Below are 72,089 nucleotides of genomic sequence, written 5' to 3' on the forward strand. Positions count from 1 at the left end.
TCTTATGGAACAGCACTTCCGCGTGATTGTATTTTCATTGTTCCTCTTAAGGAACAGCAGTCGTCCCTCTTAAGGAACAACATTTTCACGTGTTTCTATTTTTGTTGTTCCTCTTAAGGAACAACAGTCGTTCCTCTTAAGGAACAACACTTTGCGTGTCTCTATTTTTTTGTTGTTCCTCTTAAGGAACAACTGTTATTCCTCTTAAGGAACAGCAGCCGTCCCTCTTAAGGAACAACAACTCTGTGTGATTCATATTTTTGTTGTTCCATTTAAGGATAGTTGTTGTTCCTCTTAAGGAACAGCAGCCGTTCCAATTAAGGAACAACAACCCGCATGCATTTTTTTTAGCTGTTCTATTAAAGGAACAGTTGTTGTTCCTCTTAAGGAACAACAGCCGTTCCATTTAAGGAACAAAAATACTACCTGCTTACATTTGCATTGTTCCTCTTAAGGAACAGCTACTGTTCCTTTTAAAGGAACAACAATTTCGCTATTTTTTTACTTTTTGCCGTTCCTTTTAAGGAACAACAGTTTCGATTTGGAGTGTTTTTTGGTTGTTCTGCCGAAGGATCAGCACTTTATTTTGCGCTTTCTTTACTTGTTGTTCCGCTTAAGGAACAACTGCTGTTCCTCTTAAGGAACAATAGTTTCGTGTGTAATTTTTTCTTTTTTTGCTGTTCCTCTTAAAGGAACCGCAGTTTTATGTGCAGATGTTCTTTTTGCTATTCCTCCTAAGGAACAGCAGCTGTTCCATCTAAGGAACAGTACTTTTTGAGTGCATTTTTCATTATTTCTCTTAAAGAACAACATTTTTTTGAGAATCTTTGTGAATAATGTTTCACTCTTCATGATCCTTTCAAGGAAAAGATACAAATACATGCAAGGACACAAAAATTAGAGGTTACTGAAATAAGCAAATCAAAGAAAAATTGTCATCTTTCAAGAGATTGCTTTGTATTGATAAGAAAAAGGAAAGGACACAACTATCTATATCACTTTGCTATCTTTATCTTCACTTAAACTTAAATTGATTGATTATTGTTATCATGTTGGTTCTTCCCTAATTCTCATAATTCTCTTTGATTATTATTATTGAATAAGAATAAGGGCATATTCTCCCCTATTGAGATGTTCAGACTTCTTCCACCATCCCTACTCTTAAGGAGTGTTGAGCCATCCTCTATATATAAATAGGAAGTGCTATATAAAAGAAAAGAAAAAGAAAGAAAAAATATATCTATATGATTACTAACAATTCTATGATTTGTCAGATGGAGGATAGGGGGTCTCATCAAGAGCCAGCCTACCATGATCATAAGAAAGCAGTGAAGTGGCATTCCCACTATGGCCACCACACTAGGGATATGATCCAATGGGCACAGCAAAAAAAATAAAAGTCCTTGGAACAGGAGGTCTCATCACGAGCCGGCCTGCCCACCTTTCACTCCTTCCTGGTGAATGACATTGTGATCCAACTGGTTACCAAGCCAGCACAATGGCCTCCATTCTGACATCACAAAGCACCTTCTTGGGCATATATAAAGGATTATGGTTCCAAGGGTGAAAAAGCAATTTTGTCAAGGTTATAAACACCTATGGGCAACAGAGCTCTGCTGATGGTATTGGAGTCATATTTTTCAACACCAATAGTAATTATAAACCCTTTTCTTATTTCTTTATATTTTCAAAAGAGGTTATGTTCCCAAATTCCTTTTTGAACCTTTTATGCATGAATATCATTTAAAAAAATCAATCATAACAGTTTAAGTGGGATGAGGACCACATAAGCATTTTACCTACGTTAGTTGTCCTTTTCCCTTTTTCACATCACTCCATAGCATCTCCATATCTATTCACGATTTTCATCATAAGCCTCGATTTCAGCAACTCGATACTTTTTGTGATCTTGTCATGGATATGTACACCTTTCCTTTTTTATACTGTACGATTGCCATCCAATACGCTGCTCCTCCATTTAAATCGGTTGAGGACGACCTATCATACTTCAGGGGGGCGTGGGTGACTTCCAAAATACTCCTGCATATGTGTCAGTTTCCTATTTGGAGGTACTAGACTGCATCAGATCCCTTAATAGCAAGTTTTAACGGTATTGATGTTAAAAAAAAGGGATATTATCCGATATGCACAGTTTGTTGTTCCATTGTTATCTCTGTGTATTGCTGTGTAAAATTAATAGTGTGCAGAACTTAGACGAAATGGGAGGTCGATCAGTACACAGCGAGCCACAGGTACTAACAGTTTCCGACGCTGCATGAGAAATTTTGGTAAGAGCAGGATGGATCGCCTATTTTACACGGTTACAACAGCCCCATGAAACTGTGGCTATCGAATTTCTGCAGAATTTGCAGGACGATCATTCCATAGTAAGAGGAAGGCAAATAACAGTGACAGATATAGTAATTGCAGAAGTATCTGGACTACCAGCAGTTGGTCCCATATGGACACATAAGAAAGTGAGACTTCAAGATGCCATGGCCACCTTTCGGGACGAGGGACAGAACCTGATCGTTAAAGGAAAAGGAGTCCAGCCTTCATCTCTGGGGGAACCATGGATGGAACTAGCTAGAATAGTGCAGAGCTACATTACATGCGACGGGAGAAAGGATGTGGTAAGACCACGCCACCTCAAATTATTATCAGTATTAAAACATAAATGTGTCGTAAATCTGCCTGCATATCTAAATTTTTTGTTGCATGATGCTGCTGAGAGTATAAAGAAATCTCGTCATATAGGTACTGTAGTGAGCCACCATTGTTTAATTTGATTAATAGTAAGTTATAGCCTTGCTCAACAACAAACCAGTTGGGAAGAACTGGTGTTTTCCATAGACGGGGGACTAGCCTTACTAACCCCAAAAAGAAAAAGAACTGCCAACACAGCAAGTAGGCCTTCGAAACGCAGACACTCCTCCAGATTAAGAATAGGCAGGGGAATGTTTGAGAACCTCCAGGGTAGTAGTAGCCAACCCTTAGAATTACTCAGTTCTGAAAACGAGCAACCTTCACAACCTGAAGGAAGAGATAACCAAGAGTAGGAATTGGAGGAAGAAACTGAACGCACTAGTGAAGAAGAGAGGGAGGGAACTGAACTTCCTTTAAACCCTAGCGCAAGTCCACCACAAAACCCATTGCAGGAGGATGAATTGGCCCAAATTTTGGCCAATATGAGTGAGTATATTCAGCCCCAAAGTCTGCTCAACCTCAATATTGAGGCAGAGCAATCACAAGAACACTCTGCCCGCACCAAGAATTCATTAAAAGAAATAAATAATGAGGTAGAAGTAGGAGCAGAAGCCACTCAGGAAGTGGCAGACCAAACTAGGGTTACCCCTCCAGAGGAACCTAGTCCGGAGAATGTAAACACTAAAGAGACGCTCCAAACAAAGGATATGGAAACTAGCCAGGGCAAAGGCACAACCCTTGAAGAGAAAAATCCAACTGAACAGCCGAGCCTAGAAAGAATAGAGACAGTTAGGGAAATAGTTGTTCCTCCTGAGAAGAAGAAGAAAAGTGAAATTAAGAGGCTACAAAAGGAACAACAAAAATTGAAAAATTTAGTAAAACAACTCAGACGGAAGATAAGGGCACTGAAAAGGGGGAAAATCTCAAGAAAAGCCCCGAAAAAAGTGGATGCATCCATACAAACTAAACCCCATGATACAAAGGCCGTGGAAACTCAAACCGAGCCCATACGAATTCAAGATGGTAAGCAATAGCATGCAGCTATTACAGACGCAGCTGCCCAAATAGAAAATGCATATGTCTGCAATAAAGATGTTCAAACAGAGGCACTATCCTCCAGCAATACGGCCACCCAGACATTCCGTGATAAAGAGACACAGACTATGGGCACTCGGAATTGTGATAAGAGTACCCAGATAAATCTTCAACCCAAATATGTTTTGATAAACATCCACCTTGGTATAACAAAACTCCACGAGGATCTGGCACAAGCTCAGCAGACTATAGAGAAGCTTGAGGAAGAGACTGCTCCTCAGAAGAAATACCGAGAATTACAGCAGCAATTAAGGAACATCAATGCATTAGAAAACAAAGCCTTCGATAAATATCGAAGGGCAGAAGAAAAAGTTGAAGAGGTAAAGAACAACCTGAAAATAGTCAGGAGTCAAATGGATACTCTATGTTCTTTATATACAGATGTTCTAACATGTAGGTCACCTGCCAAAAACTATGATTTATTTCTGTTAGAAAGATATTTACAGTTAAAAATTAACGCTGTTAAGGCAGGGAAATCTATAGAATTAAAAACTGTTGATGATTTTTAAAAATTCCTGTAAACACCAAGGAGTAAAAGTTCAACGATTACTCTGTGAGTTTTATTTACATAATTTTATATTGGAAGAGGAAATGGAGAAGAATCCCAGTCCTTTTGTGGGTGATGTACAATTTCAAGCATTTATTTCATTTGTTGTTAACCAGTTAAAGTGGCTCAAGGCCCATAATACTTTTCAGAGACAAGAAAATGGGCTGGACCTTTGGGTTAGGGGTGAACCGAAAAACCCATTACAGCTGCTGGCTAAACATAAAAGCTTAATGAAAAGGGAAGGAGTGATCCAAACCCTAGGACCCATCCACAAAGAAATTGTCCAGCAAGGGGTAGAATATTTCCTCTCTATCAAAGACAATTCCTTGGCAGCAACTAAATTCAGATGGAAGACTTCCAATCGGAATATACAAGACAGAGAGCCATTCAATTACAAGAACTTCAAGTTAGCTGCAGATCACCTGGTTACCTATAGTAACCTCATTTTGAGGGAAGGCCCGTATTGGCTTGGTTGTAGGTTTCAAAGCCCTATTATCTGGTATCCTGCATAAGGGTACAAGGCCATATATGAGTTTCCTGAAGGGCAGACAGGGCCCATCATTTAAGTTTTAGCTACAAATCATGGTTTTAGACCACTGCATGATAATCCCTCTCCAGCCTATTCTTTGACTGCTTTGCATGCAAATTACATGGTTTTCATGAGGCCATGAAAAAGGGTAAGCAGGGGGTGTGTTGAGCTATGGAAAAGGTATGAATTTTCCATTTATTTCCTTATTCTTTTATCATAACTCCTTTTATTCCTAAGATGATAATATATCAAAGAATTATAGCAAAAACTAGGGAGTTGTTGATTATTGCGAATTAGTTAATTATTGTCTTTTTCCGTGCAAAAAATAAAATAAATGGAAAACTACCATTTTGAAGGAAAAGACAAAACAAAGTAACTACTATTCCTTCACCAGGAAGTCGTATCTAGACAAGTAGATCAAGATCGGAGCGCACAGTTAAGGATAAGGATGGAAAATAACAGCATCAGTGCAAGAAGACAAAGGGATTGACTAGAGTTAGAAGATGGAGCGTATCCCTCAGGATCTCTTGATCCTGAGGGATCGTTGTTTTACAGTCTATCTGTTATTCCTTGTTTTATCCACTTATCCACTATAAAAGGGACAACACTTTTAAATATTAGGGGATGGATTATCAATTATCGTTATTTAGAACTCATTGTTGTATTCCTACTTTGATTATCGACTCTCGTTGATTAAAATATAGTACGATTGCCTGTAACATTTTCATATGATTAATACATAAGTCGGTTGTTGTTGCATTCGTTTATATTGAAGTAGTTCGTCGGTGCTTCACTAGCGGCTAAGGGCGCGGCCCTGGTGGATCCACTTTCTATTTGTACCATTACTTTCAATTGTAGTCGTGTGATGGTTTGGTTTGGTTTTCATTCATTTAAATCGCATTACTTTACTGTTCTTTGTTTCCAGAGTTTATGAATTGTCTTACTGTAACTGAATCGCGTTGTCGTTCCTTTTCATCATAATAAGATTATTATCTTGAGAAACTATATTGTTATGTTGTTCATTTCAATTATAAAGCTTTGTTGTTCATTCTAGTAAACTGACTTTGCTGTTCATTGTAGATTGTTGTTCGTTTCTATCGTTGTTCATTTCTGTTGAATGATATCGTTGTTCGTTTCTACTAGATAACATTGTTGTTCATTTCTTTTCTGCAAGTATTTGGTTTTGCCTTTTAGCATCATTACAATTAGCGCATTTATTCCATTAGCAGCATTGTTGATTTGATTCCTTGTCATTTCTCATTAGTCGCTTTAGTGTGGAGTGTGAGATCAACAACTGTAAAGAACATTGGCTACTATTGTCAGAGTTCTCAGATTGTGGATCTTGTTTATGTTTGATTTCATTTTCATCAGTTGACAAAGGAAAGAGTTATTGCTATTGCATCCTTGACTGATAGTTGTTGTTAATTTCCTGAGTGAATGATTTAGTTTCAGAGCATTGAGTTTCTTTTATTTGCAAATAGGTTTTATTTCAAGCATCCGTTTACTCTTGTATTTGAAGCACTGTACTGCAAATTGGAAAACATTACTCTTGGATTAAATTGCCACCTCAAACTGAGTACACTCTTGAAATAGAAAATCGTTCTTGGATTGATAATTAATGTAGGATGAATAGGAGTTAAAAAGACACCTTTTATACCTCAACACATGCACTGGCCAAAAAGCATACAAAAGTAGTTTGACAACATATAATGATAAAAATGTATACAAGGGCACTGTTGACAACATGCACTAATAAAAAGTAGTAAGGGGAATAATAGACCATCCCAGAAACTCCCATATGCTGCATGCATATTCAAGCCAATTCACAAAAAGAGAGATGGAAAATCCAATTCAGATTTCCAATGAGCATTGGAATAGACCATTTTGAAGGAAAGAAATTTTCACATGCTAAATTGTCTTTGGGGAAGCATCCATTTAAACTCTTCAATATCACTGTGACAACAATATTTTCAATCTTCCAACATCATGGATCAAAATGTATACAGAATGACCCAAATGATTGTAAATCAAATTTCTCTGGATTAGAATCACATGATTTCAATCTGTTAAGGTATTCAAATATTTACATCTAATGTTCAATTAGAAACCTTGTTTACACTTAACATTAGATACCTTATTTACACTTAAGAGTGCCTATGTATCCCATAAAGGAAGACGCGTGATTAGTGTCATTTCCCATCAACTCGGTAACACGAATTAAGGACTAGTTCAAAACTGCCCCATAATTCAAAAACACTTTGACATTAATATATATTAATATAAATGTACAGTGATGTGTGGTTTGATGATAAGTCTACTTGGGCAAAGCTCAAGATACCGTGGTTCAAATCTCATTAAGTACACTGACCTATTGTGGTGGCAACTAAAGGAATAGATTCCCCACCCCCGCCTTGGCGGCATGTAGAGTCTGCTCTTGCTAAAATCATAGGATCTTAGTGTATCTGACTTGTAGGTAGTTGGATGTACTCTTGGTGTTATAGAGGTAGCTACAAGGATTGATCCTGGGTCTCCCATAGATTAGGCCTGGCAGTTACCGATTCACCATGTGTTAAAATATATATATATATATATAAATCAAAAATATATAATAATATTAATATTCAACAGTTGATTCTAAAAAGAGGGCACGACATTGGAGTCAACAACAGCTCCATAAACTTTTGCATGCACTCCACGTGGTTGTGGCCGTCATGTAACGCTCCAAGTAATTCCAAATGTTCCTGTACAAACAACAACAAGGATGCCTTTATTTCAATGGTGTCGCCTTAGTCATGGGGTCTCTAGCTTGGATGTAATGCTAGATCGAGGATTCGATGTTGATATCCTGGGAGGTCATGGGGTCGGCCGAAGCTAGTCTATTGTCCCTTCCATCACGCATGGAAAAACTAGTATGAAAGGCGAAACCTCTTCTCCTCATTCTCATTCTGCAGCCCAGACATAAATGTTCTCAGCCTCCACTTTTAGAAAATTACATTCATTTTTCATAAATAAAAATATTGTTATAAAGGATGTTGGACATGTATGTTAGGGTATTATTTCGGCAACTCAATGAAGAAAAGCCATAGTTCTGACTGGCTACATGTAATATGATAGCTTTGTCTCCTATTGTGCTCCCCAAAAATATTGGGGGCTCTACACCTCACTGTAAGAACCATTCAAGCAGAACTTGAGGGAGAAACATCCAGAAAATGCACAGACAAATTCAGAAATGTACACGGAAATATTTAGAAAATTAGACGTATAGTTGGTATAATTTAGGGAGAAAATGCATACTTAGTATTCAATAGTAAATCATATGCTTACCCACTTGTTTTTTCCCTTCTTGATGAAGTTGGCAGAATTGGAATAGTAGGCTTTAGACCTACTTTGTCTGGTGCTTGGTATAGTCTGTGTTATACCTGAATTTTGGGCAACTAGTGCTTGGTATAGCCCGCGTTATGCCTGAATTTTGGGCAACTATTGAGTGGTTACGCACGGTTTAGGGCAGCAGTCGAGAGTGCTGGAATTTCTCTAAGGATATTGTGAAAGCTACCATGTCTATGCTTGGCCACTGGGCTTACAGAGTCTTCTACGAGGATTGACTAGTTATATCCCTATAATTAACTGGTTAATCTTTTAACTGGTTTAATTATATCTCCTTGTTAGATGGTGTTTTCTTGGTGGCTATTTCTGTGTTTTCACTGAACAAGAAGTAAATAGTATCTTGACTGGATGTTTCAGTTACTTCGTGGTTTTTCTTGGGTGGATATCATTGTCCTCCAAAATGGGCGCTGCGTCTGCAAGAGCACTCGTTTATTATCACCAGGTATGCCTCAACTGCTCTATAAATGCACCATAATGTGAAAACATCTTTTTTCCATATTTCTTACCGGGTAAATGTTCACTATTTTCTAGGTTAATGCACATAGTGCTACTTAATTTTATATCCCTGAATTAATTCATAGACTAGTTTTTTCCTCCATTTAAAAGTCCTCACACACTTCCTTATGTCGTGAGGGTTTGAAGCCATTAGGGAGTATTACTCATCTTTTTCTTTTTTGAGGCTTACTACCATCCAGTTTAATACACAAATTCCATCGTGGCTCTAATTAACAAACCACATAGTCATTACTAGACCCTGCAAGCAGTACGGGTTTCGGATTTGCAATCTTTGGGTAAATTGCAGAGGGTGTTACTGCTGCTGCTGTGACTTTGGTTTCTAAAACCATTCTCGGGTCTCATCACATTTTATTGGTCACTCTAGTATCTACTTCCATATTTTTTGGGTTCATTGGCCACTTTCTTGTTAATGAACACCTCCCCACCTCGTCTATTTGGCTCATGATTCCTCTGTCTCATTGAATCTTCATTGGATGCTTGGATGAACCTCCCACATTTTCTGCTTCATTTTCTTAAGAGCTCGTCACCTTCAACGTTTCCGCCTATTTCTTTGGCTTTCAATTTTCCGTTGGCTAGGTTATCTTTCCGGGAGATTGTTTAAAATTCCCCGCTAGTCGGTGGCACTTGGATAATATGACACCTCCATGTTTTAAAAATCAATGCATCATCCAGACACTTTTCCATGTGATCATTAATTTCACATCATTTCAAATCAGGATTTAAATTCCTTCTGTCAGTATCACATCATATTCCCGTTTTGGACTGTCCACTTGATGACGTCCAACCTCCCGTTTCATTATATTTTATTCCTCACTCACTCACTATCGCTTTGTTCTTTGTGGATTGGTGATCCCAAAGCTAGGAGGGCTCTGATTTCATGTCTGACATACCTTTTTCCCCCTCTTTCGTCCTGCCTACATTTATTACTTTGTCAGGAGTTGTAGCTTTTTACACCACTTTTCCCTCAAACTTCTATCCCATGGCGAACTATGTCTTTGATGTGTCTGCCAGCTTGGCACTTATCCATGCCACCATGGAAGCTGAATCACGGCATATTGGTTGTTCTGATCACGTCTGTCAAAGTAGCTCTCGTTCTCTTGATGCATGGTGTACTATTCTTGGAGACAACAGAGTGCCAGATGTCGCACATGCGCCTCATGGACAACAGGGTGGTGGGCATGCACTTCACCAACATCGATCTAAACACCACTCTATTAAAACTGCTCCACCACCTCCGGCTCTAGCTTTCGACAATGATACTCCGATGGATCGTATTAATAGTCTCCAGAAACGCGCCCTCGTTGGAAGGTGGTATTTCTCGGAGATGGAGGACTCTGAGATGCGTAAATGGATTGACAAGAAGTGGAAGACTATGCTCGGGTACTTGCCAATGGTTGTGAGACTGTTGAAGGGATGGTACAACTTTCATTTTCTCAGCCAGAAGGACTTGGAGAAAATCAAATCCATTCCATGGATTCATGGAAAAGGCTTACTCGCTCTTCATAAATGGTACTTAGGGTATAATCCTCTGCACAATACGCCTTCAAACAAACTGGTCTGGGTCAAATTTCCAAGCCTGCCACTTGAATTATGGACCAAACAGACTTACTGATATTGGCAATTCCATCGACAAATTTATCTATGTTGACCCACATTCTCTAGGGGCACATGACAAGAGAGTTGCCTGGATTCTCATCGAAAAAGATTATCATGGAGGGTTTCTTGATCATATTGAACTTCATTAGGGCAACACCTATCTCCAACAAAGGCTGGACTATTGGGGGGTTTCATTTCGATGTTCTTTCTGCCACAGAATGGGTCATCTGCGGGTTCAGTGCCCTCTTCGACTGGGTGGATGTCTTCATGGTAGAAGATGTTACAATGGTGGCATGGTGTCTCGCTTTGACACAGGTCGACTGAGCCACAATGGTCATTGGGTTGCGCCACATAATCAACATTCACAGTATCCAGGTATGCCACTGGACAAAAATTCCAATCATCCACATGCTTTTGGTTCCATCGTTTCATCACCCATCTCAATTCCGTCTTCCCCGAGTGCCTCTCCAAAATTGGACTTCCCACTATCTGACAGTCCTCCCCCTTTCATATGTCATCCGCCACCTGAACCAACCCCCTGTCAGGACATTCCTACCCCTTTTTCTGCTCCACATCCATATCACGACATACCCTCCACCTCACACATTGCATATGTAGCTCCCCCGATACCACCTCGTCGTCAGTCAAAGGACAAAGGCCCTTGCCTCAACATTACACCCCCAAATTCACCTACTGCGTCGCCTACAATTTCTGTCGGGAGTGATATGGAATTCCTATTACAAAGGAAGACTTTAGACCTTCGTACCCTCACTATCCATAAACCGGGGGGTCAATCCTCTCCCCACATCAGCCCTACCTCGGCAGGCAACATTATTGTGCGAAAGAAACAAAACTGAGGTAGTCGTCATTTTCGGGGACGCCCCAAGACAAACCCATTTTCCTCCCCAACGGATCACTTTCTGGTTGACATTCCCATTGCTGACATCTCCCCCTCATGGGCCCTTAGAGCACGGTTGCCCGAGAAATATCTCCCATGACGTGCATTATTTCCCTAAATATCTGGGGTCTGGGGGCTTCCCCTAAATACTTGGCCCTCAAACATCTTTTAATGTCTCTACATCCCTTCATTATCCTCATTCAAGAAACTATGCATAATGTTCCTCGCACTATCCAATACTTTCGGAAAATGTTTCTGAATTGGTATATATCTGCTACTGCTGCTACGGGTCTCTCTGGTGGATTGGTGGCATTATGGGACCCTAATTGGATCAATATAAAGGCCTATAAGTGTTTTGCTGGTATATTGCTGGAAGGCAACATTCATGGCCTGCCTGGCCATGTGCACATCCTCAACATATATGCACCATACAGAGATAGATGCAACTTCTGGGACCATTTCTTATCTTCTGGCATGATGGACCTGGAGTCACTCATCATCGCGGGGGACCTAAATTGCACTATCAATCTGGATGAAGTTTGGGGATGCTTCAGGAAAGTTGACCCCCTAGTTGGGAAGATACAAGATGCTATTCTCATGCACAACTTTGTGGATATTTTCCCTACTAAAATTGCCCCTACCTGGGACAATGGACGCACAGGCATGGCATATGTTGCTAAGAGACTGGATCGCTTTCTGATCCATGAACAGTTGCTAGGTCGTTTGGGGGATGTCCGGGCAAACATCATCAGCAATTATATATCGGATCATAGACCTATCACTCTACAATGGAGGAAAATGGATATTCGCATGGGCATCCCTTTCAAATTCAACAGATCTGTATTGGAGGATCCTGATTTTAACAAACTTGTGCTAGAAACTTGGGATCGACTTTGTGTAACAGGCAACTCCCCCATGGTCAACATTATTGATAAACTTGACTCCCTCCGGGGGAACGTCAAACACTAGTAGAAACAGAAGATCAGGGATAACAGAAAGGAGCTCATTAATATACAAAATAAACTGGATTCCATTGTTCCCACCATGTCCACCCATTGTCTTTCTCTTGACATTCGGTCCCATATTCATTCACTCAAACTCAGAAAGAAGCAACTCCTTTCTATTGAGGAATTGTCATGGATATTAAAGAGCAGGGCGATATGGTTGAAGGAAGGTGACCGCAACACCAAATTTTTTCACCGATATGCCAACCATCGTCGCAATATAAAAACCATATGGGAGATTATGGACGTTGATGGACATATTCTTCGGTCACAAGAAGGGATCAGCAATGTTGTTGTTGAATACTTCCAAATGGTATATGGAAACAATGATAATATTTCTACTGAGGACCTAGTATGGGGCACTAATCCTTATCCGATTATGTATGATGCTAAGAAAAATGATGATTTTTTTAAGGAAGTCACTGAAGAAGAACTATTAGGCATTCTCAAGTCATTTAAGGGTGACAAAATCCCTAGTCCTGATGGATGGACGATTGAACTTTTCACCCATCTTTTTGAACTCAAAGGAGATCTTCTGGGCATGGTTGAGGAATCTAGGACCTCGGGCTTCATCCATCACCATATCACTTCTACATATATCGCCCTCATTCCTAAAAACAACACTACAAAGCGCTTCTCTGACTACAGGCCTATTTCTTTGTGCAACATCATCTACAAAATTATATCAAAGACCATTGCTGGCCACATGCACAGAACACTTGCTCACTATATCACCCCTTAATAGCATGGTTTTCTCCCCAACAGGCTCATCCATGATGATGTGGCAAATGCATAGGAAGGAATGCACTCAATTCACACCAGGCATCTTGATGCTGCCATTCTACAGATTGATCTTCAGAAGGCATATGACTGCATGGATTAGGGTTTTCTCCGACTTGTCCTTATCAAGATTGGATTGCAACCCAAATGTGTTAACTGGATTATGGCTTGTGTGGATAATGTCAACTACGTTGTTATCATTAATGGGTATCCATCAAAGTTTTTCCAGGTTGGTAGGGGTCTCCGATAGGGATGTTCACTATCCCCTCTTCTATTCGTCCTAGTTATGGATAGTCTAAGCTTGCATATTAAAAAAGCGTTCCTGGAGGACTAATTTCAGCCACTAAATATGGGAAATAACATCAGCATTTCTCATAACCTCTTTGTTGATGACATTCTCATCATGGGTATGCTCTGTCGCTTTTATTGGTTATGTCTCTTTCACATTTTCAGTAGATTTTCTAATGCTTCTGGTTTACACATGAATGCTAATAAATCTGTCTTATAGCATGGATAATTTGACTTGGAGATTGTTTCATATATCAAAGGTTTATTTGGTATTGAGGCAATGTCAATACAAAATGGTTTGAAATATCTTGGTTATCATATCAAACCCTCCTGCTATAGAATTGATGACTGGCAATGGTTTGCTGATCGTTTCTTCAAAAAGATCTCTAGGTGGGAGTTTAGATGCATGTCTTTCGGGGGGCGGGTTATTCCCACCCAAGATGTTTTTTCACAGATGGGGTCTATTGGACTCATCTATTCCATATTCTTGCATCCATCATAAACGTTCTTAACTGTTTAATGGCTAACTTCATCTGGGGGGAAGCCACAATGGGAAAAAATACCACTTGACCAAATTGTCCAACATCACTTTCCCTAAGGGTATGGGGGGATGAGGAATCATGGACCTCCATCGTTTTGGCAGATCACTGTTGATAAAATCCCTTTGGAGGGGCTTATTTGGATCTGGCACATGGAGCAAGATCATTTAACACAAGTATCTTAAGGATAAAGATTTCAGTTTTTGGTATAGGAATGGCACCATTGGCATCAAACAGGGATCGACTATCTAGCTTAGCTTCCTGAAAATTGAAAAATTATTTATCCACCATCTTGCATGGAAGTTTCAATCGGGCAACCGTATTCTCATCGGCATTGACCCAATCTTGGGTGCTGGAATGGAATTCACCATCTCTGAGAGGATTACCCACCATCTTAATGGACGCGGCATATACTTCTGGGGACAAGTCATAAATGGTTGGCAAGGACCGCTCCCTATATGGAAAAAAACCCAGGAATTGGGGTTCTTTGGACAAATGGAACTGGAGTGGAATCAGACAATATCTGCAATGAAGCACCTCGGCATTTGCCGCACAGGATCATAGGACAAAATTATATGGTCGGGAAAGATGGCATCTGATAACATCATTGTTGCTGACACATACTCTACTCTTTCTAACTTGGTCGCTAGACAGGGGGAGCACCAAATTTTATATGCTTTCTGGAAAACAAAAGTTCCAATTAAAGTTATACTCTTCACATGGTTAGTCTATCATAACAGAAATCTTGTATGGGAGAATTTGCAGAAAAGGAAATGGCATGGTCCTGGGATATGCATTATTTGCAAAAGTGATGCCGAGAACAACAATTGCATCTTTCTTCACTGTCAATACACTGTTCAGGTATGGAAAAAGATAGCTTCCCTTATTGGCTTCCCGTACATCCACCATAACTACATTGGGGACTCACTAAAATGGTGGAGTGCACAAAAATATTCCTGGAGAGCCATCCCACTTTTCCTTTTTTGGGCCATCTGGAACTGGAGAAACAAGTATATTTTCCAGAACTCTCTGGAAGGTTTCTTTTTGCTTGTTGAAAGAATCACCACTAATCTTTCAATATATTCTACTCAATCCCCATGCACCAATATTAGTCCACAAGAGAAAATCAATATACAGTTCATGTACCTGATGGGCTTTTTTGATGGGGCAACTCAAAGGAATTCCCGTGGATGTGGCTTTTGGATAGCTATGATTGCTGATTTGTCATACAGGGTCTACTGGAATGGAGGTTGTGGTACCAACACCAAAGCAGAAGCATTAGCCCTCTGGGGACTCCTATGGTTCAACAAATTCCTTGGAAACCCATTTTTTTCATATTTATGGTGATTCGAAGATTGTCATTGATCAGGTCATGGGGAAGGCCTCCATCAATAATCCCATGCTACAAGGATGGATGGAAAGGATTGAAATTCTATGGCGGGTCCACAATTCAGCATATTGGAAGGAATCTGAACAAAGAAGCTGACAGACTATCCAAGAAAGGTTTACTGGGGTCGATTGGCAGATGGTACTTGGAGATCACTTGGGAACAATACATCTTTGATATGGGCGATTTCCCATTTCCTGGTTAAATGTCTAGTTTTTATGTTCTCACTCTTTTTGTAAATTTTGTATATATGTCTATTATCTAGTTTTTTTGCTGCCCATTGAGGGAATGAGGAATATAGACACGACTGCATGTTTTGATAATATGGTTCTTACTGTGTTTCAGAAATTTTGAATATAATGTCTCTCTGCTGAAACGATCATCTATCCTGGGCTTTTGGTGGTGACCTAGTTCACACCTCATCCTCCTAATGTTATGATTGGAAGATTATATACATTTTGTTGAATGCTTATTATATGTAAATGTCATATAGTTTATCAAATAATATATTATCCCGCTTTTTTCTTGCTGAAAAAAATAAATAAATTAATTAATTAAATTAAAATTTTTGGACAACTATCCAACAGAAGTGTTTGACATAATTGCTCTTGGAATAGTCGGCGTTATACCTGAATTTTGAATTTTGGGCAAAGATCCAACAGAAGTGTTTGATGGATTCGCTCTCTTCCTACCCTGCGTAAATCAATGGACAAAGAACCGACTGCTCGAGTTTCTTTGCTATAAAGATGGGAAGCGATTTGACTTCTTTCAAATGAAGAAGGGACATGCAGCTCTAATCCATGCACTGACTTATGCACCGACTTTGAACAGAATACAGACTGGCTAGCTAGCTTAAGAAGATATAGTTGGTTGTGTGTGTTCTTCCGACCATCAATCTATCCAGTTTGCACCAACTAGCCGGGTATTTGTCAAGAGCAACTCGATGAATAGTTTAGATTTAATTGATGCCACTAGCCGATCCAAGAGATGAGCCAAGAACTGATCCCCAGCATGGAGGGACATGCAGCGTGCCACCACGCTGTGGATATGTGATGCGGTGGCTTGTGGACTGCAATGTATATGACGTTGTAAACTGTACAACATACATAATATGGTGGTCTTGATTGAAGTGAGAGAAAACATTAAATGTTTCTCAAGCAATGTTAACTACAACTTAATTTTAAACAATTTTGAAGTGAAATTTTAAACGGATTATCAAATTATACTTTTTGCCTTCAATAAGAGGTGCAGAGTAAAACTTTGGATAAAAATTTAATTGATCCAACATTTCTGTCCAAACATTGGTTAAAATAAAAATACCGTAGTTGAACAATTTAATGTTTGGTCAATACCTATCGCTCGCTATAGTCCCTGCGCTACTAAAAGCAGGGACCATTGGTTAAAATAAGAATACAGTAGTTGGTCAAAACAATTTAATGTTTGGTCAATACCCACCGATCGCTACAGTCCCTGTGCTGCTAAACGCAGGGACTAATAATGATGGTTGTGTGATGAATGATTATTTGTTGAATTTAATAATGATGGTTGTGTGATGAATGATTATTTGTTGAATTTTTATTGTATGTGATAATTGGGTGCTTTAATGTTATGATATTATCATGAAATGAAATGTTTCGGCGTTATGAGGAGAATTTTCCTATACTATAAATATTATAAGTTTAATCATTAGTGTATGTTTAAATTATTAATGCACAATATCTTTAGGCTATGCCACAAAAGGCAAGTAATGCAAGCTAATGACATGATGCGGATGGAAATCCTTAAGGATATATTCTAAGAATGCAACACTGATATAGATAAAATAGTTAATAATATGTTTATGGTAAATAATTATAGAAGAATACACTAAATCAAGTGATTAGCATGTTGAATATAATATGAACTTGGAAAATACATATTTTCTTAGCCCTTTCATTTATTTTATTTTCATTGTATATTTCAATATATAATTGAGGATGGGAAGGGGTTGATTAAAACATACATTTAAGTGGATCGATTACAAGTAGATGTAGTAAAGACAATCAATAGAGATAAGAAGTGTGAACAAAAAGCACGCAATATCTAAAATTCATGAATCATTTTAGAAAGTTTGGATTTGAATTTTATTTTAGTGTTTTCTTCATTGAAAGTTTGGATTTCAATTTTATTAGAAAGGGCATGGGAATTTTGTGATCTATAATAACATGTTTTCCTATATTTTCTTTCTTTTGGCTCAAAACTTGTGATATGACACACTAGTGTATTTATATTTGAGAAACTTACATGTCATATTCTAATATTTATATTGTAACTTCATTGAGTGTGTATGGAGAAATAGAAAACAAAAATAATTATATCACAATGCATATTAATAATAGCAATGTTTGCTAAAATGATATTCTAACCATTTTGTCTTAACAAATTTCCATAATAAACAAGGGAAGCTGCATGGCAGCTAGTCCCTGCCTGGGGCTTGAAGAAAAATAGATATCAGTGTTGCGAAATCCAAGGAGGGTTTCGAAGATTTGCAAGCGCACTAATGAACAACATTAAAGGTAAATTTAGTTTAGTTCAAGGTTATGTTGGCGAAATGATTACTGCACACTGGACTAGCTAATCCAATAATTCACTACTGGAAAGAAGCAACGGGTTTAACAACTGGAACTGGATATGGCCATGAATAGACAGATCTCCCTCTCCTTGTTCTCTGCCATCCCTTGCTTGCTCAAACTGCCAACCCGTGTTATTGCTGTGGAGAGTGTTGTTTGAAAGCGCCAACATCTAGTCCAGAAAATGCTGCTAAAAAATCCAAACCAAAATAATTGCAGTGACATGATACCTAGGGTTCCAAAATTAAATTTAAGAGTGACTTATCATCTAATTTAAAACGGCATATGCACATTACAAATGGATTCGCTTAAATCAGCCGTGTTTGCACTTAGTTGGGGAGTAAGATGAGGTGAACAAAGTCATTGTTCGTCATCTGGGGGATGTCCGGGCAAACATCATAAGCAATTATATATCGAATCATAGACCTATCACTCTACAATGGAGGAAAATGGATATTCACACGGGCATCCCTTTCAAATTCAACAGATCTGTATTGGAGGATCCTGATTTTAACAAACTTGTGCTAGAAACTTGGGATCAACTTTGTGTAACAAGAAACTCCCCCATGGTCAACATTCTTAATAAACTTGACTCCCTCCGGGGGAACGTCAAACACTGGCAGAAACAGAAGATCAGGGATAATAGAAAGGAACTCATTAATATACAAAATAAATTGGATTCCATTTTGCCCACCATGTCCACCCATTGTCTTTCTGCTGACATTCGGTCCCGTATTCATTCACTGGAACTCAGAAAGAAGCAACTCCTTTCTATTGAGGAATCCTCATGGAGATTAAAGAGCAGGGCGATATGGTTGAAGGAAGGTGATTGCAACACCAAATTTTTTCACCGATATGCCAACCATCGTCGCAATATAAACACCATATGGGAGATTATGGACGTTGATGGACATATTCACCGGTCACAAGAAGGGATCAGCAATGTTGTTGTTCAATGCTTCCAAATGGTATATGGAAACAATGATAATATTTCTACTGAGGACCTAGTACGGGGCACTGATCCTTATCCGATTATGTATGATGCTAAGAAAAATGATGATTTCTTTAAGGAAGTCACTGAAGAAGAACTATTGGGCGTTCTCAAGTCATTTAAGGGTGACAAAAGCCCTGGTCCTGATGGATGGATGATTGAACTTTTCACCCATTTTTTTGAACTCCTCAAAGGAGATCTTCTGGGCATGGTTGAGGAATCTAGGACCTCGGGCTTCATCCATCACCATATCACTTCTACATATATCGCCCTCATTCCTAAAAACAACACTACAAAGGGCTTCTCTGACTACAGGCCTATTTCTTTGTGCAACGTCATCTACAAAATTATATCAAAGACCATTGCTGGCCACATGCACAGAACACTTTCTCGCTATATCACCCCTGAACAGCATGGTTTTCTCCCGGATAGACTCATCCATGATGTTGTGGCAAATGCATAGGAAGGAATGCACTCGATTCACACCAGGCATCTTGATGCTGCTATTCTACAGATTGATCTTCAAAAGGCATATGACTGCCTGGATTGGGGCTTTCTCCGACTTGTCCTTATCAAGATTGGATTGCAACCCAAATGTGTTAATTGGATTATGGCTTGTGTGGATAATGTCAACTATGTTGTTATCATTAATGGGTATCCATCAAAGCTTTTTCGAGTTGGTAGGGGTCTCCGACAGGGATGTTCATTATCCCCTCTTCTATTCATCCTAGTTATGGATAGTCTAAGCTTGCATATTAAAAAAGCGGTCCTGGAGGACCAATTTCAGCCACTGAAGATGGGAAATAACATCAACATTTCTCATAACCTCTTTGTTGACGACATTCTCATCATGGGTATGCTCTGTCGCTTTTCTTGGTTATGTCTCTTTCACATTTTCAGTAGATTTTCTAATGCTTCTGGTTTACACATGAATGTTAATAAATCTGTCCTATATCATGGACAATCTGACTTGGAGATTGTTTCATATATCAAAGGTTTATTTGGTATTGAGGCAATGCCAATACAAAATGGTTTGAAATATCTTGGTTATCGTATCAAACCCTCCTGCTACAGAATTGCTGACTGGCAATGGCTTGCTGATCGTTTCTTCAAAAAGATCTCTGGGTGGGAGTTTAGATGCATGTCTTTGGGGGGGCGGGTTATTCTCACCCAAGATATTTTGTCACAGATGGGGTCTATTGGGCTCATCTATTCCATATTCCTGCATCCATCATAAACATTCTTAACTGTTTAATGGCTAACTTCATCTGGGGGGAAGCCACAATGGGAAAAAATACCACTTGACCAAATTGTCCAACATCACTTTCCCTAAGGGTATGGGGGATGAGGAATCATGGACCTCCGTCGTTTTGGCAGATCACTGCTGATAAAATCCCTTTGGAGGGGCTTATTTGGATATGGCACATGGAGCAAGATCATTTAACACAAGTATCTTAAGGATAACGATTTCAGTTTTTGGTATAAGAATGGCACCATTGGCATCAAACAGGGATCGACTATCTGGCTTAGCTTCCTGAAAATTGAAAAAACATTTGTCCACCATCTTGCATGGAAGTTTCAATCAGGCAACCGTATTCTCATCGGCATTGACCCAATCTTGGGTGCTGGAATGGAATTCACCATCTCTGAGAGGATTACCCACCATCTTAATGGACGCGGCATATACTTCTGGGGACAAGTCATAAATGGTTGACAAGGACCGTTCCCTATATGGAAAAAAAACCCAGGAATTGGGGTTATTTGGACAAATGGAACTCGAGTGGAATCAAACAATATCTGCAATGAAGCACCTCGGCGTTTGCCGCATAGGATCACAGGACAAAATTATATGGTCGAGAAAGATGGCATCTGATAACATCATTGTTGCTGACACATACTCTACTCTTTCTAACTTGGTCACTAGACAAGGGGGGCACCAAATTTTATATGCTTTTTGGAAAAAAAAAAGTTCCAATTAAAGTTATACTCTTCACATGGTTAGTCTATCATAACAGAAATCTTGTATGGGAGAATTTGCAGAAAAGGAAATGGCATGGTCCTGGGATATGCATTATTTGCAAAAGTGATGCCGAGAACAACAACCGCATCTTTCTTCACTGTCAATACACTGTTCAGGTATGGAAAAAGATAGCTTCCCTTATTGGCTTCCCATACATCCACCATAACTGCATCGGGGACTCCCTAAAATGGTGGAGTGCACAAAAATATTCCTGGAGAGCCATCCCACTTTTCCTTTTCTGGGCCATCTGGAACTGGAGAAACATGTATATTTTCCATAACTCTCTGGAAGGTTTCTTTTTGGTTGTTGAAAGAATCACCACTAATCTTTCAATATATTCTACTCAATCCCCATGCACCAATATCAGTCCATAAAAGAAAATCAATATACAGTTCATGTACCTGATGGGATTTTTTGATGGGGCAACTCAAAGGAATTCCCGTGGATGTGGCTTTTGGATAGCTATGATTGTTGATTTGTCATACAGGGTCTACTGGAATGGAGGTTGTGGTACCAACACCAAAGTAGAAGCATTAGCCCTCTGGGGACTCCTATGGTTCAACAAATTCCTTGGAAACCCCTTTTTTCATATTTATGGTGATTCGAAGATTGTCATTGATCAGGTCATGGGGAAGGCCTCCATCAATAATCCCATGCTACAAGGATGGATGGAAAGGATTGAAATTCTATGGCGTGTCCACAATCCAGCATATTGGAAGGAATCTGAACAAAGAAGCTGACAGACTATCCAAGAAAGGTTTACTGGGGTCGATTGGCAGATGGTACTAGGAGATCACTTGGGAACAATACATCTTTGATATGGGCGATTTCCCATTTCCTGGTTAAATCTCTAGTTTTTCTGTTCTCACTCTTTTTGTAAATTTTGTGTATATGTCTATTATCTAGTTTTTTTGCTACCCATTGAGGGAATGAGGCATATAGACAGGACTGTATGTTTTGATAATATGGTTTTTACTAGTGTTTCAGAAATTTTGAATATAATGTCTCTCAGCTGAAATGATCATCTATCCTGGGCTTTTGGTGGTGACCTAGTTCACACCTCATCCTCCTAATGTTGTGATTGGAAGATCATATACATTTTGTTGAATGCTTATTATATGTAAATGTCATATAGTTTATGAAATAATATATTATCCCACTTTTTTCTTGCTGAAAAAAAGAATAAATAAATAAATTAAATTAAATTAAAATTTTTGGACAACTATCCAACCGATGTGTTTGACATAATTGCTCTTGGAATAGTCGGCGTTATACCTGAATTTTGAATTTTGGGCAAAGATCCAACAGAAGTGTTTGATGGATTCGCTCTCTTCCTACCCTGCGTAAATCAATGGACAAAGAACCGACTTCTCGAGTTTCTTTGCCATAAAGATGGGAAGCGATTTGACTTCTTTCAAATGAAGAAGGGACATGCAGCTCTAATCCATGCACCGACTTTGAACAGAATATGGACTGGCTAGCTAGCTTAAGAAGATATAGTTGGTTGTGTGTTCTTCTGACCATCAATCTATCCAGCTTGCACCAACTAGCCGGGTATTTGTCAAGAGCAACTCGATGAATAGTTTAGATTCAATTGATGCCACTAGCCGATCCAAGAGATGAGCCAAGAATTGATGCCCATCATGGAGGGACATGCAGCGTGCCACCACGCTGTGGATATGTGATGCGGTGGCTTGTGGACTACAATGTATATGACATTGTAAACTGTACGACATACATAATAGGGTGGTCTTGATTGAAGTGAGAGAAAACATTAAATGTTTCTCAAGTAATGCTAACTACAACTTAATATTAAACAGTTTTGAAGTGAAATTTTAAACGAATTATCAAATTATACTTTTTTGCCTGCAATAAAAGGTGCAAAGTAAAACTTTGGATAAAAATTTAATTGATCCAACATTTCTGTTCAAACATTGGTTAAAATAAGAATACCGTAATTGGTCAAAACAATTTAATGTTTAATCAATACCCATCGATCGATATAGTCCCTGTGCTGCTAAAGGCAGGGACCATTCGTTAAAATAAGAATACATTAGTTGGTCAAAACAATTTAATGTTTGGTCAATACCCATCGATCGCTATAGTCCCTGCGCTGCTGAACGCAGGGACTAATAATGATGGTTGTGTGATGAATGATTATTTGTTGAATTTTTATTGTATGTGATAATTGGGTGTTTTAATGTTATGATATTATCATGAAATGAAATGTTTCGGCGTTATGAGGAGAATTTTCCTATACTATAAATATTATAAGTTTAATCATTAGTGTATGTTTAAATTATTAATGCACAATATCTTTAGGCTATGCCACAAAAGGCAAGTAATGCAAGTTAATGACATGATGCGGATGGAAATCCTTAAGGATATATTCTAAGAATGCAACACTGATATAGATAAAATAGTTAATAATATGTTTATGGTAAATAATTATAGAAGAATACACTAAATCAAGTGATTGGCATGTTGAATATAATATGAACTTGGAAAATACATATTTTCTTAGCCCTTTCATTTATTTTATTTTCATTGTATATTTCAATATGTAATTGAGGATGGGAAGGGCTTGATTAAAACATACATTTAAGTGGATCGATTACAAGTAGATGTAGTAAAGACAACCAATAGAGATAAGAAGTGTGAACAAAAAGCACGCAATATCTAAAATTCATGAATCATTTTAGAAAGTTTGGATTTGAATTTTATTTTAGTGTTTTCTTCATTGAAAGTTTGGATTTGAATTTTATTAGAAAGGGCATGGGAATTTTGTTATCTATAATAACATGTTTTCCTATATTTTCTTTCTTTTGGCTCAAAATTTGTGATATGACACACTACTGTATTTATATTTGAGAAACTTACATGTCATATTCTAATGTTTATATTGTAACCTCATTGAGTGTGTATGGAGAAATAGAAAACAAAAATAATTATATCACAATGCATATTAATAATAGCAATGTTTGCTAAAATGATATTCTAACCATTTTGTCTTAACAAATTTCCATAATAAACAAGGGAAGCTGCATGGCAGCTAGTCCCTGCCTTGGGCTGGAAGAAAAATAGATATTAGTGTTGCGAAAATCCAAGGAGGGTTTCGAAGATTTGCAAGCGCACTAATGAACAACATTAAAGGTAAATTTAGTTTAGTTCAAGGTTATGTTGGCGAAATGATTACTGCACACTAGACTAGCTAATCCAATAATTCACTACTGGAAAGAAGCGACGGGTTTAACAACTGGAACTGGATATGGCCATGAATAGACAGATCTCCCTCTCCTTGTTCTCTGCCATCCCTTGCTTGCTCAAACTGCCAACCCGTGTTATTGCTGTGGAGAGTGTTGTTTGAAAGCGCCAACATCTAGTCCAAAAAATGCTGCTAAAAAATCCAAACCAAAATAATTGCAGTGACATGATACCCAGGGTTCCAAAATTAAATTTAAGAGTGACTTATCATCTAATTTACAACGACATATGCACATTACAAATGGATTCGCTTAAATCAGCCGTGTTTGCACTTAGTTGGGGAGTAAGATGAGGTGAACAGAGTCATTGTTCGTTGGGTGTTATTAGTCCCTACCATCTGGCAATGGCCAGGGACTATAATAATCGGAACGGATGAACTTAACATTAGTTGACCTTTTTGCGAGCTGTTTGCTACTGCCATTTGATAGAGTATAATGAAAGTTTTTAGATAAATAGTCATTAACTATCTTATTTGGCCTCTTCCCGAGGTCAGAGGCTGAAAAGCATATATTATCTGGCTTTGTGTTATTCATTTGTTCATTTGTTGTTCATTTCTTTTGACCTGTTAGACTAATGTTGACATTAGTCTACTAGTATAAAATGCTAGCTAGCTCTCGGGTATTGTCTATTGGAATTGGTACATCCTTCCTGCTATGAAGGATGTGACTGATGGGCTTTCTTGCTCTCTTGCCACCTGTTGCTGCTTATTCTCTGAAGTTTCCACCTGTTGCGGCTTATTCTCTAAAGTTGCCACCCCTTGTTACTGTGTTTACTGTGGCATTGCTGCATGTTACTGTGGTGTCTATGGAATCGAAGTGAAGTTGAAAGGAAGGGAACTGAAGCTGTGGAGAACAGATGAAGTTGGAGAGAACAAATGAAGATGGAGAGAACAGATGAAGCTAGAGAGAACAAATGAAGATCACAAGGGAACTGAAGCTGGAGAGAACAGAAGAAGATTATAGAAGAAGAAGATCATAAGGGAACTGAAGCTGGAGTGCTAGAGAGAACGGATTATCCTGGACTTCATTCTAGTACAGACCTCGGGTATGCCGGTGGGCACTGAGTTGGCAGGGGGCTTCAAACCGGCTTCCTGTTAGACCTTCACCTTCTTCACACGGCCATAAATAAGGTACGAGATAGCTTCTTATATAAGCCAGCTTCCATGAATTTCAAGCATATGGCGAGCGTAGTTCATGCATTAATAGAGGCAGATGGATGACTATGAAGGACATACCTCCATATAGTATTAACATCCTCCATACAGCATAAACGTCGACTGGCATAGATTCCCTCATTCCCGCTTGCTTGGGCAGCCGAATACGAAAATTCAAAAGAGTAGGAAGGGCTCTGCCTCCGACGCGGGCATTTGCCTCAATGTTCAGGTGCTCAAACCGAACTTCTATCATTTGCATCGCAATCCCAACTCTGTGCAACCGAAAAATTGCCTCCATCATTGCAATTCCATGACATTAGTATAATTTCATCATTGCAAAAAGCTCAAACTCGACGGCAGATATTCTGCTTTACCTGTCAATCCTCTGTTTGAGCTTCGTCAAAGAACCGCTCGTTGTCCACTTCGGCCACTTGCAACACTCTCTCAATGAACCTCTTGCAAGTGTCATTGGAAAGCGTGGTGACATCCACATCGTGATATTTGAAACTCCCGATCTCTGCAACTTTGCTTAGAGCAGAGTTCCTCAACCGATCATAAGTTGGGAGCTTCTCAAGAGCAGCCCATTTGAGGGCCTCTTCATCGTCCTCTGCGTGGATGCTCCTTCTACTAAAAGACCCAGATAATGCAGTGTCTTCGCCACTCCATGTACTGCTCCCAGTTCGCCACAACCCCCCTAATTCCAAACGCACAGGCACGGCCATGACCTTGCAAGCCTCCAATCCCTTCAACAACTTCTACAAGGAAACCTAAGAAAAGAGCATTGCAGTCACTAGCATGGACAGATATTTGAACGTCCTCATCTAGCTAGAGATGGACATAATAAATATTTTTGCAAAACCCGGAATCTAAGGTCAGCGTTTACAAATTGAACGATTTTATCTGTTTTTGTCTGATTACAGCAAAATACCCTATTTTTTTTAAGGTTCGACTACGCTATTAAAGTAGAATAAGCAGAAAATGGGGAAAAATAAGTTTGGGAATGCAAGGCCTTGATTGGGCTTGAATGGACTTCTGGTGGCTCTGATGTGTCTGTGCTTAATTGTACTTGTCAATGGCTCTGGTGATGATTCAAGATGAAGGTTTGAAGGGAATCAAAATGCTTCAATCCCTTCAAGTGTTCTTGCCCCAAGAAAAGATACCGCTGATGCAAGAAAATCGATCTGGAATTTGAGAATTCTGTATGCACTACCATCTTCCCTCATTGTTTTTGTGCTTGACATTGTTTTTGCAATTTTGAGCAAGCCCAGTGTTCTTAGATATCTAAAATTAGGCCCATCCAAGCCCCAACTGATCAGGATTTCACGGCATGATTAGAAAACAGGCTTTAAGCAGTAGCATTTGACCGAGTCTACGCATATACAGAGGCGGTTGAAGAATCATAGCGCGCACCAGCACTTCGTCCAGCACCCTTTATTATTATATCGATATCCATAACCTATTTATCAAGTGGTTGCTGATTCGATTCATACCCAATGGACTCAGTTGATCTTGACCCAGTTGGCCTAGAAGTAGCAGGGGTTTCACCACCCTCAGTGTTAGGGGTAGAGGCACCAGAAGCGAAGGAGGAGAATGAAGCAGTCCCAAAGCCAGTTGACCTCATTCATTGACCCGGAGCAGCACCCAATTCAAAGGCATCACTAGCATCAAAAGAAAAGGTAATAAGGGCATAGGCAGGAACAAGGACCGTAGAGATCTATATAAGTTAGTGTTATTTTGGTCCCGCTTGGATGGTGAATATAGCGTGTTTAATGCTTTGGAGACGTAGAGCTTTCGGGTGACTAGCGTTGTGCTTTTGGTCTCATGAAGGCTCATTCGTTTGGAGGAGGCAGGACTTTATGTTCATCTTCGCATTGGCCCTTATGTTTGCGCAGAATGGAATTTCGGGTATATTTCCTTTTGACTGATTTTCTGCAAGGTCCTCTCTACTCAAATCTACCAGGTCTTTATAACATTGGACACGAATCTTTTGATATATCCGCAGAGGCTTTCCAGTTTGGTTGAAATATGTTCCTGGCATCAGTTTCAGAACAGATAATGAGCCTTTCAAGGTTGACCTCTATGAATACCCTTTTATTTCTTTTGAATACATTTTATGATTACCCGTTTGGGTATTTTACAGAATGCAATGGAAGGTTTCACAAAAAAGGTTGTCGACATGATGAAAAGTGAAGGGCTGTTTGAATCGCAAGGTGGACCAATTATTATGGCCCAGGTATACTTTGATCCCTCATGGTAAAATGTGTTAAATTTTGATTGGTAGTCAATTGCTTGATTCATTATATTTGCAGAAAAGAGTGATCCGCATGGATAGTTTGAACTTTGTATATACTCATGGTTTGATTTCCTAATATAATGACTAATGACAAAGTGTTCTTACAGGTAGAAAATGAGTATAAACCTGAAGAAATGGAGTATGGGTCTGCTGGAGTGCAATATATGAATTGGGCTGCTCAGATGGCTGTGGGAATGAATACGGGTGTACCTTGGGTTATGTGCAAACAAGATGATGCACCAGACCCTGTGGTAAGCTCTGTTATCAATGTTGGCATTATGGCTAAAGTGTTGTCCTTGATGGCAACCCATTCAGGTGGTAGTTCATTATTCTTCAAGTCAGCAGCAGAAGTTGATGATCAGCTCTCATCTTATTGAAAAATTATGAAGGACGCAGGAAGCCAGTTCAGAAGGTGCGTACCCGCAGGTACATCATGCAGAAACTGCGTCCAGGGACGCAGGCCAGCCGTTCAGGGGGTGCGTCCACCCAGTGCACACATTTCAAGGCAGAGAAAAGCACGTGGGGGTTTCTTGTGTGGTATCTAGCCGACGGTTTTGTGTTTCTATGGTGTCGGCTCGTGGTATTGTTCCATGTTTTGAGGAGGAGCTTGCCTATATAAAGCAAAGGAGATCATTTGGATTGAGTATGTCTAAGGTTGAATATCTTATGAGGTGAGATCTGGTCTAGATCTAATGAAGGCGAATCTATTAATGGACCGAGATCTCTTGGCGCATGTTCAGATCTGTGGATCTGATTGTCTGGGTTACTTCTAAAGTTTTGAAATCATCTATGCCCGGAGGGACGCAGGTGCAGTAAGGGTTCAGGTGCGTCCGGGACGCAGGAGCGAAGAGTTTCAGGTGCGCCGGACGCAGGCGCAGAAGGGTTCAGGTGCGCCGGGACGCAGGCAGTTCAGTAGACTCAGTGCGAGGGACGCAGGCTAGCAGTTTAGCAGGGTGCGTCCAGGGACTCAGGCCAGCAGTTGAGCAGGGTGAGTCCGGGACTCAGGCTAGCAGTTGAGCAGGGTGAGTCTGGACTCAGGCTAGCAGTTGAGCAGGGTGCTTCCTTCTCTTAAAATCTTTGTTTATCATTGTTGTATTCTGGGTTTGGTCCTATTATTGTTGATCTGGTTACTTCAGTTGATTGGGTGTTTCAGAAGGTTGTTTGAGCTTCAATGTTGTTGTTGGGTCCAGTATGAAAATTGGATGAAATGTGGCCTTTCAGTGTATGGGTTGTGCTTCAGTGTATCCAGTATGAAAATTGATGAAACGTGGTACTTGAAGGAGAGAAGATTGTAGGCCGGCGCCTAAGTACTAGTATCTAAGCTAGTACAAGAGCTAAAGGAAATCTTTGGAGCATTGTAGCAGGTAGTAGTCTGCGTACTAGTAAATGGATCGGCTAGTACAAGAGCAAAGGGGGTTGTAGCTCCCGTACTGGTATAAGGCTGCACCAGTACAAATATTGTAAAAGAATTTTCTTATTAAGAAGAAGATTGAGATGACTTGCAGCAGGTGGTTTTTCTCCCGCATTGGGTTTCCACCTTACATCATTGTGTTCATGTGTGTGCCTTATGTGTGATGATCTACTTTATGTTACTGCATCTGTTAACTGATAATATGGTTGATAATGTTCTAATGCACTCATTGAAGATCGATTAACTTAATCATAAGAAGTTGTGGAAGTAGCATATATGAATCTGATTATGGAAATGAAAAAGTTTTATTAATATGATAATACTGATTCACCCCCCCCTCTCAGTATTATTTCCAACAATTGGTATCAGAGCAGGTCCTTTGATAGAAGCTTGATCGCTTGAAGGAGATCCGTGGAACAATGGGAAAGAAGCTTAAGAAGAAAGCTAATAAGAAAAAGAAGTCATCTCAGAAGAACTATGACAGTGGAAGAATCGATTGGGGATTAGGCATAAGAAGCTCTTCAGATTCAGAATCAGATTCAGAGTCATTATCAGGTATGAATGTGTTATCCTCTGATATTCCAGCTATATTTCCTTGTGAAAGAGATGAAAGTGATAGCGAAACTACTGAATTTTCTCTTATGGGTGAACAAGAAAGATATCAAATAGAGGCAGAATTTAAAAGGCTGACAGACAAAATTAGAGATCAACAAGATCTATTGAACAAAAAGGAATGTGATTTCAAAGAAGAATCTACCAAACTAAGGGCACAACTAGAAGAAGGAAACAAGGTAAGAAAGCTACTCAAGGACAAGGAAGACCAATGTCAAAAATTGCAGCATGAAGTGACATCATTAAGAAAAGAAGTCAACGAAAGAAGCACAACCATCAAGAAACTCAAAGATAGATCCAGCTACTATGAAAATCTTGAAGCTACAATCCTCTCACTAAAAGGAGATCTTGAAGAATCAAAGAAGCAGAATACAGATCTGCTCCAAGCTATTGCAAAACAAGAAAACGAAGTCACCAGCTTAAAATCTCAACTGGAATGTGCCTTCCGAGTTCGTCAAATGCAGCAGGATCTGTATGAAGAACAAGAAAAAGAAATTCTCAAACTAAGGGAACAAATGGAAGAAGGAAGGAACGCTGAAGAAGTTTTGAAAGAGAAATCTCTTGAAAAGGAAGAACAGCTTCAGGTTGAGGTAAATATCTTGAAAGGTAAACTAGAAGAAAAGGATAAGCTTTTACGATTTCAAGATAGCTCTAAAGTATTGGATGATATTCTTAGTAGTCAAAGGTCCCCTGCTATAAAGACTGGTCTTGGTTTCCATGAATCTGTTGAAGGTGAATCTAGTTCACAAGGTGAGGCAAGAAACTCTAAAAGGAAATCTAAAGTGATCAACGAAGAAGTGAAAGATCAATCTCATCATCAACCAAGGAAAGAGATTCCTCAAAGAAAATCCTTTACTCCTCCTATGAATAATGTTGAATGTTATGTATGTCATAATCTTGGACATGTTGCAGCTAGATGTAGAAGAAGAAGAGTTCAAGACCGTTATGCAGAAAGGTCATCTCAATCAAGGTACTTTTATGGATATTGCTTTGCTTGCAATATGTTTGGTCACAAAGCTATTGATTGTTACAGGAGGAATATGAAACATGTAAGATGTTATGCATGTAACAAGCTTGGACATATAGCCAAGGAATGCAGGAACAAAGTTTGGGCACCATATCAAAAGGAGAAAATGTCATCATCACGCTTGAAGATATGGAGGAAAAAGGAAGTACAGTCAGAAAAGGATGGCACAGTACAATGTACAGACATACCAGAATCAGATGAAGGGAAAGTGCGCCGGGACGCAGGTACTGTAAAGGGCAGGTGCGTCCAGGACGCAGTTCAGTAACTGAAGATCTGCGTGGGGACGCAGAGCGACTGAGGATCAGGTGCGTCCCTGAAGCAAAAGGACGCGACGCGATAGTAATTTTGGGTGCGTCCCTGAGTAAAAGTACGCGGCGCGATAGTGTTTTTGGGTGCGTCCCTGCAGCAACAGGACGCAGCGCAGCAGAAGATGAAGTGCGTACCTGTCTCAAAGCATTTATTGGCTGATTCTTCTTAATATGCATGATCAGATTTAACAGATGGCACTGGTTCAGTGGGAGCATATGTCCTAAATTCATTGTTGGCATTATGGTCCTTGGTGACAATGCTTATGATTCATCTTGCTATTATGAGTTGGTCACATGATCAGATGTATGGTTGATTCTCTAATGATGCTTGCATGAAGTCTTTATTATCCTTGGCACATATATGGATGAGGTTGGCTGATTTCGTGGATGATTATTCAAAGTCGCATTGTTGGAGACATGATGATGATGAGTTACTCATATGCATTTCATGATGATGTTGACACGAGCAAGATGCATGATTTCTTTCTTGGCACAAATGGATGAGGATTGTTGGCTGGATACAGGGATGATTATTCATACATATGTTGATTGATGCTGATGCTTTTATTTGATGGCTCTTGATTCATGTAGATCTGGATGGTTATGAGTTGATGTTAACAGATACCATGGAGCAGATTATACAGTGTTGTTGTTTGTCATGATCTTTAGATGTTTGGAAGGTCGTAGCAAGACTCATGTTGTAATAGTCTATCTATTATCGTCATCTCTTCAGGTCATGTAACGGCCTATGTCCCCCCACTATGCATAGGATGAAGATGTAATGTATTTGGTTTTCATATTTCTGATGTATTCCCACTTGGTTGGATGGATGATCCTTATTGTGATGGGTGATGGATGTATGTATTTTATAGAGTCATGTTCTTCTTGTAGAACATCTTTTTGCAGACCTTGCTTACAGTCAGGGGGAGCTTGAGCATGAACAGCACTATATAGCAGAGAAGACATCTCAGCTTGTTCTCAGAAAGACCATTATCAGATTGGAGCACCATGTCATATTCAAAGGGGGAGCTCATTCAGAGACTTCAGCAGATCTGGTTTATAGTCAAAGGGAGCATGTTCTTAGGGGGAGCATACCCCTTTGCCCTTGATGTCAAAGGGGGAGAGTGATCTGGTGTTGTTGCCATCAAGTCCAAAGGGGGAGATTGTTGGCATTATGATGCATGTGTTGTACTTGATGGCAACCCCCATCATAGAAGACCATCTCACTTATATACATTCAGAAGAGATATCAGATGTAACATAATACATAGATGCAGGACAACTCAAAGGAATCAAATGGCAAGTTCTTAGTAAGCTTTGCCATCAAGTCCAAAGGGGGAGATTGTTGGCATTATGGCTAAAGTGTTGTCCTTGATGGCAACCCATTCAGGTGGTAGTTCATTATTCTTCAAGTCAGCAGCAGAAGTTGATGATCAGCTCTCATCTTATTGAAAAATTATGAAGGACGCAGGAAGCCAGTTCAGAAGGTGCGTACCCGCAGGTACATCATGCAGAAACTGCGTCCAGGGACGCAGGCCAGCCGTTCAGGGGGTGCGTCCACCCAGTGCACACATTTCAAGGCAGAGAAAAGCACGTGGGGGTTTCTTGTGTGGTATCTAGCCGACGGTTTTGTGTTTCTATGGTGTCGGCTCGTGGTATTGTTCCATGTTTTGAGGAGGAGCTTGCCTATATAAAGCAAAGGAGATCATTTGGATTGAGTATGTCTAAGGTTGAATATCTTATGAGGTGAGATCTGGTCTAGATCTAATGAAGGCGAATCTATTAATGGACCGAGATCTCTTGGCGCATGTTCAGATCTGTGGATCTGATTGTCTGGGTTACTTCTAAAGTTTTGAAATCATCTATGCCCGGAGGGACGCAGGTGCAGTAAGGGTTCAGGTGCGTCCGGGACGCAGGAGCGAAGAGTTTCAGGTGCGCTGGACGCAGGCGCAGAAGGGTTCAGGTGCGTCGGGACGCAGGCAGTTCAGTAGACTCAGTGCGAGGGACGCAGGCTAGCAGTTTAGTAGGGTGCGTCCAGGGACTCAGGCCAGCAGTTGAGCAGGGTGAGTCCGGGACTCAGGCTAGCAGTTGAGCAGGGTGAGTCCGGACTCAGGCTAGCAGTTGAGCAGGGTGCTTCCTTCTCTTAAAATCTTTGTTTATCATTGTTGTATTCTGGGTTTGGTCCTATTATTGTTGATCTGGTTACTTCAGTTGATTGGGTGTTTCAGAAGGTTGTTTGAGCTTCAATGTTGTTGTTGGGTCCAGTATGAAAATTGGATGAAATGTGGCCTTTCAGTGTATGGGTTGTGCTTCAGTGTATCCAGTATGAAAATTGATGAAACGTGGTACTTGAAGGAGAGAAGATTGTAGGCCGGCGCCTAAGTACTAGTATCTAAGCTAGTACAAGAGCTAAAGGAAATCTTTGGAGCATTGTAGCAGGTAGTAGCCTGCGTACTAGTAAATGGATCGGCTAGTACAAGAGCAAAGGGGGTTGTAGCTCCCGTACTGGTATAAGGCTGCACCAGTACAAATATTGTAAAAGAATTTTCTTATTAAGAAGAAGATTGAGATGACTTGCAGCAGGTGGTTTTTCTCCCGCATTGGGTTTCCACCTTACATCATTGTGTTCATGTGTGTGCCTTATGTGTGATGATCTAATTTATGTTACTGCATCTGTTAATTGATAATATGGTTGATAATGTTTTAATGCACTCATTGAAGATCGATTAACTTAATCATAAGAAGTTGTGGAAGTAGCATATATGAATCTGATTATGGAAATGAAAAAGTTTTATTAATATGATAATACTGATTCACCCCCCTCTCTCAGTATTATTTCCAACAATCAATACCCACTTATATGTTTATATCATAATATCTTCATCTGGGCACTTGGTGACTCCTGTCTCTCGATGAACTTGTCAAATTATAAGAAAATGTTGCACCAATTAAATCGATAGTTAGCTTTGCATATTTACTTTGTCTAAAGAGGTCTTTGACTGATTTTTGGTGCTGCAATCTCTGTTCTAATAAGTTTTAACTATTCGGAGAAGACCTGATCACATGTATTCGGGGATAGTTGCAATGTAATAGATTGTGGGGTTTTCAGGGTCCTGTTTTTCTTTTTCTTGTAATAATCCATGTAGTGATATCTGAGCTTCCACTGTTTTACCTTATTTCTTGTTTAATATTTGTAACAGGTAAACACTTGCAATGGTTTCTATTGTGACAACTTTGTACCTAACAAGCATTACAAGCCAACAATGTGGACGGAAGCCTGGAGTGGCTGGTACTGAGATTATTTTGAACTTTCTTTTAGCTGGTGGAATAACAGCTTCCATTACATCACATTCAAATTAATTTGGAAATGCGTCCTTCAATAAACTGATATGATGAAGATTCTAGGCTCTGCAGTAAAGTCTTTATTGCAACAAATTGAAAAATGCAGATATGCAGCAATGTTTATAATCAGTTGTAAATGTAATTTGAACTTATAGTATCCGAAACATTGTCTCTGATTTTCTAGGTATACTGAATTTGGAGGTGCAACTCCTCGTAGACCGGTGGAAGATCTGGCCTTTGCAGTTGCTCGCTTTTTAGTGAAGCGTGGATCTTTTGTAAACTACTACATGGTAGGATTTTCACATTAACAATTGGACTGCCCTAGCAAGTGACCTTCATATATGGAAGTTTTTACTAAATTATGTATGATTCGGATTTGTTTCTATTGCAGTACCATGGAGGAACAAATTTTGGCCGCACAGTAGGTGGGCCTTTCATTGCAACCTCCTATGACTATGATGCACCCATAGATGAATATGGTACATTATATCTTGGATGTGATATTTTCTGACAATCTTCACTTGAATTTGTATCACAGTAGTGCAGAATTGAGAGAAGTTTTTTCAGGACTTGAATGTCATCCTTGGGCAATCTATAAGGTTATCTATTTATTTGGCAAGGGAATTGAATTCTGTTGTAATGCCTTTTCTGTTCTCGGGCTCAATATAAAGCAACTGCAATAGAAAAAACATTGTCAGAAGATTAAAAAACAACAGAAAGCTTGAATTACTGTTCATTTGCTACGATGTGAATTTCTTCAAGTCTTACTTAATGCTTGCCTTTTCCTTTCAATATCCAGCCTTGTGAATAGTGAAATGGATTATGACCTTTGGAACACAACCTATTGCTTTCGACTCTTTGTCTTTGGCAAGGCTGATTAGACAGCCAAAATGGGGTCATCTTAAGGAATTACACAAAGCCATAAAGCTCTGTGAGACTGCTTTAGTTAGTGGTGATCCTGTTGTTACGTCCCTTGGGCACTTCCACCAAGTAAGACTTGTTTTCTTTGACTGCACTATACATATATATTTTCGGTGTAGACATAGAGAAGTTTCTCCTACTTTCTTAAAGGATGCTATGCAAGACAGAACTGACTTACGTGTTGTCTATTCAGGGTTATGCATATTATGCAGGAGCTGGAAATTGTGCCGCTACATTTCTTGTAAATTTTGATTCAAATAATGTTGGGAGATTCATCTTTAATGGTCAGCACTATAAAATAGCTCTGTGGTCTGTTAGCATTCTCCTTGATCGCAGAAATGTGGTTTTCAATACTGCAAAGGTGATAAGCTTGAGTTATTAGAGTTGTGATTCTATCTTTTTTTTTCTATCTTAAAGCATTACGTCTCATGCAACTTGTTAAAGTTGATGCACAAACCTGGAGTATCTGGATGTTGATCCCTTTTGTTGCAAGCTGTTTCAAGGTTATAATAACTGATTATGTGCACCAAACAATTAATTAAGTTCCCCACTGGTCTAGCTGATAGTAGACAAAAGAATGCGTATCTGATTTCTCAGATAGCAGTTGATAATAAAACAGAAAATAATCATTCTGTTTCTGTTATATTTTTTCTGATGCCTGGCTTGCATGTATATTGTAGCATGTCACATGCTCGATATTATATTAAATTATTAATAGATTGGGTATCGTTGGGATAAATTTCTCTGGAAATTGTTTGAACTGAAACTCAAGCATATGGTTATTGTAGAAATACATGGATATACATATCATGAATCAAGACAAAATGAATAATTACTTGGAACACTGAGAAAAAGCTTATTTTAAGGAGAATCTGTTCTTATACAACGTCATGCTATTCCCTTTGTCAGTTTTTCTTTCTAGTACTGATTTTTCATTGCCAAACTTATGTCTCTGCTTATCCTACAAATCCCAGTTTGTTTTCTGTGTTTACATATTTTGAAATGACATTCAAGGAGAACTATACAAACAACAAAGATCAGTAGTCAAAGGTGAAATTATGCTGTAATATTTAGGGTCATAATAACTTTACATTAGTAGGTAACTGACCAATGTTACAGCAATATCTGATTGCCTGTTACTACTTTTTAAGATAATGAACAAGGGAAAGGTGCTTTCTTGTTCTCTCATTGAGATTCTGCAGCAACTGGGTCCTACTTTCTTGAAATCTAAACAAATGAAAAATATTTCAATGGCCTTGGGATGACTTACCGGGCCTTAGAACTCTAAAAGAGTAAATAATTAATGTGCTGAATCTAAATATCTATCATAAATTCTCCGGAGAATAATCTCATCTTTGGTTTCATCATGCCTAATACATGGAATTTGTTTCTTTATACTTTATGCATGCAGGGTGGATTGAAAGGTGAATCAATGAATCTCCACACCAGTGGAGATAACACTACTAATTGGATGAAAGATGTAGCGATTCCTCAAAGACAGCCTCTAACATGGTATAAGGTACTGGTCACTAGATTTCGTATCAGCAACATATTTCTGGTTATACATGGATGGAAAAAATTGAGTAAGATAAAGATTTCCCCGACGTTTATTTGTACAAAGTCTAAATTTATCTGTTGTACAGGCCATGTTTGATGCACCAGCCAGCGAAGATCCATTAGGATTGGTTTTAAGCACCATGGGAAAAGGCCAAGCTTGGGTAAATGGGCAGAGCATTGGACGGTAATGGCCTTCATATCTTGCGGAAGGTGTCTGCTCAGTTCTGTAGCTAGGAAAAATTAGCATTCTGCGACAATAAAGGTCACACTAGTTTAAAAATTTGCAAAGATTGACTATCCTGTGTAGTTAAGACACCTAGCAGTCCAGTGCAGTATTATTTGGCCTTTACGTCCCCATCCATCCCATATACCCACTTTCTCATTCAAATCTTTTGCTTTGACAGATGGGTCATTCTACAAGGGTTCTTAGGCATACAGAAGTTCTGATTTTCAGCTAACTTTCAATGTCATTGATTAATCTAATCTTTGTGGTGCGAATTCAACAGATTCTGATGTGCTAGAAAAACCTTGGTATTTCGTTTCCACTATTCCCCCCCATCCTATAGACATAGATTTCTGTTTCAGTTTCCAATAGACATAGATTTATGTTTCAGTCTCAGCATCTATTACTGTTGAATTACACATCGCTAGTCTAACCCAATCCTACTATGGGTCCGGTCCGAGCAATTGTTATGTCTTTCCAGCGGCAAGAGGCAAGATCATCAAGCAATTGTTATTTCTTTCTTACATGTTTTGCCCTCACTCAAGGCAGGGACTTGCTGCTCAGTTGCCCTCCTTGTTTCAGATTAGTTACTGGTGGTTCTCGAAAAAGTGGTCATTTATTTGTTTAGATTTAATAGTCGGCATATATAGTTTCTGCGAAAAGGTGGATCATTTATTTGTTTAGATTTAATAGTCTGCATATATAGTTTCTGCGTATTAATTGTCGGGCAATAAACAAAGGATTTAAGACTTAAGCCAACGTACAAGAAGCTACCTATTCCATTCTTGCTACATGTAAGGTTTGCACTCCATTCCTGGCTCTACTCATGTGCTATCCCATTTTTCTTTACTTTATTGCAGAATTGCAGTCACATTTCCATTATCATAGCTTAAGGGTATGGGATGGACAATTTGCCCTTATATTGTTCCTTTTGGCTAGCTGTCTTTGTATGGTTTTGGCTCTAGACTCGAATATCGTTTATGGGTTCTAGGCATATTGATAAGTTTCTATTGCTAATGGGTTGAGGGTTTCGTTCAAATGTCTATCGTTTCTGGTTGAGAAAAAGTAATACAAACAGGTTAATAGATTGTTGAATTCATTCTTATCTTGATTTTCTTTTTGATGTTGATGAATGTAGACTTGTAGATTTTAATTTCTATATTTCAAGTGCGTGGTTATGTAAAAAAAAATTTATCACGATACAGGGACCTGTGTTGGGTATTTTTCAAAATGGGAAAAATACCAAAAACCAAATAAACAAGCACACAGAGGCAATGCTCTGTTTTTACTTTGCTCCAGGATCTTTTATGCACAGAAGACTTAAAAAAAAATTCACTCAGAGAAACAGAGTAATTCACCATAAGAAATTTCTATTCATTAAAAACCGATACAAACTTCATCCTCTTTTACTGAGAGGGATTTAACACTGTAAAACCATTTTCATATTCACTGCTGTGAAAAACAACTTACTGCTGTAACAAAAGTTTACATAAGTTTACTGCTGTAAACAAAATTCACACAGGCTTACAAAATTTCACGCTCCACCATTTCCTTTATGCAAAACCACACATGGTTTTTGCTATTCCTCTGTTTTACAATTCCTTACAAAACATTACCAAATACATTTGTGCACTGCTGTGCATTCACCCTCTGGTTCTTCACATTTTTCACACTGCTGTGTGTTCAATGCATACAACACATGGTTTTCGCTTCACCACTTCTTATTTTATTTACTCTACTGTGAATGCACACTTAAACTTCCCGTGTGCCATACATGAAACAATGGTCAACACAGTAATTAATTACATACACCTATCCCATACAGAATTTATGTAATAAGTACATACATGAAACAATGGTCAACACAGTAATTAATTACATACACCTATCCCATACAGAATTTATGTAATAAGTACATACGCCCATAACTTTTCATAAAAAACTTACGAACTCTAAGTAAAACTTTAATATTTTACCTACCACTATGACATTTCATTAAGACGTATGGTCAACCAAAACTTAGATTTACTCCACGCAACATTTAATATTTGCCGTCGGGTGAATTTCAAACATTATGCGATTTGGTTTTGGGAAGCCATCGGGTCCACTCCATCGCATCGCAACTTTACTCATGTCAAAGACTTCAACTCTATGACATTGCCGATAGCGATGTGCCAATGCGATATCGGCAATCGCTCATCGCAAACACAAGAGCTTCCTCATAACTCCTTCACTTTGACTTTGCCGATGCGATATCGGCGTTCGCTTATCGCAAAACACAAAGGCTCCTTTATAATGCCTTCACTTCATTTTGCCGATATGCCGACTTGCCGATATGCGATATCGGCCATTTCACTTCGACTTTGCCGATACGCCCGGATTATTGTCCTTAGGCTGCCGCATGCCTCAGCTGTCGCACAGTTGAAATTATACTTTCAACACTCCCCTTTAATTTCAACTGTCGGGCATTCAATCATACCCAAACACTTCCTCAAAAATTCGAAGCTTTTCTGATCCAATGGCTTTGTCAGGATGTCTGCGACCTGTTCCTGAGTGCTGCAATGTTGCAAACTGATTTCTCCATTGCTTACCAATTCTCTGATATAATGAAACCTTGTATCAATGTGTTTCGTTCTCTTATGAAACACTGAATTCTTTGACAATGCAATAGCTGAGCTATTGTCACAAAATATCACTGTCGCTTTTGCCTGCTCTTGGCCTAAGCTTCTCAACATTCTTCTCATCCACACTGCCTGACATGCTGCTGCTGTCGCTGCCACATATTCAGCCTCTGCTGTAGACAATGCTACAATGGACTGCTTCTTAGAAGCCCATGAAATGGCTCCTGAACCCATATGAAAAACATAACCGGAAGTGCTCTTCCGATCATCTACACTTCCAGCCCAATCGCTATCTGTGTAACCAATTAAATCTGAACTTTCTGAGACACTATATAATATGCCAAATATTTTGGTACCCTTGACATACCTCAAAATTCTCTTTGCTGCCTGCCAATGTGCCTCCTTTGGCCTCTCCATGAATCTGGAAATCAAACTAACAGCATACATTAAATCAGGCCTAGTTGCTGTTAAATACATAAGGCTGCCCACAATGCTTTTATACAAGCTAGGATCAAAGTCCTTGCTGCTGTCCTCTTTGCTGAGCTTTAATCCCATCACTGTGGGAGTGATTGCTGCCTTGCATTCTTCCATCTTAAATCTGCTCAAAACTTGATTTACATATCTTGCTTGAGATATAAAAATTCCTTTTTCATTTTGCTCTACTTCTATGCCTAAGAAGTATCTCAACAAACCCATGTCAGTCATTTCAAATTCATCCTTCATGACTGATTTAAAATTCTCAATAAGATAAATATCATTTCCAGTGAAAATAACATCATCTACATACAAGACAACAATTAAAATTTTACCATCCTTTTCCTTGATGTAGATTGTGGGTTCTCCTTCACATTTGTCAAATTCATTATCTAATAGATATGAATCTATCCTGCTGTACCATGCTCTTGGCGCTTGCTTCAGCCCATAAAGAGCCTTCTTCAATTTGCACACTTTGTGCTCTTCACCTTTCTTCTCATATCCGAGAGGTTGTTCAACATAAACCTCTTCTTTTAACACTCCATTTAGGAATGCTGATTTCACATCCATTTGGTAGACTTTCCATTTGTTTTGTGCTGCTATGGACAGCACTGCTCTCACGGTTTCCATTCTTGCAACCGGGGCGAAAGTCTCCTCATAATCTCTCCCATACTGCTGCTTGTACCCTTTGACAACCAGCCTTGCCTTGTGTCTTTCAATCTTGCCTTCAGCATTGCTCTTGGTCTTGTAGACCCATTTCACACCAATGACTTCTTTGCCTTTTGGTAACTCTACCAAATCTCATGTTTTGTTTCTCTCTATGGCATTCATCTCCTCATCCATAGCTTCTATCCATTTCGTATCTTTAATAGCTTCTTCAAAATGAATAGGATCATCAACATGACAATACAAGGCAAATAAGGAATTCATTCCTTCATTATAAATGTCACTTAGATTTCTAAACTTCTTACCTCGTTCACTTGGTGTGCAAGTGCTTGAAGATGCACTTGAGTTTCCTCCTTGTGGTGTGCTTGGAAAAGCACTCTCATTGATCCTCAATGGTGTACCTTGCTGTCCTTGTGTTGGCGCTGCTGTTTGGGGATGTACTTCAGCCACTTCCTCTTCATCTTCATCATGAGACAAACAGTTCTTGACATTAACTGTCTTCTCTATGCTTCCATCCCAAGCTTCCTCTTCAATGAATTGAACATCCCTGCTTACAAAGAACTTCTTGGTAGATGGAATGTACAGCCTGTATGCCTTGGATTCATCACTGTATCCAATGAAGATGCATTTCTCCCCTTTGCTGTCCAACTTCCTCCTTAGCTGATCTGGTATGTGTGCATAGGCCACACACCCAAAAACTCTCATGTGGGTGACTCCTTGCTTTCTCCCACTCCATGCCTCTTCTGGCACTTTGTTCATGACTGCTTTTGTAGGACACCTGTTCAGTATATAAACTGCACAATGTACAGCTTCAGCCCAATACTCATTTGGCAAATGTTTTGCCTTCAACATGCTCCTCGCCATATCCATGATGGTCCTGTTCTTCCTTTCAGCAACTCCATTTTGCTGTGGGGTGTACCGAGTTGTGAACTGTTTGTGAATTCCATTTTCTCTACAGAATCTTAGGAATTCCTTGGAGATATACTCACCTCCTCTATCAGTTCTCAATACTTTTATATGCAGCCCGCTTTGGTTCTCCACAAGTGCTTTGAAATTTTGGAATTTCTCAAAGACTTCACTTTTGTTCTTGAGGAAATATATCCAAGTCTTTCTTGTAAAATCATCAATGAATGTCAAGAAATATAGGCTGCCAGCTAATGATGGAGCTTGCATTGGTCCACACAAATCTGAGTGGATAATCTCTAAGGGTGTCTTTGCCCTTGTGCTTTTCCCTGATGGAAAACTCTCTCTATGTTGTTTGCCCAATATACAACCTTCACAAAGGCTGTCCGGCTTCTCTATCAATGGTAATCCCTTTACCATTCCTTTTCTACTCAATAGGTTTAGGCCTCCAAAATTTAGATGTCCGAATCTCAAGTGCCATAACCAGTTCTCATCCTTTGGCACGCTTTGGAAGGCCTCTTGGGTGACTGCTGCAATTTCTCCTTTGTTTTTCATGTCTGCCCTGATCCGGAGAGGGAACATCCTGTTCCTTGTCATCTTCACTTCAGCAATGCATCTTTTGCTGGGTGGTATGTCCATGATGGTGCACACATCATTTACAAAGTAAACATTGTAACCCTTTTGGATAAGCTGTCCAACACTCAATAGGTTACATCTCATTCCGGGGACATAGTAGACATCTGCTATGGTTTTCCTTTCTCCTTGTTTTGTAAATATTTTTATCTCCCCTTTTCCCATAACAGAGACTTTGCTATCAGTTCCTAGTGTGACTTCTGATTTCAAGTTTTGATTTAAGGCTGAGAAGAGGGCTATATTCCCTGTCATATGGTTGCTGCAACCTGAGTCTAAAAACCATATGTCCTCACTATGTGTTTCAGCCATGTTACAAGCTAACAGGACATTATTTTGACTGTTGTTTTCTCTTGTAACATTTGCATTTTGTCTAGTGTTCATATCATGTTGTTTCTTTCTACAATCACTTGCATAATGTCCATACTTTTTGCAATAATAGCATTGAACATTAGATTTATCATACCTTTGTCCTTGAGCATGATGTTGTCCTCCTTGTTGGCTGCTGCCTTGGCCTTGGTTCTGATTTGGATTGCTGCCTCTTCCTTGTGCATTTGATGGGCTGTTCCTTCCACCTCTGTTCTGGCTTCTGCCTCTTCCTCTCTTGTTTCCTCTGCCTTGACCTCTGCCTCTTCCAAAGGACATCTGGGTCTTGAAGGCTTGCTCAAGAGATGAGTTTTCATTCCTACTCAACCTCTGCTCATGTGTTATCAGTGATGCATGTAGCTCATCAACTGAATAGCTTGAGAGATCCTTTGTCTCTTCAATGGTGGTGACTATGGCATCAAACCTTGAGGGTAAGACCCTCAATATTTTCTCCACTATTCTTCTATCTTCAATGGTTTCTCCATGAGTTCTCATTTGTGTGATTACACCAATCACATGAGTGAAGAATGAGTCAATGTTATCTGACTCCTTCATATTCAGATTCTCAAAATCCTTTCTCAGCAATTGAAGTTTTGCTGTCTTCACTCTCTCCATGCCTTGATAGGCTGTCTTGAGGGTTTGCCATGCTTCATTGGCTGTCTTAGCTGCTGCTAACCTTGGAAACATACTCTGGTCTACTGCTAGATACAACAACACACGGGCTTTTGAGTCCTTCTTCCTATTGTTCTTCAGCAGATCCTTCTCTCCCTGAGTTAATGCATTGAACTCAGTTTCATCTGCTGGTTCTTCAAAACCTTCTTCAACTATTTCCCATAAATCTTGGGAAGCAAGCAGGGCTGTCATAGTTATTGACCAGTAGTCATAGTTCTTCCCATTAAACTGTGGGAGTTGGGTGTTAAACAAACCCATACCAGTGCTTGTGCTGACCATTCCTTGCCTGTATATTTAAAACAAATCACTGCTTCTTCAGCAACACAAAAAAAACTTTTGAAATACCTGAATCCTTTGATGTCTGAGTCTTCTGTCTGACTGAAGTTTTGCTGCAGCAACAACCTTCTCCCTTCAGCTTCTTGAACACCTTCAAGAGCCTAAGCCAGCTCTGATACCACTGTTGGGTATTTTTCAAAATGGGAAAAATACCAAAAACCAAATAAACAAGCACACAGAGGCAATGCTCTGTTTTTACTTTGCTCCAGGATCTTTTATGCACAGAAGACTTAAAAAAAAATTCACTCAGAGAAACAGAGTAATTCACCATAAGAAATTTCTATTCATTAAAAACCGATACAAGCTTCATCCTCTTTTACTGAGAGGGATTTAACACTGTAAAACTATTTTCATATTCACTGCTGTGAAAAACAACTTACTGTTGTAACAAAAGTTTACATAAGTTTACTGCTGTAAACAAAATTCACACAGGGTTACAAAATTTCACGCTCCACCATTTCCTTTATGCAAAACCACACATGGTTTTTGCTATTCCTCTATTTTACAATTCCTTACAAAACATTACCAAATACATTTGTGCACTGCTGTGCATTCACCCTCTGGTTCTTCACATTTTTCACACTGCTGTGTGTTCAATGCATACAACACATGGTTTTCGCTTCACCACTTCTTATTTTATTTACTCTACTGTGAATGCACACTTAAACTTCCCGTGTGCCATACATGAAACAATGGTCAACACAGTAATTAATTACATACACCTATCCCATACAGAATTTATGTAATAAGTACATACGCCCATAACTTTTCATAAAAAACTTACGAACTCTAAGTAAAACTTTAATATTTTACCTACCACTATGACATTTCATTAAGACGTATGGTCAACCAAAACTTAGATTTACTCCACGCAACATTTAATATTTGCCGTCGGGTGAATTTCAAACATTATGCGATTTGGTTTTGGGAAGCCATCGGGTCCACTCCATCGCATCGCAACTTTACTCATGTCAAAGACTTCAACTCTATGACATTGCCGATAGCGATGTGCCGATGCGATATCGGCGATCGCTCATCGCAAACACAAGAGCTTCCTCATAACTCCTTCACTTTGACTTTGCCGATGCGATATCGGCGTTCGCTTATCGCAAAACACAAAGGCTCCTTTATAATGCCTTCACTTCATTTTACCGATATGCCGACTTGCCGATATGCGATATCGGCCATTTCACTTCGACTTTGCCGATACGCCCGGATTATTGTCCTTAGGCTGCCGCATGCCTCAGCTGTCGCACAGTTGAAATTATACTTTCAACAACCTGAAGTTCGATTTCAATGCACTTCTTCCATATTCGCAATGAGTATAAAGTTAACAGAATTCAAATTGAAATGCAATTGTTCTTGTTTAATTGAAATTGTTGTTTCCATTGGATACAGAGTTTAATTTAAACACTAGAGTTGCGTTATAATGAACAGTACGTGATAGAGTTAAGGCGAGGCTTGCTTTTTATTTAAATGTACAATCAAGGAAACGATTTTAGTAGGCAATTTTTTACATGGTTCGACGTGGATTCAGCAAAGTTGCGGAGAACAATTGGTTGAGATATGTTGTTCGGCTCCATTTGCAACTAGTAGCTGCGCTGCATCAAGGTATGTATAAGGTATGTATAAGTTAGTTCTTTGCCAGATTCGCGCGACATGATTTCAACTTTGTTTTTCTCAGCACTTTATTTCTTGTTTTTCTCATCATTTAGTTTTTCTGTAAAATAAATTCTAAAACTCTTCAGAGATATAGTTTAAGGGTTGTGTAAACTCTTAAACTCTTTAGTAGCAGCAAATCTGTCTTCAAAGAGAAATTACTATAGAACACAACGCAAAATATGATTAAAAAAAATAACAAATCAAGACTTTCAAATTTTAAATTGTCTGGAAAATATTTCTCGTTTCAACAGAAATTATAGTAGAACACAACGCAAAATATGGTTAAAAAAATTAAAAAATCAACACTTTCAAATTTTAAATTGTCTGGAAAATATTTCTCGTTTCAACTTTGTTTTTTTCAGCGTTTTATTTCTGGTTTTTCTCATCATTCAGTTTTTCTGTGAAATCCTTTAAAACTCTTCAGAGATATAGTTTAACGGTTATGTAAACTCTTAAACTCTTTAGTAGCAGAACACAACACAAAATATGGTTAAAAAAATTAAAAAATCAATACTTTCAAATTTTAAATTGTCTGGAAAATATTTCTGGTTTCAACAGAAATTAATGTAGAACACAACGCAAAATATGGTTAAAAAAATTAAAAATTCAAACACTTTCAAATTTTAAATTGTCTGTAGAACACAACGCAAAAATGGTTAAAAAAATTAAAAATTCAACACTTTCAAATTTTAAATTGTCTGAAATTTTCTGCCCTATTGACTAAACCATATATTGCTTTTTTTACTCTCGCTGCTTTTTCTGCCCTATTGACTAAACCATATATTGCTTTTTTTACTCTCGCTGCTTGCTTAGGTGCTTGCAGTGGAACAAACATCAAACATAAATATCACCTCACCCACTGACTCACTTGGCACGTGTTAAAGAGAATAGTTAAGGCACATAGAAAAACCGCCACCTCGTCCTTCCAGACATGGGAAATCGATAAAAGCGCGTAGAACACAAGTATATGATATGCAAAGTGGTTAACATGCCTGCTGGACAGATGACAATCCTTGGTGTATAACATTATGTTATTAGCCACATATAAATAAACATTAAATAGTGTAATAAAATTATAAAAGTTGTATGGTAAGCATTTCAGGCTTGCATGTACCCCACGTGATTTCTTTGGAAATCCCACACCCAGCATCACATCCGTGTAGCCCATCCATCCATATCTTTCCTTGCCCTTCCTGGGTTCGTTGGCATTAAATTCTTATCTGAACGCAGGAGAAAAGTTACTAACACAGGATCCATTCGCTACACAAGATCTGAGACAGCGGATGGTGAATAACAGTCGATGCTCTAAGAAGCAGTGAGGTAGTGTCGCATCCCATTTTAAACATGCAGTATATTCTTTGGAGGCAGGACAAGAAGCATATACATGATTAAGCAGCTAATCCACTATGCTACAGTTTACCTAGTTAAAACACTATTTTAGGTAGAAGCATTCGTTTAAGCATCACAGCCACCAGAGGGGAGGGTATGTTTCATGCGGTTCAGTGGGAGGCGTAATGAACCCATTCTTTCCAGCGTGAATGGGGATTGGTTTATTTGACCCCTGGTATGGTTCTCAGGTATTATTGTTGGGTTGGGCTGAATCAATGGAGTTAGCAGCCTTGTAACCATTGCTTAATAATATGTATACGTATTTCTTAAAATGGTATTAAGGTTATATTTTATAAGACAAGAATTCATTGGTTACCAATTCTATCTTCTTATTGATTATCCATAGCTACAAGAAAAATGTCTCTTTTTCTATTTATTGAGCTGAGCTTTTCACTGGTTTTGAAACCACTCATTTGCTAGTAAATGCGCTTGAATCACTTTTCAGAATTCCTAGAGTGACCACCGCTTGCTCTCGTTTTGATTCGTTTTACATGGGGTTACCAGCGCTTTCGACCACTTACTCAGAGAATAAGATTGATTTAGGTGATAGCCGCGTTAGGGTTAAAGTGTTGATTGCATAATATTTTGAGGCGGTTTCACCTACCAATTTTTGAAGGTGTTGATTGCATACTCTGTCTCTTAATTTTTTTGTTTCTTAAAAGATTTTTTTGTTTCTTAAAAATGTTCTATGTAGCTTAGCTTCTTTATCTAGTTTCCTCTGTGCTGAGCTGCAACAGAATGTTTCTTTGGTTCTAGAATGTTTTTCTAACTCTAAGATGGCATCCTTGAGCATATATGAAATATTTCAAGTTTCTAAATTAACACTGATTTAATATTTGTCTTTTTAAGAATTTAAGTATCTCTCTTTTTCAAAGAAATTTGTATAGATTTAATATTTGTTTTTTCAACCCACTGTATCCATACTATCAAATATCTCAAAGCACTGATTTCATAGAAATTCAAATTCAAACTTAAATGCCTCAGTGTTTTGATTTTTTTATTTTTGTATTCAAGATTTTTTGCTCAAGTGTCTCAGGATTTTTGTATTCAAGATATTTTATACAGTCTTTCCTAGATATATCCATGGAGTTATAAACCTGAATATGTATAATGGTGACACCATAGAATATCAATATGTAAATATCAATATCAATATGATTACAGTGTTGAACAAATATTTTCAAACCTTTACAAAGGTGATAGTTAGCTTATCAGTCTCACTACCATTTCTCTTTTATCTTATCCTATTAGCTTGTAAATAGCGATATCATTGCTTACTACACAATGAGAGATTCAAGCGAGTGTAATTAATAGTTCATAGTTAGATACATTAGACTCGTCAATTTATTCGATCTCAGCACTATCAAATCCATTACTAGATGTTGGCCTTAATCTTCAGCAGTATCAAATCCATTACTAGATGTTGGTTGGCCTTAATCTTTTGCAGGCCTACAACAATTGAGTATATACAAGAAAGGGTAACGATAGCTACACATATACCAGAAGAAAGAGATAACAACCACAAGAAGAGGTCTCTCACATGCTAAAAACATATAGCAAGCAAAGGTAGGAGAGGCATCAATGAAAAAGATAGTTTGTCACTTATTTTGAGTTTCAGTTTGAAAACAGTTCGAGTAGAAAATTGACCGAGCTAAAATCAAGCTCCAGCGTCCCATGACTAGAGTTCCTAATTCAATTGCCTGAAGCTTGGGCAAGCTCCAGCTTCCCATGACCAGAGTTCCTAATTCAATTCCCTGAAGCCTGGGCAAGCTCCAGTTTCCCATGACCAGAGTTCTTGATTCAATTGCTTGAAGCTTGGGCACCTGAAGAAGTCGCCTGAAGCCTATCCACCTGAACAAGAACAGGAAAAGTGCAGGTGAACACCTGAACAGGAACAGGAAAAGTGAACACGAACAGGAAAAGTGCAGGTGGAAGTTAGGTTAAACTGGAACTATAGGTGGCAATGGAACCATAAGTGGCAATGCATGGTGTGAAAGTGGAAATTATAAGACAGACTAATGCATGGTGTGCAGGTGGCAGAGCCAAGTTATATGGCATAGCCAATTACCCAAACAAGTATAACATATAACATAGCATTTAACAATGGATAACATATAACATAGCATTTAACACTGGAGACTAATGCTAACATTAGTCTAGGCTATGAACTTATACCATTAATACAACACTTTTAAAAAGCAAATAATATATGGTTCATCTCTGTCTGCCTCGGGAAAAGGCCAAATAACATGGTGAAACCATATGTGATTAAAAACTTTGATTATAAGTGATGAGGAAAGCTAACAAGCAACTCAACAAGCAGCGCAATTAATGTTTAACATCGTGATATCGATTACTATAGTCCTAGTTGTGCCAGCGGCAGGGACTAATAAGAATATGGCAATCTAAAAGGTGATGATCCTTTTAGGTAAGGTTATGTTGGCATGATTATGAATGCAAGCACTACCCCATTGAAGAAATTAGAAATCTATTCAAAAGAGAAGAAGATGATTTTCTAGGTGACTTAAAGTGTGTGAAATGGAGCATTCTCTTGCCATGTTCATTTTTCAAGTATATATAGGAGAATTTATGTGTATTTTGACAAGTTGTATTCTTAAAGTTGTTAGGAAAATCTAATTGAATTAGATTTGGGTTGAAATGGTGGAAAATAAAAAATCAAGTCCATAATTCACTTCTCCGAGTTGTATAATTAAATTCTATGAGTTGTATGTGTTTATTTCTTAGTTAGTTTATTTGTAAATTTTCTGTTAGTTGAGTCGAGAGGCTCTTACAACCTAGTATAAGGGGATGTGTAGTTTTGTCTATTCTACAACCCGGTATGAGGGGATGTGTAAGTTTGTTCGTCCGTTTGTTCCCATTTAAAATAAAGATAAAAATTAGGCATAAAAATAATGTCGTCTATAACAAATAAAAAAGGAATGTGATATAAAGTAAGTAGAAGTAAAAAAATGAGTGAGTGAAATGTTTAAATCTTATACTTTTCAAAATATTTCAACAATAGATTTAAATAAAATATTTGAAGATCTATGTTAACTAATTTAGGTCGATATTAACTTCATATATATCTTTATATAGAAAAAAATTATTTTAATATTATATATAAAAAAATATTCAGTGTGGGTTATCAATAGAATATTTTAATACGAATTAATATCAACAATACTTAAAAATATATTAATAATAGAAAAACATTATAATTTGCAATATAAAATGTCTTGATGTACATGTTATGTAAAATATTTAATGTCAATTATGTATATATTTTATATCGTTTTAAAATAATTATGTATATACTATGAAAAAAATTAAGTTTTTATGATTAAAATGTATATTTGGTCCTATATAGCATTCAAAAATACAATTTAAACAATGAAAAATAACAGATTGTATTGTACACTCTTGAAAAAGTTTGTACATGAAGAAATTTGATCCCTCTCACTTCATGTTAGATCCGTACTTATGGATCTATGTTGGTTGAGCCGAGAGGCTCATTCTACAACCCAGTATGAGGGGATGTGTAAGTATGTCCGTCCGTCCACCCCTTTTTAAAATAAAAATTATGTTATAAATAGAAAAATAATGTTGGCTAAATAAATAAAAAATAAATATGTTGTAGAGTAATTAGAAGTAAGAAATACGTGCAAGTAAGATGTTTAAATTTTATACTTTTCAAATCTATTTCAACAAAAGATTTAAATAAACTATTTGAAAATCTATATTAACTAATTTATGTGGATATCAACTTCACATATATCTATATATATAAAAAAAAAGTTGTTAAAATAAAATATTTTAATGTGATATAAAAAAATATTTAATGTGGGTTATCAATAAAATATTTTAATAGGAATTAATATTGACATATACTTAAAAATATATTAATAATAAAAAACCATTTTAATTTGCCTAATAAAATGTTTAGATTTCCCTGTTATGTAAAACAGTATAATGTCAATTATATATATATTATATATCATTTAAAAAATTATAAATATATAATGAAAAAAATAAGTTTTAAGGTTAAAATGTTTATTTGGTTTTATATATTTTATTTAACATTTAAAAATATAATTTAAACAATAAAAATTAACACATTCTATTTTACACTCTAAAAAAATTTGCACATGAAAAAATTTAATCCTTCTCTATTCATATTAAATTTGTACTTAAAATAAATCTATATTTATAAATAATCTATTAATAAATAAACATAGCATCATCAAATAAATACATAATTTTGAATTTATGCACATATAACTCAGATAAAAAACGAAGTTTTAAATATGCCATTTAAGGGAGAATATAAATTGTTGAAAAGGTTTACTCTTAAAGATTACTTTGAATACGATCAAGAATTTTGAAAAAATTATATTTGAAAGTCGTCTTTGATGTAAAGAGGAGTACATTTAAAAATATAGAAAAAGAGTCACCAAACATGTTTGCAATATTTTTTTGAAATAAAGTGATATGTTAGCCTTTATCTAAAACATTAAGTAATGTTACTTATTTAGCGCAAAAAAATTGAAGTAATGTTATTTATTTAACAAAATAAAATTAGTAATAAAGGAATGTTTATATAAATAACAATTAATTTCATTTAAATTTTAGTAATAAAGATTTATATTTCATATTTGATTCATTTATTTATTTTTTAATTAGCATTTTAATATATATTTAGGTAAATATAGTGAACATATCACATTAATACTTTATATATGAATAGCAATTCTATATTTATAAATGAATTTTATTTTTTCTCGATGGGTGTATTTAAGGAGATTTTTTTCCCGATGGGTGTATTTAAGGTTATTAAGGGTGTCAACTAGCATGCACAAAAGGATAATGGTGAAGAGGAAGTTGTGACTGGGGAAGAGAGTCGATGTCACCGCTTATCTAGACATCATCCACACGTGGTGTTCATACCACCTTTAGGCTCAACCACAACAAAAATTTTCAAATCTATTTAAATGCATGCAAGTGGTGGGAGAGGGACCTCCGCCTGACATTCTCCTAGTTCGCAGTTTCCAACCATTGAAGTTTATCATGGATGCATTTCAAGGAAGAGTGCACATGAATTGTGTGTTTAATGTGAGTGTTAACATGAGTTCCATAACACACACTTGTCCCTCTCTAGATTATGAGCGCCTAGGAAATCTTTTCTGCCTGTTCAATCTTCAGGTCATGGGTTTTATTTATAAGCACATGGATCTCACCCCAAGGTGGCGAATTGTCATGATTGTTTCCAGGTCTTCAATGGTTCCAAGTCTATATTTCTCACCAACATTGGTGCTCTGCGAACTCGGTCAAGATCTTTCTATATATTTACATCCTTTCTGCTTCAGCATTTGTTATCAATTAACGGGTTCTTGTGTATCGTTTTGGTTTGGTACTTTGGCTAGTTATTGTTGGTGCCCATGTGTTTTTTCTCTTTGTACACAACATAATGACAAGTCCTTCATTTGATATGGCTGTTGTGTTGCCTTCTGCGTCCTCCCAAATTGTCGATTTTCCAGGTATATCATTTAGTTGTCCAGTCCTTGTATGTGGTGTTTGGTACTCGGGCACATTTTCAATTTGGTTCTGATACAATTATGAGCTTAGCTTTCCAAAGGTTATTTTTTATAGTCCTCACACATCATTCCCAAATGCAAATCTAGTGTCAAAAGCAAGTTTCCTTTCATAGGTGTGTAGGGTTGTTCATCCTGTCTTTGGTCGATGACGTCCTTCTAACGTTTCATCTTTGGTCTCATTCTAGTTCCTACATCCCTGAAATATCACCTCTCCATTATTGTATTCTCAGAGTTCGATTTCTGGTTATACCAATTGCGCCTTGTTACAACATTTGTTTCACCCTAGTTTGGTCACCCTAACCAAGTCTGTTTACAACAATTGTTTTCATGACTCCTCGGTTGGGCTAATCTAGCCGTCAGGGTGGTGTCATAAGAGTATCGACCTCTCATCGCTGACATCTATTTGGTTGGAACTTAGTGGCTTACCACTTCGACTTTGTTCCCCCATAAGTGAGGAATGAGATCCTTCACTTGGAAGCCAAGGAATTTGGCGATCGAACATATTTTTCTGATACTGAAATCAGTGGCAACACCTTCAAGTAGACTATGGATCGTGGGAAATTTTGCAAAAGGATACTTCATTTCCTCCACTCAGTGGCTTTGCACCATCAACTAGAAACATTGCTTCATATGGTCATCCATGACAAGTAAGTTGACCACTACCAGTTATTTGCTTAACAAGTGGAGATAAAACGGATCCTATAGGACATCTGGTACAATCTGGATGATATGCCACTAGATTAACATGGGTGGAACGTTACGTGGTCTCCGATTCAAACTTTGGATTAGAATCACAACCTCACACACCAGTTGTTATCAATGTTGTAACAGAGGATTCACCCCAAGGCAATTACAAGGATCTTTCTCTAGTCATTATACTAGACTAATAATCTTTTATGACACTTGGATCCTCTTTTTTTTGTATATGTTATGTCTACTTCTCCTATGTTTTTATGGCTCTAAGTATGTTATATGTGAACATTGTTTTGTTTGATTTCCCAACACACACCAATGCATGTAATTATTGATGGGCTAGATAGTTTGAACATTAGTAAGTTTGTCTTGTTCTCTTTTTTGGCTAAACTTGGGATCATGGGAACATATTTTCTTCAGTCTACATGTATATGGGTTCCCACTGAGTTTGTGGGAAACAAAAGCTATCAATGTAACATTAGTTGTTTCGTAATATAAATATCTTTCTAAAACTTACAAAAAAAAATTGATTATTTTCTTTATGTTGAATGTATGAAGTTCACCATTAATAAAAATGAGTTAACTATTAAATAAATTTAAATGAAAAATATTTAATTACAATTTTATTTATTAATATAATTTTTAATATATTTTAAAATTAATAATTAGTCAAAAAATTATTTTAAAATAATTTAAATTATTATTAAAAAATAAATTAACATAAAATTTTACTTAATAAAAAATATATAAATTATTTACTAATTAACGTCTCTCATTAAAAATTGATTATCATGATGATTAACATCCATTGAGACCAATGTGGTCGGACCTTAAGAAAGTGAGAGATTAATTGGGACTCTTCAATATTTTATTTTTATGATCAAAAAGAAGGGAAAGAAGCATTCCTAGATCACTATAATTTTGTTGACTTAACAAGTTAAAAAGGTTGGTAGTGTGGCAAATGTTTTGGAAATGAGAACATATGTGAGTGAGAGATTAACAATCCAAAAGAAAGTGTTTTTCATCTTTAACCCTCTTAGTATTGCAACAATGATAGGTTCTTTCATGCCAAGGTGTTTTGGGAATGGACCAATGTTTGGATTCACTTTGAAGCTCATGAGAATTAGTTCTTATCTTTGTAATGTTCATTTTCTATTTAGCACTGGTCAAGATAGAAAGATAATTCTGGTTAGCAAGAGTGATGTTGATCACCTCCTTATAACACATTAACTTTCTTTTCCCCTCTAACATCTTATCATCCCACAACTTATCATTAAATTTGGAAGTAATAGTATTTTAATATTATCCTTCTTCTCCAAGATGATCTCCACCTTTATCCCCTAATGGCTAAGCCAAGATTGGGCATCCTTGTGCCATCCCACTTGAACTAGAGGTGGGGATTGTGGCTAGAATTAGAAGCAATTTTGGGGAACCTCTTCGCTTCCATGTTGTAAAGCTTCTTCGTATACATTAAATACCTAAACATAGTCATGATTTCAATGGGGGAAATGCTAGCTTCAATCAAGAGGATAGAACATTGACTATTTCCTTTAATTGTGAGGTTGTAGGTTATAAATCGCTTTTGGATCAATTCAATCTTCCTCCACGATTCTCTAGATATATTGCAACCACACACCTCACAACCATACAAAATAACAAGGGTGATGAGAGTCTCAAAGAAGAACTTTTATTTTACTCCAAACTCAAATATCAGTCAACTTACAACTTTTTCCAAGCTCATAATAAATTTTCTAGCCTCCAATAAGCATTTTCTCAATGCTATAATTCCACTTGAGCTAACGATGAAAGTCAATACCTAAATATTTGTACGAAAAAACTTTCTCCAAATAATTTTTATCATAAATAAAATTATAATAAATTGATTTTTTAAATTTAATTATCATGACTTTAATCTTATTGATATTAACAATTATACCCATCTTAAAACAATAATTATAAAAGAAAAAAAAAAATAACTACATTTACTTTACTTTATACGATATCAACCAATATTAACTTCAATTAAATAACATAAAATAAATAAACTCCTTCCCTATCTACTAATTAACACACCCCATTAAAAGTTATTATATATTATTATAATATATAAATATTTACTTTACTTTTTACTTTTTGTTGTATCAACCAACAAATAAATATAGAAATATTAACTCCAATTAAAAAACATAAAGTAAATGGCTTCTTTCCTGTCTAAAACTCCCATTTATGTTTGCTTACATAACTTTTGAAAGTGTGTGTTACTAGGATCACAAAAAGTGCCCACACTGTAGTAACTTCTCGAGCTTATTTTCACGTTTTCTTTGCAACGATGGGATTCGAACCCAACGCAAAGGGCCACTCATAAATGCTAGACGATGCACTGTAGTTTTCTATCCATATTATTAGGGACGAGGAGATATATAATGTTATCGCTTGTGGGGAATCCGAGATAATCTGCGGTACCCTCCCATGGTACGCCACGGATTGAAAAGGAGTGTGAGACCCTACCATAGCGTGTTATGTGACGGTAAGTGAGCGCTCGAAAAGGGCAATGCCAAAGTTAATGGCGTGAATTGAAAAGGTGTGTGAGACCCTACCATAGCGTGTTATGTGATGGTAGGTGAGTGCTAGAAAAGGGGAATGCCAAAGTTAATGGTGATGATGAGGCAGGTGAACATATCCTTTCAATCAGTGTTTAAAATTTAACACGTCATAGCTTTTCAAGAGGTTGGTGGTATATCAAATAAGTACTCATCAAAATTTACCTACACCATAGATTTCATAGATTTAGTATAAGTCGAGAGGAATCTAATTTTTTTCCAGTGCAATTTTTTTTATGAGTTAATATTATTTAAATGTTTTATATAGTTTTTTTTTTTAATATATTTTTTTTTAAATTTTTATTTTGGTGTGACCAAAATTTTAATTATGATGACAGACATACATTGTTACACATCATATTGAGTTGTAGAATGAGCTTCTCGGATCAATAAAAAAAATAAAATTGATTTCTACCAATTTAAAAAATCAAATAAATCATACTATAAAATGTCGTGTGAAGGGTTGCATGTCCACCTAAAATTTCTGAAAATTTAGATTATCTTTGAAATTTTTTATTACCTATTACCCCGATCATCTGGGTCGGTTGTCGGCACCAGGCCTTGGTTGTAACTTTCCTCAATGCCTTGTTCTTTGACAAATGTGTAGAGTCACTCTAGAGTCTAGGGTAGTGGTACTTAGGGGAGGTTTTTGCAGCATTAAAGAAAGTAATGGGTAACTTGTAATGGAAGTTGTTGCATTGAATTTTCTAGGCCAAGAGTCATAATCGCGGGTGCGACACTAATATTTTTCCCTACTATGCCTCTGGTGGGGTGTGTTGTGCAATTCAAAAGATAGAAATCTATTTACATTAACTTGCTAGCCTTTTCTTGCTCCCACATGCATTTGATATACCTCGTCTGGGTCTATCGTCTAGGAAGACAGGGGCTCGTTACTAGAGAAGAACCTAACTAGCAATTGCCCCAAAAGGAGCAAAAAGAGATCGATAAGTTTTTGAAATTAGAAAATTTGTATGAAAATCGGAAAAATGGTATGAAAATCGCATTTGTAGATATCTATGCCATATACCATATGTATTGGCAAATTTAAATTTTATATATACCATGACGAATATCTGGAAAATGCGCACAGATGTCATGTCAGTGGAGAGCAAAAGGGTGTCCCTAAAAATTTGTGCACAGATGTCAGATGGACATTAAAAGTGTAGATGGTCGACTATTCAAAAGAAGGCTTGTGGGCCTAAAAATCAATATTGCCTACAAATAAAATAATTTAACTTCCACGTTAATTTTACATCAATTTATATAGAGATATAAAGTGACTTAAAGTTATAAAAAAAATTTACATTTTAGTATGGGAAAGATATTTAATTCCTTCGCTACTTAATATATATTTGCAGATGGCATGTGAAAATAATATTATTAATCTTACATGATGTATACTCATTCCATGTTCAATTGACATGTAATATTTTAAAAAGATATATTAATAAAAAAATAATAATAATATTCATAAATAAAATATTTCTATATTCATATTAAATAAAATAATTTTATATCAATTCTATGTAAGAGAAAATTAAAATAATTAAAATTAAAACTAAATTTTTTCTTATATGTTGATTTTCCATTTCCAATAAAATGTATAATTTATTCCATTTTTAATATGAAATTGATATATAACATTTTAAAAATATTATTAACCCAAAAAAAATTTCATGAGAGTTCTAAATCAAATATTTCAGTATGCAGATTCAGTAAATGAATTTAACCATCATATATATAAAAAGCCAGAAAATGTTTTTTCATTTATAGGTGAGGTGTTTTCTAATTAAAGATATAATATAGATTTGCAATTTTTTAATATATTGGCTATATCTAACTTTTTAAAATATATCAATAACAAAAACATAGATATTATATTTTATTGATATATGTTATTTATTTTTGAATATAAGAAAAAGTATTAACATAACATATGTCAACTATATATATATAAATTAAGTGAAAAAAATATTATAATTAAAATATTTTATATATTTTATTATTGTTGCTCAAAATCATCGTAAATTTTTTAACTTGAAATCTATTAAAAGCTAAAAAAAAATTCAAATTTTTGACCATATTAAAAGCTAAAAAAAATTCAAATTTTTGACCATATAAAAATTTCTTCAAATTTTATGTAAATTTTTTTTCCATATTGAAAGATTTAATTTCTATAAACTTCAGATAAATAAAAAATTAAAATAAATATATATTGATCATATAAATATACCTATTTTGATAGGTTGATTGAAACTTATTCTTAAATAAAAATATTAAAGTGAAATGAAATAAAACATGTTTTGAGTTGATCTAAAGTTACGGTTAGCAGCTTACAAAATTTCAATGACTCTTATCTCCCGACTACATGTAGTCATGACCAGCGTTCGGAAGTATATCTCAGTAAATATTTTGTTTTTACATATATTTTCTCCCAAATATTTTGTCTTTTATGGATATTTTCTCCCATAATTGGGCCATCGGCCACTTCTGCTTTCTCCATCTAATCATGACAGAGCGATTCATCATGAATCCTCTTTTTCCATCTAATCATGACAGAGCGATTAATCACGAAGCAAGTCCATGGCAGACTCTACGAGGGATGAAATAGGTAGATGATGCCTGCTCAATCCCACGCTGCCGGAGAATGTATTGTAACTCTCTAACTCCGACGTCGTCTCCATCACCGCCTCCAATTCTGATCTCATTTCCATGCTTAAACTGCTTAATATTGCAACCCTGTCCATCTCCATGACACCGATCAGAAGCTCGATGCTTAATCTTGTAATACCCAAAAACTCCTTTGACAGACGTGGGTGCCTCCGGATAACCCTTACAAGTTCCAAAATCAGCGATCTCCTTGTTATACCGTCGGATTCTTCGAACAGACGATTGAAATCCAATTTGGTGATGAACTTGAAGATCTAAGCAGCAAGTCCTATTGTTGCTTCCTCATGCTCACCTCGTTTCTCCATCGAAACTTGAAGGCCTGACAAAAAATATCACAATAAATTAATCCATCGGATAAAACTGTTGTGAGATCGAGCCCTAGTGTAGAGTTGTAATTTCAAAAAGAAATGCTATTAATTGAATACATTCTTCTACCTTTGTTGCCGTTGCAGTGATTTTCCTCAATTCAACGTAATCTGCCTCTAAATATGAGCACAGATTCCGAAGAATTCTCACAGCATGAAAACCCCGAATTGGGTCGTCCAACACAGAGATGAGATTCGTGATCAAATTCGGGCGATTTTTCCGTAGCTTAATGCTCATCATTCTTCTGCGATTTTGTTTATTCTCCAATGAAAGCAGAGCCGGGGCTTCTCCTACCTTCCTCACGAGCTCATTTCATCGTCGCCCGGTCCTCTTGTAGTATTAGTATTAATATTAATCCTCTCCATGTGAAACGCAGAGAATCCAACTGCTTATAGCGAGGTGCGACACCACCGAACACTTTCTTTTCACCAATACTTATGTTCATGGACTATGCCTTAACATTCGATACTTAGTTTATTTTTCTTCACCAATTATTATTATTGTTCCTTTATACTAATGAACACCCATACACATTCATTATCCACAACAATTATACATGAAGAACATAATTGCACAGTATAAAGGGAGGGGCAACTCCCTGAACAATGAGTTTGCCCAATTTCAATATAATATACAACTTTACAATTTTACAAGTATATTTGAGAAACCCCAAGTTTCATACTTAGCCAAATTTACAACCGGCAACACCTCCGTGTAGCGTCACCGTTTCAACACACTAGTTACCTTGCCCGAGTTGGGCGAGCGTGCCCTCAACGGACTGCCAACCAAAACTCCTCAACCAAACTTCGTGTTGTGTAACCCAGCAACACCTCGTTCACCCGGCGGGTGGGCGCCTTCGTGCACCCTCCACCCGTACTTACGATCATTGGGCGAGCACCTCACCGCACTCTCCACCCGAGTCTCCAACCGGCGGGTGGGCACTCTCACGCACCTTGCCACCCGAGACTTCAACCGAAGTATCAACCGAACCAGCGTTTACCTCTGCACGACGGGCACCTTCACCCAAGGCTTCACCCGCGTTTCCTTCCGAACGGTGGGCGGGCGCCTTCGTGCGACCCACGACCCATGCCTTCACCTGTCACCAAAACTCATGTTGTTCACCGTGTAGAGCTGCCCGAGAGCGGACGCATAGACCTGCGCCTTGCTGCGGCCTCCTAACACCTGCGGCCTCCTAACACCTTCGCACTTCTTCTACAATGATGAGCAATGTCCCTTCGAATGATTCTCCAATGCTCCAACACATGCTATGTTTATATGGGCGGTTGGGCGAGTCGAGCTGCCTGGCCGACTCGTCCACCGCATGCACCGACGCCCTCATCTCTTTGCTAATTCGTTTGCTATTGTTGGTCAGCCAACAATCCTTCGCCTGAATTGCATTTCACATGAGGTCAGCCTGTGGGTGATGCCAACTCGTCCCCACACTATAAGTTCACCTCACCAAGCCTTCCACGTGCATTTTTCATGTGTTCCTTCGCACGCCTTAGCCTCAGCTCGTCGCACTTCGCACGGTGGTAGTAATTCGGACCGCAGGTCCTTACATCCTCCTCCACCTGAAGTCATTGTTGTCCTCGACAATATGTCATCCCGGTAACCATCCTGCCACCAAGATCATCATCTCCAATTGTCTCATCCTTGGTCCATGATATCAATCAGTCCATACACTGCAACATCCCTGCAACATATGTAAAACCACTGTCTCCACCATGTGTCATCCCATCCTGTGAACTGTCATCAGATACTCCAACATAATGCCAACATCTCTCTGGTACACTGCTAGCCCTCATGACTCGAACTAGTCGGGTGATCAGTCCAACTGTCACGCTCAAATCATAAGAATGTCCATCCTTATGCCTACACCAGTCTTTCTTAGATTTTGCCACATCCTGGACTCACCAAGAATCTCTCCCATGCTCAGGTCCATGGAAACTCCATCCCATCTGCAACATGTCATGATGCTAATGCCAAACCATTCCTGCACCATCTGTCATACCTGCTCAACCTTCTTTAAGGACTCACTGCCATGAGTAGCTAACAATGAGCCCCATCTTCTATGTCATCTAAGAAGATGTAGAGGGAGTAGAGCCTGAAGGCTCACCCTCACTAATAAGCTCAATCCATCTGTCAAGATTCTCTATCTCCATCCTCTGTAGATATGCAACCCGATCCTCCTCTCAGACATTTGGTCTCACATAAACCTCCTCGTCATCATCATCATCCTCAACCTCCTCTAGCCTTCTTGACAAATCCAAGATACTATCGGATAGTGTCCTGATAACCAATGATTGCTCGGTAAGCTTTGCCTCAACAGTGGAAAATCGCTTACACATGTCTTCCATGCGCTTCTCATCCTCCATCTGCATCACTGCTAGTTTATAATTAGGTCTGGTCACACCAATTGTTGGAACACCAATGGGTACATCTTCCCTTCCATTGTAAATGTACAACTTCTTCAAATGTGGAACAATCATAGCATCATATTGTTTCAAGAATTCCATCCCCAGTACAACTTCATAGTCATCAATCCGCACTATAGTGAAGTTGACTTTCCCGGTCCACTCACCTAGTGTTGTGTCCACTCTTTTAGCTACACCAAGTACACAATCAGGGGGAGAATTCACTGTCTTCATTTGTGCCTTCACTGGTAAAAATTTTAGCCCAATCCTTCTCACAGTATCTTTACTCATGAAGTTGTGAGTAGCCCCACTATCCACCATAGTGAGTACATCAACACTCCCAATCTTCATCTGAACATACTCCAAACTGTTCCTCTCAGGATCTCTTCGAGAGACCACCTCTGTAGCAGCGACAGCTCCAAGAATCTGCATCATCCCCACATAAGCTTCTTCATTCTTTGTATTAGACTGTGCAATAGCGGCCACTTTCGGTCTTGAAGGACAATTCTTCACCGTATGTGGTTCATCACATATCCAACACTTCAAGGCTTTCTTCGTCTTCGTCTTATCATCCGATTTCGAAGCATCATCCTTCTTCTTCTCTTTCAGCTTATCGAACTTCTTTCTCTTATCAGAAGTTTCATCATAATGCTCCACCAAACGATCCACAGCAGCAAAATCTTCCTCAAGTGTCTTAATCTTCTGCCTCTTCACTTCATTGTGTGCCCAAGGCTTCATTCCAATAATGAAGTTGAACACCTTGTCCCTCTTCGCCATGTCAGGAAGTTCTAGAACCGCACTTGCAAACTGCCGCTGATATGTCTGTAGGTTCCCTTTCTGCTTTATGAACTTAATCTTCATCCTTGCTTCCCATGTTTCATCCTGAGGACTGAAGTGGGTTTTCAAAGGCTTCTTCATGTCATCCCACGAAGTTATGTCATCAGCACTGCCATTAGCAATTTGATCCATCCTCCTTCGCCACCACATCTTAGCATCCTTCGTCAAGAATTGAGCAACTACCTTCGCCTTTGTCTCATCATTGGATAGACCCAAGCATTCCAAGTATTTCTCCATATCCCAAAGAAAGTTGCTAAGAGTCTTCACACTCCTTGCACCATCATAAGATTCCGGTTCCTTGACTTTCACATGAGGCACTCCTCCACCTGAGTTATGCCTCACGGCCTTCTTCAACACCACGATCTCATCTCTGGCTTCATCAAGAGATTTCTGCAAGTTCAAGATTTCTACCAAACCTTGATCTCTCGCTTCTTCAATCTCCTTGACTTTATCTTCAAGTTGTGTACACTTAAGATCAATGTACTCATTTTGAGTCTAGAGTTCATCGAATTCTTCCCTCATCTTCGAATTAGCCTCTTGATCTTTCATGACCAAGTTCATCTTCGTAGTCCAGTAAGATTCCAATTCCTCCATTCTTTCCAACACTTTCTCAAGGAAAGCATCCGTCGCAATACGACTAGATTCCCCAACCTGAGATTCACCTGCCATTTCTGCTAACTGCTTCCTCCTTTGTGATCTAGTATAGACCATCCACCAGCTTCACCAAGTTCCCTGCAAAACTGAACTAGCTCTTGTTCCACTTGTATGTGAAACCAGCTTCCTTCACTTGCAAGTACCCTGATTCCACTGTCACTTCATCAAGGTGTGTATCACCTTCAACCTTCAACACCAGCACCAGCTCTCCGGCACTACCTCTGATACCAACTGCACTTCAGTGTAGTTGTGTAGCAGCTTCAACCTTCAATGCCTAAATCAGCTGCCTCTGATACCAACTGTCAAGGTGTGTATCAGCTCTTCGTCAAGCTTCTTCAACCCTGAATCTGCTCTGATACCAACTGTCAAGGTGTGTATCAGCTCTTTGTCAAGCTTCTTCAATCCTAAATCTGCTCTGATACCAACTGTCAAGGTGTGTATCAACTCTTCGTCAAGCTTCTTCAACCCTGAATCTACTTTGATACCAACTATCACGCCCTTACACCTACGGTAGTCTTCCAACCGCTTATAGCGAGGTGCGGCACCACCAAACACTTTCTTTTCACCAATACTTATGTTCATGGACTACGCCTTAACATTCGATACTTAGTTTATTTTTCTTCACCAAGTATTATTATTGTTCCTTTATACTAATGAACACCCATACACATTCATTATCCACAACAATTATACATGAAGAACACAATTGCACAGTATAAAGGGAGGGGCAACTCCCTGAACAATGAGTCTGCCCAATTTCAATATATTATACAACTTTACAATTTTACAAGTATACTTGAGAAACCCCAAGTTTCATACTTAGCCAAATTTACAACCGGCAACACCTCCGTGTAGCCTCACCGTTTCAACACACGAGTTACCTTGCCCGAGTTGGGCGGGTGTGCCCTCACAAGGACCGACAACCAAAACTCCTCAACCGAACTTCGTGTCGTGTCACCTGGCAACACCTTGTTCATCCAGCGGGTGGGTGCCTTCGTGCACCCTCCACCCGCACTTACGATCGTCGGGCGAGCACCTCACCGCACTCTCCACCCGAGTCTCCAACCAGCGGGCGGGCGCTCTCACGCACCTTGCCACCCGAGACTTCAACCGAACCAATGTTTACCTCTGCACGGGGGGCACCTTCACCCAAGGCTTCACCCGTGTTTCCTTCCAAACGGTGGGCGGGCACCTTCGTGCGACCCACGACCCACACCTTCACCCGTCACCAAAACTCGCATTGTTCACTGTGTAGAGCTGCCCAAGAGCAGGCGCATAGACCTGTGCCTTGCTGCGGCCTCCTAACACCTTCGCACTTCTTCTACGATGATGAGCGATGTCCCTTCGAATGATTCTCCAATGCTCCAACACATGCTATGTTTATATGGGCGGTTGGGCGAGTCGAGCTGCCCGACCGACTCGTCCACCGCGTGCACCGACGCCCTCATCTCTTTGCCAATTCATTTGCTATTGTTGGTCAGCCAACAATCCTTCGCCCGAATTGCATTTCACATGAAGTTGGGCCGTGGGTGATGCCAACTCGTCCCCACGCTATAAGTTCACCTCGCCAAGCCTTCCACGCGCATTTTTCATGTGTTCCTTCGCATGCCTTAGCCTCAGCTCGTCGCACTTCGCACGGTGGTAGTAATTCGGACCACAGGTCCTTACACTCTTCTTTGAGAGCCAGACTCGTCAATGTGTCAATGGCCAGGATTTGTAGACCATGCGTAGTTACTTCTTTGTAATGAATAACGTCTCTTAGATTACTTATGGAGAAGACTATCTCCGAGATGCCTCTCCTTAAGGCCTTTCTAGTCGAGCCTGTACTGCTTGTCAACATTTTCATGAGCTCCAGAGCGAGCTCTGTCATCTTGATCTGGGATTCAGGCACATTAGGATTTAGTTTTGTGAGTCCTATGATTTTGGGAAGCAGCCCTCTGCTGCTTCCGATTTTAGCACAGTTTTCGTGCTCGATGGCCAAGCTTTTCAGTATCCGCAGTCCCAGCATACTGAAAACCGTGTAATTGTATGCATCCCCGTACTGCCTCGAATGGATTTCAATCTGTTTGCTATCGTAAAGCAAAGACGCTATAGATTCCATGGACCCAGTGATGGTCATGACCCGAACGCGATTCTTGTCTTTCTTAACCAATTTGGAGATGATCTCTGCAGCTGCTCTTCGAATCCCCTGCTCCTGATGGTTCTTCCAATTCAGCATCTCGATTAGCCTCTCCACCACATCTCGCATGCTTATGATCGCCCTCAAAGTGTCATCGGAAAACTCATCTTTACTCACAAGCGTCGACAGAACTCGAGCCCCTGTCAGCTGTCGATCACTTATATCGCAGGACTGCAGTAGCTCCATGCTGCATGACACAAATTCCATCTTCAAACCATCGAAAACACTTCCATTGACACATTGCAAATATGTGCCATAGAAAAATCGTCGAATCGTGGGGAGCTCTGAATCACTGAAGCCATATTTTGTGTTCACTTGTAATAGAAACTTTCATACAGTGATCTTCCATTGCCAGTAGACCTTCTCTAGCAGGTGTCACACGGAATTGGTCAAGGGTGCGGACACGACTGACCTTCCTAGAAGTCTAAGACGTTCTAATGACAAACAAGACAAAATGGAGTGATCTTTCTCTAAATACACCTTTTACAACATGAAGATTACAAGTGTTTAGGCTTACCTTATTCCAAAACGCTGTTGTTGAAGTCCGTTCTTGACGATCCAGATGAGCTCCTCCTTCAAGTCAATTCCTGCAACCACAAACAATCAAACAATTACCAAGCACTTGCATTTCATATAATAAAACATATATTCAACATGCAGACCAAGGAACACATGAAATAACTCATTAACACAAGCTATTGAGAAAAATAAACCAGTTTGTATTAATAACGAAACAAAGAAACTCTTACAACCTGGCCTTGGTGTTGTGCAAGTTCCTCCCAGGGTCCATCAAGGGTTTTCCTCTACTTTGACAAAGCTCACCCTCTCCCAAGTAGAATCAAGTGAAGACAATCTCTCCTCACAAAGGCTCTAATGGAAGACCTAAATCCTGCAGCATTTACCCAAAGAAAATGTATAGCTCCAACCTCCTCTCCCTCTGGCTCAATGTCTTTATTTATAGTGCTGTAAAGAGGTTATTCAGGTCCACTATCAATGGGATCATCTCCCTCTCTTTGGGTGGGATAGCTCCCTTATTGATGGGATAAGTTCCCCCTTAATAGAGATACATGAACCAACTGGAGGCGCATCCATTTCATCAAACCGACCTCTAGAATGTTCTAGAAGTAACCACAAGTAACTTTTTCAAGATAAAACTCGCGCATTTTGCCTTTTACAGAGGGACGCACCTGTCCCTTAACATACAGAGCGTCCATGGACGCAGATTTTGTGAACATGGTCAGCGTCCCCGCAGGTAAGGCTTGAGAGAACCTGCGACCCCAGAGATAAACATAGTTTTTACAAGACTTTCTCTCTTCTTTGAGTTTGAGATGGATAACAGAGGCATAGACTTGCCTAAGAGGGTAGCATGACTGTTGATTTGAGCCATACTAACTGTAAGTAGTCAAGGTGACATTTTTTAGTGTAACAGATTGCCCCCTAAAGTGCGAAGCCTGGAATAGAGTAGGGTTTTGTAATTCTAGGAAGGGTGAAGCGCTTTATCATTTCAAGGATTGTCTTGTGGATGGCCTGGTTGGAACCTGCAATTTTCAACACAAAATACATGTATAAGATTATATCGTCACTGAGGTAGGCATTCCCATACTCAGATTCAAAACTTTAACTAATGGACTAACTATTCTGATACAGGAATGATCTTGCAGTACATCATTTTATAGACTTTTGTAGACACAGTATGGACGCAACCATCTGTTTATGATTAGTCTACATAGATAATGAATACAAAACTCCTCGCAGCCTGGATGGTAGAAACTAGATCCAGGGTCTTCACTTCTACTTCCCGAATTGGTACGATTCTAGCCATGTGATTAAATGATTCGATGTCGAACATGTTAGAAACCACTTGATTACCAGTCAATGATGTAAACTGTTAACAAGCATGAGAGAGACCACCAGTATTGTCAATGGTTCTCAAAGTACCAAGCACAACCCGTGAAATGTGAATAGATGTTTTGATGTCGAACACTTCACGGAATCCTTTGATCGAAAGTCAATGATGTAAACTGACGTCAAAGGCGAGAAACCTGCCATTGATGCATGCAGACTTCAAGGTACTGTCGATTCCTAAGTCATCTTTCTAGATAATGTGTTGATGTCGATAGAAAGCGACCCGTTGCAGGCAAGCCCACAACACGAAATCATTGTTCAAGTTGAAGAAATGTTGTTGTAAGGACTGACTCAGGGATGGTCAAATGGATGACAAGTATTTTGCAGATGAAAGTTTTTCTTGCAGACCTCTTGAACACATAACGACACAACAGATGGCTTGGTGACGAATAACTCAAAGTTAATCCCCGGAACCCGGTTAAAGACTTTCAAAGTGGTTTGGTCAACTGTGAGGTAAAAGATTTCCCAACCCAGGTGAATAAAAAGTGTCGTGTTCGAGAGCGGTAATAAAGTTTCTTCTGAGACAAAAGGTGACAAACAGGTTCATTTTTCTCTCTTTTCCCCCACCATTTCTGGCAAGTACCTCTTTATTTTTAACAAGCTTGAGGAGGATAACATTGCTTGATTATAAGCTCATCCTTTGGACGAGTCCAACCTAGTTTAAATTCGAACCCTAGGAAGGAGTGGTTCGTTCCTGTTTGTAATTGAACAGGTCCTCTACTGTAAAAGTTTAACGAGTCCAGTATAGGAGAAGCTCGGCGTTTTTCAATTTTAGAGAGTCTGAAAAAACTAAAGGAGACTCCACGTTGAACTTTTTCGTACATTTGTGTCCCTCAAGCCCGAAAAAGTATAAAATAATACCTGGGGGAACCGCTTGATCTTGCGACCAAGGAGTACTTTCATAATTAGTGTCACTGACCTGAAAAGTAAAAAGCGATCAAGGACACGTCGTTTTATTTCCGTATCGAGTTTGAAACGACAAAAACCCGGCAATCTTTTCCTGATTTTACGGTCAGAAAAGAGCCATAAGGGGACCGTCTTTTAATTCCGTTTTAACGAGTGTAAAAGAAACGCTCGGCAATCTTTTCATATTTTAGGAGTCTGAAAAGGGCTTAAAAGAGAACTCCAAGGTTTCACTTTTTCGTAAGTTTTAACGAGTTCGAAAAAGGGATAAAAATGTACTCATGGTTTTCACTTTTTCGTAAATTTTAATGAGTTCGAAAAAATGATAAAAATGTACTCATATGGCCGACTTTCAATTTAATTTACGAGCAGGAAAAGACGGAAAGAACTCGGCATTTTCATTTGTTTTACGAGAATGAAAGATAGCAAAATAATCTCGGTATTTTCATGAGTTTAACGAGTCTTGAAAATAACTAAAATTGACTCAAGATAGGTTTCATTTTTACAAAAGCTTGAAACAGATAAAAACTATGCTTCAAATTAGTTTCATTTTTACACAAGCTTGAAACAGAGATAAAACTGTGCTTGATGCCCCCTAAGCATAACTGTTAGAGCGCATGCCCCCCAGCTTCATTTCATTCAACTAAGGTGGATGAAATGAAGGTTCAAGAACGAGATCATTTGAAAGACTCGACCTAAAACTGTAAGAAAATTATGCAAAAACTGAAATAACTAACCTAAACGTACAACCTAACATCTATGAGGTCTAGTCAAACTCTCGACTCAATTAGAGGAGGATTTGTTTCATTTTTTAACGAGCTTGACACAGGAAAAGAACTATGCTCGGATTCAGTTTCATGTTTATGCAAGCTTGAAACGAAAAACTATGCTTGTTATAAGTTCACATGCCCCCAGCATAATGATGCAAATCAAGGTACATGCCCCCCAAGCTTCATTGCATTCAATGAGGTGGATGGAATGAAGCTTTATTTTCAAAATCTTGGAAAGACTCGTGGGAGTTGTTTCATTTTTTAGTGAGCTTGACACAAGACGAGGAACTATGCTCATAATTACTTTCTACAATCTACCTAACAAAAACTTTACTCTAAAAACCTTGATTCATTTTTTTAACGAGCTTGACACAAGACAAGGAACTATGCTCTAAAATCCTTGATTCATTTTTTAATGAGCTTGGCACAAGACAAGGAACTATGCTCATGACTACTCGCTACAATCTACCTACTTAACCTACCCGTGTTTCATTTTTTAACGAGCTTGACACAAGACAAGGAACTATGCTCAAAAAGTTCGCATGCCCCCAGCATAATGATGCAAAGCGAGGTACATGCCCCCCAAGCTTCATTGCATTCAACCGGCTGGATGAAATGAAGGTTTACTTTCAATATTTAACTTGAAAAGGGAGTTGTTTCATTTTTAAGGAGGTTGACACAAGAAAAGAACTATCCTCTTACCTGATTCATTTGTTAACGAGGTTGACTCAGTAACAGGAACTATCCTCATACCTGATTCATTTTTTGACGAGGTTGACTCAGTAACAGGAACTATCCTCATACCTGATTCATTTTTTAACAAGGTTGACTCAGTAACAGGAACTATCCTCAAAATCCTACTTTCTACAATCTATATAGCCTAAAATCTAGCTGATTCATGTTTTAATGAGGTTGACTCAGTAAAAGAACTATCCTCATACTAGCCTGTTTCATTTTTTAACGAGGTTGGCACAGGAAAAGGAACTGTCCTCGAACTCACTGATTCATTTTTTAATGAGGTTGACACATTAAAAGGAACTTTCCTCGCAACATCCAATTTCATTTTTTAACGAGGTTGAGAGAGGAACAAACTATCCTCGTAACATCCAATTTCATTTTTTAACGAGGTTGAGAGAGGAACAAACTATCCTCGTACTCACTGATTCATTTTTTAACGAGGTTGAAACAGTAAAAGGAACTTTCCTCGATACTCCTTGTTTCATTTTTTAACGAGGTTGATATAGGAAAAAACTATCCTCGCGGACACCTGTTTCATTTTTTAACGAGGTTGGCACAGGAAAAGGAACTGTCCTCGCGGCACCCTGTTTCATTTTTTAACGAGGTTGGCACAGGAAAAGGAACTATCCTTGTACACACTGACTTTCTACAATCTACCTACATATCCTAAAACCTACCTGATTCATTTTTTAATGAGGTTGACTCAGTAAAAGAACTATCCTCATACACTGATTCATTTTTTAACGAGGTTGACACAGTAAAAGGAACTTTCCTCGTACACACTGAGCATGGCTTCTAACTGGAAGAAAGACATGTCAATGGACACACCTTGATCATGGCTTCCAAGAGATCTTCATCAGACGGAAGAACAGTTCTTTGGAAGGAACACATGTCAAGGGACTCAAAAGGGATAAGAACATCGTGTTCAAGTAATCCCATAGAGTTTTCCATGTCAATTACCGGATCTAAATCAACAGTGAGAGGCTTACTGACATTGGTAACTGAAAACATGGGACCGGTTGCCACATAATTCACCCGTGGCAGGGTAGATACCACTTTAGAATCAGAAACATCTAGGGGTGTCATATTATTGGTAGTTGAAACAAGACTAGGGAACGAAAGCTGGTCTACAGTCACAATACTGCCATTGTGAGGGAAAGACATCACGCGAAAGAGTGTCGATACGACAGCTTTCATTGCATAAACATAGTCTCGCCCAAGGAGTAAATTGAAATCCAAGGGACCTCGAACTACCATAAGATCAACACAAACAGTTTTACCTTCCAAGGTAATAGAAAACTTAGGAAGGATCCCTAAAGGTTCACTAATTGTTCTGTTAAAAGCTTTCAGATTCTGCGTAATAGGCGCAAGCTGAGGGGAACCCAAAGCTTTCCAAACAGCTGAGGATAAAATACTAACAGAAGCACCTTCATCTACCTGAGTACGATGTATGTCCCTACCACCAGCCTTGACAATGATTTGGAAAGGGATGGAGGAAGGAAGACGAGGTTCTGTCATTCTATTCCAATCAAAGGAAAAGACCTCAGTACTTGGAGGGGGTTCTATAGAAACAGGTGAAATGCCCCCCGGCATAGAAGAATCTGATGTAACAAGAAGAACATCAGCGGTATGAAATTTACTCTCGAAAAGGAGAGTGTGATCGACCGAATGTGAAATTGAATCGACCACTTGATCAACTAATGGATCATCAACCTGAGTGACATGAGTTTCACTCTCCAATGGGAGAGTGTGATCGACTGTACTTGAATTTAGATCAATCACTCCGTCAGTTGACGGTAGGTTGGGAGAAAGTTTACGGTAACCAGTTGGAAATTCTTGCTGTGGAACAGTAAGGTTTTCCAACAATGTTGAGGCTTCATCCATGTGAGGGCAAATGTGAGTTTGATGACTCCCTTTGCATAACTTACAAGGAAACCTAACTTTACCCTTTTTCCCAGGAACCTGACTATCACTGGTTGATGGATCAATGGAAAGTTGATGAGATTTTTCTGACCATACTTCCAAGACCTTTGGAATACCAGGACAATTGACAAGGAAGTGGTCACCCTTACAAAGCCTGCAAGGGTATTTGGGTTTACGATGCATGTCGGAATTTTCCTCAACACAACTAACACTTACAACCATGGTTGGTTGGTTGACTTCTTTCTTATCTTGCTTCTTCTTCTTCTTCTTCTTCTTCCCTTTCTTCTTCTTCTTAGCCTCCTGGTTACTAACATCAAGGCTTTTACCAGGCGAAGAGGAAGAAATGGAGGAAGAAAAATTAGGCGAAGAAGGTAAAGGGTCAACAGAAGGTTGGTGATGTTGAGACGGTGAACTCTGTTGAGGTGAAGCATCCGGTTGAGATGGAACAATTGGAGTATTTTGGGCCAACGAAGTTGAAAATAACCATATCGGTAAACCTATTGTAAATCCAGGTAATGACAAAGTAGCCATATAAGGAGGACCAACATTTCCAAAGTAAGGAAAAGTACTAGGATTCTCATTAGGAGGGGTTCCTAGGTTGATAAATTCCGGAGCATTTGCCATTATATTCAACTTCAGTGAATTTTATTAACAATTTAAAACTAAAATTAACAATTCACAATTCACACTTAACAACTAAAATTCACAATTCACACCTATGGTCTCTAAAAGTAAAAACAAACAAATTAACACGCGCTATCAAATCTAGGAGTCAAACCACACACAAACAGTAAGCTCTCCGGACCGAAAACACTAGTTGGTGATGAAGCCCAACCTCGCAGAATTCAGTACAGAAATGGCGGGTGGAACAGTTACCCCGACAACCTGCTTAATGAATAGACCGGCACAAGTTCCTCCACTTTAACCGTCTCGAAGTGAAGTGAACCCCCCGGAAAATCCAAGTGAGTATAACCGATGTCTGCTCCAGGTACAGTGGGACCTTCCCTCCACCGTCACCTCGGTAGAACCCTAAATATTATGGTCACTAAGGTCACCAACAGTAACAAATACACCTGGGGGAACAGTCTAAACTCCGACAGCACGCAAGGGCAGAGTAGCAAGCTCAA

At 38.5% G+C, this 72,089-nt stretch overlaps 2 pseudogenes across 1 annotated transcript; one reads left to right on the plus strand and one right to left on the minus strand.

Annotated features, from left to right (window-relative positions):
• Positions 1–26,799: 26,799 nt before the first annotated feature.
• Positions 26,800–37,199, plus strand: LOC149161712 (beta-galactosidase 5-like; annotated as a pseudogene). The gene is made up of 11 exons (XR_016261448.1): positions 26,800–26,861; positions 27,134–27,211; positions 27,309–27,375; positions 27,447–27,539; positions 27,707–27,850; positions 34,158–34,246; positions 34,484–34,589; positions 34,691–34,778; positions 35,171–35,581; positions 36,632–36,739; positions 36,864–37,199. The product of XR_016261448.1 is annotated as a beta-galactosidase 5-like (transcript).
• A 20,945-nt stretch (positions 37,200–58,144) lies between these two features.
• On the minus strand, positions 58,145–64,930 carry LOC149161713 (uncharacterized; annotated as a pseudogene).
• Positions 64,931–72,089: the final 7,159 nt, after the last annotated feature.

This window comes from Pinus tabuliformis, chromosome 5_2 (genome assembly GCF_031772625.1).
Source record: "Pinus tabuliformis cultivar Carrire ecotype Pingquan chromosome 5_2, CPIR1, whole genome shotgun sequence".
NCBI lineage: Eukaryota > Viridiplantae > Streptophyta > Pinopsida > Pinales > Pinaceae > Pinus > Pinus tabuliformis.